Below are 71,804 nucleotides of genomic sequence, written 5' to 3'. Positions count from 1 at the left end.
GTCGGCCCCAACCCCTGCCCGGTCCTCTGGCAGCGGCCTTACGCGTTCAGGCGCAGGCGTGCTGATTGTCTTGGTCGAGGCCGGAGAATCTCAACGAGCCAGCAACTCCCGCGGGGAGGACGCCGGGACAGGCGGTGAACAGGAGGCTGGAGGACAGGCCCGGCCAGAGCAACGCCCCTCGCAGCGCTCCCTCTGGACAGTCAGTTCACACTGCTGGCTCTGCTGCCGCCTGGACCCTGTGGGAGGGGGCCGTCACCCCACTCGACCCTCGAGGAAACTGTTGCTCGGACAGGACCGTGGTAGGCGGCAGGGCAGGACCCTGAGCCATCCTGCCCAAGCAGGGCCCCACACCGACGGTGCCCACAGCCTGGAGATGAACCGGAAATGACGCATTCGGCCATTTGGTCAAGAGTGGGTGCAGGCCCCCTGGGGAAGCCACAGGCACTTTCTGAGCCGCTCAAGGCAGCGTGAGGTGGGGCAGAGGGGTGGAAGACAGAAGGAGGGACGGAGGGAGGGAGGAAGGGACGGAGGGAGGGAGGAACAGGCCCCCACCTGGAGAGCGGTAGCAGTTTGCCCTGTGAGCCGTGCACATTGGCACAGAAGGGCGATGATCCGGCATTGTGAAGGGTCCGAGGACCCACCATTGTGCTCTTTGGCCTCAGACCCCCAACAGGCTCTTGCCCCAGAGCATCACTGCCTTTTATTTTGTTTTGCTTTATTTTATCACTTCACTTGTATTGTATTTTTCCATTGTATTTTATTGTACCCATTTCATTGTTTTTACTCTTTCTTTTTTTACGGACCCGACCATGATGCTGGCACACTCCACACCCTGCTCGCTCCTGCTGTCCTCTCCACAGGCCTGTAAATGCTGTGAATATGTGGGATGGGGGCTCCTGAGCCCCTGGATCTTTCTCTCAGGCAATCTGGTCTGCCCTTTGAAGAACCCAACAGCTCAGCCTTCAGTGATTTGTCCCTGCTGACATGGTCGACTTCACTTCCCAGACCTACTTGACCTCTAGTAAACAAAAAACTCCTACAGATTGCTAAGAAAGAGGCAAATGACCCAATACAAAAATGGGCCAAGGTAGAACCAGACAATTCACAGAAGAGGAGCTGCAGATGTTGAGAGGACTCTCAACATGTCTAAGTGTCAGGAACATTCAAATGAGAACAGCACCCCTGAGGGTGACAGAAATTCAAAAGAACTATATAGCGGTTGGAGCTGGTGAGTTTGTAGGAAATAGACACCTCTAGAGGTCATTACTGGTGGGAGGGTGAATTGCTATGTCTTTTGAATTGTGCATTACTTATTGCAGTTTTAAAATGTCTATGGCAGGAGATATTTTACATATTGTCCCATGTTTTATTTCTCTCTACCTGATATTTCCTCCCTCCCCTCCTCCCTGTGTCCCTCCTTCACCCCCATCAAATGCAGGCAGCGGGGCCATTCTTTGCTCTTCATCTCAGGAGAGGAGTGGGAGGGTGAAGACTGCAAGCATTTTTCTAGCTTTCTTTTCTAAAATTAAGCCCTTAAGTAAACAGAGAAGACACTGGGTCCAGAGAGAATATTTGGAGAAATATTAGGAGAGCAGGGAGAGATTTAAGGAAGCGCTTCTCCCTACCCCCCGCTCCGCCCTTCAGAAATGCTTTCTCTGGGCTGGGGTCCAGATGGGTGAACTGCACGAGGACAGAGAAAATGGCAGAGGATGACAAGAGCCAAGACGTTGGGCTGGAGAGAGCAGGGAAGGGCCACTGGGTGGTTGTACCTTCCTGCGGTGGACAGGCCCTCTCCTGAGATGCTGGGCTATGGCAGTAGGGTGGCAAAAAGGCCCCCCAGCAACCTCAAGCCCACCCCACACCCCATAATACAGAACCGTGAGAGAAAGGTGTCTGGATTGAAGGGTCCATGATGTCACTGAAGCCAGAATGGACCCATGACAGAGAATCACACATTCCTCACCACACCCCAAGGCCTGGGCATTTTGGGGGACCAGAACTTAGATTCAAACCCAGAAGAAGGGAAACCCCAAATTAATATTAGTTGTCTGCATGAAATTGAAATAAAGTTTTAGTAAAAAGATATTTTCCTTTCTTCTGCACCCAAGGGTCCCATCTCTAGCATAGATGTCTTCTTGACCCAGCAACGCCGCTCTCCAGACTCCCTTGAAAATCTCAGCATATATTTGGGCAAGGATATTTCCTGCAGCATTGTGTGTAAGGCAACAAAACTGGAAATAACTCGAATGTCCATCAATATAGGGAAATAAGTTATGGCGCCATAAGAATTATCTTTACATGCAGATGCTAAAAAATAAATAAAATTTAAGAGATTTTGCTAGGTTCTTAGATTTCAGATAAATATACCAAAATCAGTGGTTTTCTCCATGCCTAATATAATTGATTAGGAATAGAAATGGGGGGAAATTCCTGGACAATGTTCGCAAAATCAAGAAAACAATCAAGAATAAATTTAACAAGAAAAGTTCAGCATTTATAATGACAGCTTTGAGATATTATTAAAAGAAGATTAAAGGAATTATTTGCAAGATATACCATATTTCTGCATAGGAAGACTTAGAATAATAAAACATCAATTTTTCCCAAAATTATATTTCAAAGTAATTGGAATTACATTGGTCTCTTCTGTCTTTTATATATGCCATTTGTTTCTTTTTCTTCTCTGAAACAATGTGGAAAATAAGCCACTTCCTAATGGCAGAACTTTGGTTGCTACAACTCTTCCCTGATCTTTGGTCTGCTTAACTTTCTTTCTACCCATTATTGAATAATCGTTGGTAATCTATCTTTTTCTAGAAATTATCCATTTTCCTCTAGATTATAAAATTTACTGCCGTAAAGGTGCATACCATGGGGTCTGTGCTTGTAACTATCGATACTTTCCATTTCTAATATTTTTGCCTTTTTTCTTCTTTTTTTTCAAGATCAGATATGAAGGGAGTCTATTTAATTGTTTGTTTTTTTTTTCTTTTTCAGACTCACTTTTGGGTTGACCTTTATATTATTTTCAGTTTTCTGTCTCATTATTTGCAACTTTTACCTTTATTAATTCCCTCCTACTATGTGCATGTGTGTGGTGTGGCCTTTTTCTAATTCCTAAATTGAATACTTAAATGGGTTTTTTCACTTTATTTTTTAATATTAGAAGATTTTATTTACTATAATTTTCCTGTGATTTTTTTCTGTCCTTTAGGTTTTGGTGTGAAATGTTCTCCTTAATTCCGTTTTGGATCCAGATAATTCAGAAGAGATTGTTTAGTTTCCAAATATTACAGGTTTGTTTTGCTCAATGATATTTTGAAAGGATTTTTAAAAAAATTATTGCTTTCTGTTTTCACTGAGATATGATCAGAGAATGTGACGTGTAAAATCTTGATTTCATTGAGATTGCCTAAGGTTTTGCTTGTGGGCAAGAAGTGCTTGATGTTTGGGACTGTCCAGGAGACATAAGAGGACAGTGTACACTCTCCATTTATAGAAGAAAACCTACAACAATTAACTATATTATTCAAATATTCTACATCTTTATCTACTCAGATCTACCCCTTTCTGGAAGAGATACAGGACATCATTATTCAAGAACAAGTGTACAAGGGAAAAAAAAGAAAAAACACTTTGAAATGAATCCACTTAGGGGAAGGCAAAATTTCATGCAAAAAGTAAAAAGGTGTTATTGGCACTGTATGGTGACAAATGAAACAAAATATTGTGAAAAAAACATTTATCCAATATTTACTAAAATTTAGCTTATTATTGGAAGGATGTAATTATGTTTTAGAACAAACAACTATAAATCTTGTGTGTACCTTTCCATATGTATGTTGTAGTTAAATGAAAAGTTTGCTTAAAAACATTAAATCTAATGTTGACGTTTTGGAAGTATAATGTTTTCAGTAAAACTGTGATAGCATGACAAGACACCCTTCATGTTTGTTTACAAAAAGTAATTGATGGCTTCAGCTATCATCCTAAGGGCCTCCTTTAATCCTTTGCTATTTGTATCAGTCAGGACTGCATTTGACAGAAACCCAATTTAGCAACTTAAACAAGCTACGAGTTTATTTTTCTCATATAACAGAAACACCAAGGGCAAATAGCTGGGCTGGGGCGCCACTGCCCGCAGGGAGCATCGCAGACACAGCTTCTCTGGCTTACTGTTCCGGCATCCTCTGGGTACTGCTTCCTTGCTTGCATTCTCAAGGTGGCTAATGCACCTCCACGCATCATATCCATGTCCCAGCTCAAAGAGGGGGCAGGACTTGTCAAAAATGTTCACGCCAGCTCAGGCTATTCCTTATTTATCAGGAAAACAATCACTTTCACAGAAGCCCCACAAGCAGACTTTTATATCTGATCAGCCAAAATGTCATCACATGGCTACTCCTAGCTGCAAAGGAGTCTGAGATGTGAGATGTTTTAACTGAGCACATCACCACCTTGAACAGAATCGGGTGTTGTCAGTGAGAAGGGAATAAATATTGGCTAGCAGTTAAGTTTCTGTCACAATAATCAAACCATCTTCTTTTTTTTTTATTTTTTGTGGTCCTTGGGCCTCTCACTGTTGTGGCCTCTCCTGTTGCAGTGGTTCACGGGCCCAGCCGCTCCGCAGCATGTGGGATCTTCCCGGACCGGGGCACAAACCCGTGTCCCCTGCATCGGCAGGCGGACTCTCAACCACTGCGCCACCAGGGAAGCCCCAAACCACCTTCTTTTGAAGTACATTTTTATTTTTGGTAAAATGTCTCCGTTGCTTACTGCTCTTATTCAGTCAGTGGTTCTGCATGTGATTCTAGCAATTCTCCAAAATCACTTTTTAAAATAAAATCCAAATATGATTCTTTAAAAAAGCCAATTAAAATTCTACATATTTTTTCTACTTCATAAAATCCTACTTTTAAAAAAAGATTTGTAGTTTCACTTTGCAATGGACTTGCATTATATTCTATTAAGGGACATTTCTAAGATCATCAAAAACGTTGATGCGTTTGTCTAGGATAGATGCTAACTGCAAACTGAGAGGAATGTTTGAGTGCAGATTAATTTTATAAAAGCTTGGTTCATTGGTACCTAGATTCAAATCATGGCTTAATCTCTTACTACCTGTGAAAATTTGGGCAAATTACTCAACCTTTTTGTGCCTTTGTTTTTTCATTTGCAAAGTGGGGATGATTTATCAGTTATCTATTTCTGTAAAAGAAACCACTTCAAAAAATTTGTAAACAACAACCATTTCCTTTTCTCATGGTTCTGTCAGTCAGTAATTTGGGCTGGGCTCAGCTGTACTTGCATGGGGTTACTCATGCAGCTACAGTCACCTGGTAACTCAACTGGGTCTGGTTGTTCTAGGATGGGCTCACTCACATGTCTGGTGATTAAGGCTTGGCCACAAGTCCTCAGCAGGCTAGCCCGCTTCCACATGATGGTGGAAGTTTTCCAAAAGAGCAAGAGTGAAAGCTGCAAGGCCTTTTGACACCCAACTCAGAAGCCACGAAAAATAACTTCTGTAACATTCTATTGTCAAAGCAGATTTGCCAGACCAGATTCAACGAAGGGAAAAATGGACTCTACCTCTTAAACAGCAGAATGGTAGAGCCACATTTCAAGGGTTATGTGTACAGGATGGGAGGAATCATTACAGCCATCTTGGCAAACAGATAGTAATAATCATGTCACGTAGTTTGTGGGAGGGACTAATACATGCAAAGTGCTTAGAACCTTAGCTGGCACATAGTAAGTGCTCAATGTCTGTTGCTTTTTAGTAGTAGTAGTAATAGTGTTGGTATTATTTGTTTTATATGTGTCTTATATAAATAATACCTACTTGGATTTTATTTATTCTTCCCAACTTGATCGGAAAATTCATAATTATTGTGATAGATGATACAAATTGGTTTTAACTTCTTCAGATATATATATGTGTATATATATATAAACTTCTTCAAATATATATATATATGCTGGTAAGAGGGGAATGATGGTAGGAGAAACTCAGGGAGGACTTCTTGGAGGAGATTATGCATGAACTGAGTCCTGAAGGGTGAGTGTATTAGTTTTCTAGGTCTGGCATAGCAAATTACCATAAACTTAGTAGCTTAAAACAATGGAAATTTATTTTTTCACAGTTTTAGAGGCTAGAAGTTCAAAAATCAAGCAGGCCAAAGTGTGCTCTGAAGGCTCTAGGGGAGATTTCCTCCTTGTCTCTTCCACCATTTGGTGGCCCCAGACGTTCCTTGGTTTGTGGCAGCACAGCTGCAGTCTCCACCTCCAGCTTCACAGGGTTGTCTATGTTTCCTCCATTTCCTATAAGGACATTTGTTATTGGCTCTACAGCCCACCTGGAAAATCCAGGATGATCTCATCTCAAGAGCCTTAACTTAATTATATGTGCAAAGACCCTTTTTCCAAATAAGATCACATTCTCAGGCTCCAAATGGACATATATTTTAGGGGAAGGCCATTCAACCCACTACAGTGAGTAAGAGGTAGCCAAGCAAAGAAAAATGGGAAGGGTGCTCTCAGTAAAGGGATTGGCATAAGGAAGGGCACAAGGGCATGGCATGGCTTTCTGATTTGGGGAAACCACAATGCACTCTTACTAGATCATGAATTGTGAGGAGAAGTGTGGTAGAAAATGAGTGGAGAGGCAGTCTTGGGGGGCAGACTTAGCACCAGGGAGTTTAAATTGTATCACAGTGGTTCAGGTAAAGATGCTGAGGTCCTAAATGAGGATTGTAGGTGGGATGGGCATGTCTGAGAGATGAAATCGGCAAGGCCCGGGGAAAAATTAAACATGGTGGGAAAAAAATAGGAATGATTGCTGGATTTCTGGTTTGGGAATTGACTAGATGGTGACCCCATGAACCAAATTAGCAATAAGAAAGAAGATAAGGTCTTTTTGGGGGGTATATATATGCACGCAGGAGGTGTAGGAGATTTATTTAATTTTGGACATAACAGTTTTAAAATTCATATGGACACCCCATAAGTGAATGCCCAAATAAGAGCTGAGATGTGAAACTGAAGGTCAGAGAAAAAAAGGCCGGTGTAAGCCTGCAAGGACCGATAGACCATGACCATGGATGAAGTCACTTAAGAAGAGCTCAGAGGATAAGGGCCGGGGACCAAGGACAGAATTTTGGGGGATGCTGATGGGCAAAGATTGGGTGAAGTACGTCAACCAGGAAAGGGTCATCAGAAGGGAAGGAGGGGAGCTCAGAGGACTCTTAGGATTTCTAGGAGCAAAGGTGCAGATGATTCAAGGAAGGACTGCTCAACAGAATCTGATGTAGGAGAGATCCAGAAAATGGCTATAGGACTCAGAAGGTCCACTTGACTGGACATGGAGATCATCATCAAACTCTGCAAGTTCCTGAACAGTGGTAGAAACAGAAAGGCAGGCTCAGACTCTTTCCCTGACCTGAACTATGAGGATGTGAGGGCTTCTCAGGTGACAAATTCAGACTGCATGCTAGAAAAGACAGTCCTCTTGGTAAACTACCAGCTGGAGTTGATGAGGTGTATCTTGTGATGTAGATCTGCTGACAGCTCCAGCCACTGATGCCTGCAGGGGGGCCGTGGTGACCTGTCCTGCTCTTCTTTCTCATATGCTAATAATGGGCAACACGTAGACAGTGCCTTACCTCCAAGGCACTGTCCTCCTGTAGGCACTAAGTGCTTTGCAGATCTTTGCTCATTTAATCCCTACAACAATGAGATGAGTATTATGTTTATTTTACAGAGAACTGCGGCTTGGGAAATTCAACGACACACAACTCAAGGGCACATAACCATTAGGTAGTAGATCCAGCAGGATGCCAGTCAGTGCTGTTGCTTTCATCCCACTGAGATTAGAAGTCATGAGATAGTTCTAGCCAAGAGACTCACCCTTACCTTCCAACAAACAAAGGTAGCTGCTCTATCACAAAGCAGGGGGGCAATTCTCAATATGTCCAGTGACCTTGCAGATTCTCCCTCCTATAGCCCCCAAAGGTGCAAGTTACATAAGTCATCAGATATTTGAATTTAATTCTCTCACTCTTTTTTTTTAGAATGTAATATATGTTCCAAATGGAAAGATATACCATGTTTTTGAATGAATACATCTAACATAAAACATATAATATCCCAAATTAATAAATGAATTTCATGAAATCCCAAATCATTCCCAGAGTTTTGTGTTTATATGATTTTTTAATTTGAGTAAAACAAAATAATCTAGACATTAATGGAAAACAAGTCTGAGAAAATGTAGAAAGTGTGAAATAGAGCAGCACTGAGGAGCTGGGACAGTGAAGTTGTCTTAATAGCTAAAAAAAACTATTGTATCACACTAATATAGTCTTACATAGGAATACACAAATTCATACAACAAAGAAGATAAACCAGGAAATGGATTAGAGACTTAAACATAAGATATGACACCATAAAACTCCTAGAAGAGAGCATAGGCAAAACATTCTCTGACATAAATTGTACCAATGTTTTCTTAGGTCAGTCTCCTAAAGCAATAGAAATAAAAACAAAAATAAACAAATGGGACCTCATCGAACTTGCAAGCTTTTGCACAGCAAAGGAAACCATAAAAAAGAAAAAAGAAAAAAAGAAAAGACAACCTATGGAATGGGAGAAAATAATTTTGCAAATGATGAGGCAGACAAGGGCTTAATCTCCAAAATATACAAACAGCTCATACAACTCAACAATGAAAAAACAAACAACCCAACTGAAAAATGGGCAGAAGACCTTAATAGATATATCTCCAAAGAAGACATACTGATGGACAGTAAGCACATGGAAAGATGCTCAACATCACTAAGTATTAGAGAAATGCAAATCAAAACTAAAATGAGGTACCACCTCACACCAGTCAGAATGGCCATCATTAAAAATTCTACAAATAACAAACGCTGGAGAGGGTGTGGAGAAAAGGGAACCCTCCTACACTGTTGGTGGGAATGTATGTTTGTTCAGCCACTAATGGAAAACAGTGTGGAGGTTCCTCAGAAAGCTAAAAATAGAAATACCATATGATCCAGCAATCCCACTCCTGGGCATATACCCAGACAAAACTCTAATTCAAAAAGATACATGCACCCCTATGCTCATGGCAGCACTATTTACAATAGCCAAGACATGGAAACAACCTAAATATCCATCGACAGATGAATGGATAAAGAAGATGTAGTACATATATACAATGGAATACTACTCAGCCATAAAAATCAATGAAATAATGCCATTTGCAGCAACATGGGTGCAACTAGAGATTATCATACTAAATGAAGTCAGAAAGAGAAAGACAAATACTATATGATATTCACTTAGATGTGGAATCTAAAATATGGCACAAATGAACCTATCTACAAAACAGAAGCAGACTCACAGACATAGAGAACAGACTTGTGGTTGCCAAGGGGGAGAGGGGTGGGAGAGGGAAGGACTGGAAGTGTGGGATTAACAGATGTAAACTATTACATACAGGATGGTTAAACAACAAGGTCCTTCTGTATAGCACAGGGAACTATATTCAATCCTGTGATAAACCATAATGGAAAAGAATATTTTAAAAAGAATGTCAAAAAAAGAAGGTAAACCAGAAATCGATCCTAATACATATGAGAATTTAATATATAATAAAGTTGGTCTTCAAGTCATTGTAACAGAATGAAATATTAAATGGTGCTGCTGTTTCTGTATCTCCATCAGAAAGAAATAAAATATGACCTTTCAAACTATATTACAAAGTGACAGTAATCAAAACAGTATGGTATTAGCATAGAGGCAGACACATAGATCAATGGAACAGAATAGAGAACCCATAAATAAACCCATGCATATATGGTCAATTAGCCTACAACAAAGGAGCCAAGAATATACAATGGAGAAAAGACAGTCTCTTCAATAAATGGTATTGGGAAAACTGGACAGCCACAATTCCATTTCTGCGTATTTTTCCAAAGAAAATGAAAACACTAATTCAAAAGGATACGTGTACCCCATGTTCATTGTAGCATTATTTACAATAACCAAGATATGGAAGCAACATGTCCACCAATGGATGAATAGATAAAGAAAATGTGATATATATGAAAGGAAATCCTGCCATTTGTGCATTTGTGACGTGGATGGACTTTGAGGGCATTATGTGAAATGAAATGTCAGACAGGGACTTACTATACATTTGTATAGTAAGGGCTTGATCCTCTGTTAAAACAAAGATCTCTTTGTATATAACCTTTTAATTATTATTTTTCTATTAAGTCTGCTTAAGAGTTTTTCCTAGACAAAATAATGTTATGTAATGATTATCTTTTTTGTGTGTAGTTTTGGTTGGTAAAGTATGCCTAAGTTTCCCTTAGATTGCATGTGAAGCCTTTGCTCCATCAAGAACTGAATTTTGAATATCATGTAATTTAGAGGTCTAATTTTATGTTCTTCAACTTTATAATGTATTTACTTGTTTTGTTCATTTTTCTTGTGTTCACTACATTATTGTCACTTTGCTGCTTGCTCAGGTTCCTCATCATTGCTTCCACTATTAATTTGGAAATTCTCTGATGGTTCCCTTCCCATCCCTAGTAACCATAGAAAGCTGTGTTTCTTTACAGATTGTATTAGTTATCTATGGCTGTGTAACAAATTACCACAAAACCTAGCAGCTTAAAACAACAAACATTGACTATCTCACAGTTCTGAAGATCAGGAGTCCGGGGGCAGCTTAGCTCATGGTCTCTCAGGAAGCTGTAATCAAGTGTCAGCCAAGGTGTGACTGGATCTGGAGGATCCTCTTCCAAGCTCACTCCTGGTGCTATTGGCTTCTGTCCCTTGTCACACCAGCCTCCGTAGGGCTGCTCATAACAGAGAGAGTCAGGGAGGGAGTCCCAGCATCTTTTTTGGGTTAGTCTCAGAGTCACAACCCCTCACTCTGTTATATTCTATTGGTTAGAAGTGAGTCACTAAGTCCATCCCACACTCCCTGGAAGGGGAATTAAGCTCCACCTCTTGAAGGGAAGATCATTGAATAATTTGTGGGCATAGTTTTTTTAAACTCCCCCATAGACAAATTAAATTCAAACAACTTGCCCTCCCATCAGAAGGTTTTCCCGGCCTGCTGAGATGAAAGCCCTCGGTCACCCCTCCTTCTTTCTTCCTCTCGCTGTTCTCCACTCCTCTCCCACCTCCAATGTCTAGATTTTGCTGAGATCATTCTGAATTCAATTCCAGGTCATCATTTTTGGTTTTCCTTGCTGTACACCAGTCCATCTCTCCAGCAGCTTCCTCAGATGTGGTACGACATGTAGCGTGCTCTGAAGCCTCGTGTCATCGCCCTGATGTGTGAATCATACCTTGAGTGGGTATGGGATTCTTGGGTTATTGTCCTTGCTCTCAAGAGTCTGAAACAAATGTTGTGATTGGGTGGAAGGGTGGCAACAAGAAAGCTAATACTAACCTGATTTTCCTTTTCTTTGGAAGTAACCCTCCTTTTTGTCTGGAAGTTTATTATTCAGGAATTACACCAGGGTCTGTCTAAGTATATGTCTTTTTAATTAATCTTTCCTGGAACTCTACAAGCCCTTTTAATCAAGGCTTTTCTTCAGCTCAGAAAATGTTCTTTAATTAATTGTTCAATTATTGTTTTCCCTTTATATGTTTTTTTTTTTTTCTTTTTCTGAAACCCTTCTCCTTTGAATGTTAGATTGCCTGGATTTGTCCTCCAAATCTCTTTCTCGTTTTGCACTGAGATGAGCTTTTCTTCCACTTGAACTCCCAGGACACTGACTTATTTCTCTGCAGTGATCACTCGTTTTCTGAGCTTGTAAGTTGACTGTTTAAACTGAGAAGTCATTTTATTTTTTTGTTCCTGACAGTCCTCCTTCACCCCCATGCCATCCCCAGTTCATCTCTTTAAGGATTCTCACTTTTTTTGTTGATGTTCTCTTTCCTCCTCAGTGGGACCGCTGCCCTGGTTTCTCAGTGTGGACGTCCTCTCTCAGGTCCTTGCCTTCGCATAAAGGGGGTGCTTGTTTTCCTGGCTCTGCATGGCTGGCGGTTCCCTGGACACTGACAAAGATTTTCTCCTCAACCAAACTCGACTCAGGCTCCCCTGAATGCTTTTTCAACCAGGCTTTGGCTTTTGGACTTTGGTGTTTGTCGTCTCTGCATTGGCCTATTTTAGCAAGAATCCTGCTAAGTCAGTTTAACCAGAACCCCCCGCCCTTGATATCTGATCACCCTCGAAATCTGGTTCTTCATCCCCCACCATCCCCCAGGTGATGTCTGGTCACCCTGGCCTGCCTTCAGCAAGAATCCTGTTAGGTCAGTTTAGCCCAAATCCCCCTCATCCCTGATGTTTGCTTAGTAATTTTCCATCCACTGACCTCCTCACCCTGCTCCTTGGCTATCAATTCCCACTTTTTGTCGTTGTATTCAGAGTAGAAGCCAATCTCTCTCCTCCAGTTCAAGACCCCATTGCAGTTGTCCCTACATCTATCTCGATGCCCCCCTTGAATAAAATCTGCCTTATCATCTTCAACAAGTGTCACACGTGGTTTCTTCTTTAACAACACCTGGCGGGGGGCGGGGGGGCAGGCTGCTGGCATCTTCTGGGCAGTGGTGAACCCACCCTGCAGCTTCAGCCCTGGTGGGCAGCTTTGTGTGAACTGGTACATTGTTACCCTTCCCTGAGTGCTGGCAGTGTCCTCCCAGGCCACGCGGGTACACTGCCCACCAGGTTTCTGGAGGCCAGCAAAGATACACAGACTGCCAGGGTCTCATTTAGGGGGGCTGGGAGGGACTCAGGGCAGGGAGGGCCAGCGGTGTCAACCTGCCCCCTTGTGCTCCACTGCAGGCTGGCCTCTTGCAGCGCTTCCAAGGTGTGTGTTGGGCGGTGGTAGTGGGGGGGGGGGTGGTACTTGGGGTGGGAAGTTAAGGAGAAAGACAGGCAGGGCCCTGCCTTTTTTTTTTTAATTATTTATTATTTATTTATTTTTGGCTGCGTTGGGTCTTTGTTTCTGTGTGAGGGCTTTCTCTAGTTGCGGCAAGCGGGGGCCACTCTTCATCGCGATGTGCGGGCCTCTCACTATAGCGGCCTCTTTTGTTGTGGTGCACAGGCTCCAGACGCGCAGGCTCAGTAGTTGTGGCTCACGGGCCTAGTTGCTCCGCGGCATGTGGGATCTTCCCAGACCAGAGCTCGAACCCGTGCCCCCTGCATTGGCAGGCAGATTCTCAACCACTGTGCTACCAGGGAAGCCCAGGGCCCTGCCTTTGAGTGTGTGCTGGGGCGTAGCCAAGAGGCAACTGGGAATCCAGGCTGGAAATCTGAACCGGAGGGCCTGGGGCATATTAGAATTGCCTGGGGAATCTTCTAATTTAGATGAAATCCCAGGCCGCACTTCAGACCAATGAATCAAATCTCTAGGAACGGGGGCTTCAGCATCAGCATTTAGAAACTCTATGCAGGAGGTTTCTGCTGGTCAGCGAGGAACAGAAGCACTGGCCTAAGAAGGTCATTTGAACCATTCTTACCTAGATCTTGAGGGTGATGTGCCCGTCCCCCTTCTAATATACTGGTCACATTTACTTGTCTGTTTATATGTCAGAGAAGTCACCAACTGTGTCATATCTTTTCTGTGTCCCAGCACCTAGCACAGTGCCTGACACATCAATAAATAAACAAATGAATAAATCTGTATTTTAATATGACCAGAAAACTGCAGCACTAAAAAGGCCCCTCAGGCCCATTTAGTCAATAGGTCCCATGCACACACTTTACAGATGGAGAAACCAAGGGCCTGAGTGGAACAGGGACTCCCAGACTCTCTCCAAGCCTAGAATCGGGGCTGGAAGGCTGCTATGGCTATGAAGCCAGTCTTCCCACCATTCTGCTTCCCTTACTTTTGGTCTCTTTTACATCCTTTATAAACCTGTAGGTATGTGAGAAGAGGTGCAGACAGACCATCATGCTACAGGCTGGGAGGCAGGGTCATCGCACCCCAATCCTCTCTTGTGATCTAGGAACAGGTCTGGGTATAAACTAAATATGGGCAACTTGAGTCCAATTCTGTCAACAGATATGTGTTGAAAAAGTACTTTGTACCAGGACTATTCCAGTGTCTATGTTTGGGATGTGGTAGATGGTCTCCAAAGATGGCAGCCAACGATTCCACTGTACCTGCGTGCATACACCACTCCTTCCATCAAGGGGAGTCTAATTCCCTTCTTGAATCTGGGCTGGCCATGGGACTTGCTTTGACAACAGGATGTAACAGAAGTGAGGCTGTGCCAGTTCTGGGTCTAGCCATTAAGAGAACTGGCAGCTTCTGATTTGGGTCTCTTAGAGCCCAGAATACAATATAAAAAGTCCAGCTACCCCGCCCAGAAAGGAGCTGAGCCAGCTCTTTGCCATTCCAGCCACCCCAGCTGAGGCACCAGACACAATCAATGCCATCTTGATGTTCCCCTTCCAGCCAAGCTCCAAGCTGAATGCTGGCATCAGAACAATGCCAGTCAACGACGCCCGGAACAGAACTGCTCACTGAGCCCAGTCACCCACGTGGTCACTAAAATAATAAATTGCTGTTGCTTTAAGCCACTAATTCATACTGTAGTTGTACCAATAGATAACGAAAGCATGAGGGGAGAAAAATAATAAACAATAAGCATAATAAATATAATTTATTCTCAATTATCCTATTTATTATCAGTGACTCCAATTCTTTGGCTTTAGGTAACTGAATACCCACCTTCCCCTCTCTTGGGGGTGACATCCCCAAACTCAGAACCTTCCCTACCCAGCTCTCCCTCTTCTGGGCCTGGTCAGGTGGCTGAACAGTCCCCCAGCAGCACAGCCCCCAGACCTGGCCCAAATCTCTCTAGGTGTCTGGTATACAGTAGGTGCTTTCTCAATGCATTAGGCTGGCTCTGTCAGAAACTCCCCATCATCATCTTCACTTCACACTGTACCTACCCTTTCTCTCCACCAGGGGAAAGAATAAGTGGCGATAACCCCAACATTTCTCCAAACTGTGGGACACGATTTGCTCATGCTCTCTCCCTCCTGTGCCAGCCTTGCCTCCACTCCCCACACTTGGAGGGCATTCTCTGCAGGGTAAGGTCTCAGGGCAGGAAGGCCACCAAGCAGCGTGTTACCCTAGTCTAGCAGCCTCCTGTTCCTCTTTTCTGCCCATATCCACTCACTCTTTTTGTGGTAGCAGCACTGCATTTTTCTTGGGGACCCACCCTCCCTCTCTGGGTCCATCTGACTCCATTCCCCACTCTGGGGCCGGCGCATTACTCAGCTGAGCCAATTAGTGTATTCTAACTGTGGCCTCAGTGGTTGGTTCAGGAATGGGCACATAACCAAAGCCCATCCAATCAGAGCTAATCCCAGAAATGTTGTGTTTGTATCCAGAAGAAAGATTCCCTCTTCCACTGGGACTTCTCTTTGTAAGGATAATGTAAGCCTGGAGCTCCTTCCAACAGGAAGAAAGATTGCTGGAGAATGAAACCAACATGATAGGATGCACAGGGGAGAGAGACAGAGGCAGAGAGATGGACAGAGACACAGACAGGGAGGAAGGTGATGACACTATTTGAGCCCCTGGAACCAGCCGTTCTAGACGCATGCTGATCTTATCAGCAGGAGTAACAGTTGCCTGAGGGACTCACCTTTCAGGCCTAGATGCCTCCCTTCATTATCAAGAGCATAGGACATATTCAAGGAAACCCAACATACTTTGCTGGCAGGTATATGCACTATTAACAAATATCATTTACAGTTGAACTAGTAAAGTCATTTTATCTGCACAGAAGTGATATGTTGGTAATGGGGTAGGGGGTGGTTGGTATTGGTCAAGCCTGTTCTGATTACAGCAGAAGAGACAAAACTGATTTCAATTGGCTTAAACAAGCGGGTCACTTACTGACCCACCTATCCTGCCATAGAAAGAACAAGGGTGGTTCAGTCTTCAGGACAGCTGGCTCTAGAGAACAGGACACTGTCGAGACTGTCTTAGGCTTTCTCTTTTCTCTTTGCATGTCAGATTATTCTTTCTCTGGATGTCAGGGAACATGGCCTTAGGCACTCCGCAGCTTACTTCCTCAGAGCATTATAGCCAGAGAGAACAAAAATCTTTTTCCTCTAACTCCAGTTAGAAAAATCCTGGGGAAGGATTCTGATTGGGTCAGCCTGGGTCATTCATCCATCATGTGGCCAAGGTCAGAATCTGTTATCACAGTGGGGAGTCCAGGAGCCAGTCTTAATCACGTGTGCTTGGGGAGGAGGGGAGAACAGGGGAGAGGAGAGGAACGGAATTCCTTGGGTGGAGGTGGGGAGACTGTTTACAACACAACCAGCCTGAGGTCTAATCAAACAATAATGTTCAGGGCACGGGTGACCTGAGTCTCAGAACTGGGTCCTGGAGTGGGTGTCCTTCCCCCCAGGCAGGGGGATGACAGCTCGATTAGGAGGGGCTGGCAAATCTGGAGAGGAGGCTGGCTGCCTTTGAGTTATGCAGAGTAGAGTGTCATGGTATTTAAATACTTGCCACATTTAATTAATTAAATATTTCAACATTAAATAGGGAATCAGATGTGACTTAGTGGACATTATATCTCAATAGCCATTAGCCATTCAACAGCCCTCTGAATGGAACCTCTGCAGCCTTGGCCTCCCCTCTCCTGCATGAGAAAGGCCTCCAAGAGACACTTGGGGAGCATCATTAATTAATTAGTGATGGAGGGTGTAGTGGGCTTTGCTGTTTTCAGAATGTCATGCTCACTTAGGCCGGGGTCTTTCTTCTGTTGGGTCTCAAGGCCAACTTTTAGGGAGGTGGAATAGGCAGGAGCCCAGTTCCGGGGCTCACACACACCTACACACATCTGACACCTCCTCTGTCCAAAAATAGTTCCGATGCCCCAAATTCCACTATTAGAGATTACTTCCTTGGTTTCAGGCCATGTCCCCTCCCCTTGACCTGCTGTTACCCCAGGGGTTAGGAGCTCCTTGACAGCCTCAAAAGGGGAGAAGTGCTTCCTTCAAATGGCGCAGCATGAAATGTGGTGACCTTCAGCTCCCCTTTGTTTAGTGCTCAAGGACCCTCTGATGCACCCACCCCCATCAGCTAGGGCGGGAGGGCATCCTGAAGACAGCGTTTTCTGGCCCATCTTGCAGGGACTGCAAGGCAGGCCAGCTCCTAGTTATCCTTGGGATTGGAGGTATGCAGCTCTTCCCCAACCAGGCAGGGTAGGAGGCTCAGATGTGTCAGTGCCCTGGGTGAGGAGAGGGGCGGTATAACGAGGTCTCAGGCAGCTGCAGCCTTGGTGATCTTTCCAAAGGACAAATCTGATGGTTTGAGTGGGCTGGGGAATTCCGCACTGCCCTCAAGATAAAGTCCAGACTCTTCACTCTGACTGCCCTGACACTGCTACCCCTACCAGTGTCAAGCATCATCTTGACTCCCCAGACCCCAACCCAATATTCTATGTTCCAGCCACACCAGTCTTCTGTCAGCTCCTGGAAGCACCAGGGTCTGTGTTCTCTGGATCTTGACATATTCTATTCCCTCTGCCTTGAATCCTTTACTGCCTTTAAGATTTTACCTAAGATGTCAACTCCTCCAGGAAGTCCACTTGCCTTGAGCATGGACGCAGGGATGGGGGTGGGGGAGGTCAGTCCCAGGCAGGGGCAGCTAGATGGCCAGTCAACTGCCCCATTTAGCTTCCCTGTACATCCTTGGATCCCTCTGCTATGTGGACTGAAAATCTTAGGGACCCCAGACTGGAGGAAGGCTGGTGGCCAGGAGGAAGGCTCAGAACTGCCACATACTGGCCTAAGAGGGCTGCCAGGGAAGCACAGAGGGTCCTTGAGCCCCTCCTCACCCCTTCTAGCCTCTACCTGGGCTCCTTTGAAAGGTATGGAAAGAGTGGGAGCCAGACCACTCAGAGGCTGCCAAGGACATTCTTTGAAGAGTCAGAAAGAAATGTCATGGGAAAAGAATCTGAAAAAGAAGAGATATATATAAATGTATAGCTGAACCACTTTGCTGTACACCTGAAACTAGCACAGCATTGTGAATCAGCTATACCCCAATATAAAATTTAAACATTAAATTAAAAAAATAAACAAATTTTAAAAAAGAAAGAAATGCCACAATGAGGTTTCAAGAGCCATAGCCTATTTAAAATATTTACAGTGAACAATCTAATACTTTTTAACACCAAAATACATGCGATGCAATGATAACTGAAGAATGTATCTAAAAAATATTTGCTCGCAGAGCACTACGGGTGTTGGACGGATGTCAGCGTCTCGCCCGCCATCCTCTGACTCTACTTGTAAGCTCATTTGGAAATGACAGTCCCTGATGCCTACGTCAAGTGGCCCACACGCTCCTTGTATGGATGGAAAACTGAGGCTCAGAGCAGGGAAGAAGACAGCCCAAATCGGGCCTGGCAAACCAGGCTTCCACTGACCCCCAGCAGCTCCTCTCCTCCCCGCTCCACAGAGCTCTGCACTTTCCTGCAGCGCCAGCCCTGGCATGAGTCTGCCTCCCAGGGTTCTGGGTGCAGCCACCCCTCCCCCGTCCCTGGGGTGCCAGGCCATCCAGCCTCCTCTGTCTTGTATCCCTGCCCTTTATAAATATGCAGTGGGCCAGAGAGATGGGGGGGCTCTTTCTGAGGGAAAATTAACCACAATGACAAACTTAGTTATTCATGCAGACCATCAGCCTGTTATCCCTGATTATGCAGGACACAAACTGTGAGGATCTGAGTGACTGAGCTTGCTCATCAAAGGCACCATCGGGCAGCAGCCCAGCCCACCTTGCCCGCTGCCTTTGTACTCTCTTCTCAGCCCTGTGCAGGCCAGTGGGCCACCTCCCTCTGACAGCGCCTGTTCCTGACGCAGGGACCCCTCCTCACTGTATTTTAAAGGATTAATTAACCTTGTGAGATTGGCGGGGAAAGCTCCACCTGGCTATCTGCTGCATGAAAGCATCCGCTCACCAGAGTATTTTAAGCTCACAGTGCAGACCATATGGTATTTCAAAGAACAGAAGTTGAAAGTACAGTACATATTTATTCCTTCCACAGAGAGCATTAAAGGGGTTTAAGTATTTTATTAAAGTCTATATGTGTGGCATGTGTGTGTGCGTCTGTATGTGTGTGCGTGCGTCTGTGTGTGTGTGTACATGTGCTAAGCAAGCGGAAATATACTTGATGCATAGAAAAAATAAATTACACAGATTTATTTTCATCTCTCTGCCCCATAGCAACAGTGAAAATTTGGTCTATGTAAACTTGAGAAAACAAGAAATATTTTATCATGTCTTCTCAGCTCGTGGCCATTGCCAATTTTTCCTGTCTTTTCTGAAACAGGAACAGCTTCCTTGGTGTCAGGACTGCAGGCAGAGGGGAGGCAGGTCTAAGACAATAAAGGGGGCCAGGTGACACAGGCAGCCTGAGGTCCTGCCTTCCACAGGCAGGAAGTTCAAACACAGGGCCGCCCCACTTCTGCCCCAGGTACTTAAGCTCCCTGAACCTGTTTCCTTATCTCAAGCAACACTGCTCTCACAGGGTTGGTGTGAGAATAAAATGAGAAATATGTGTAGAGGGCAAGCAGCACAGGCAGCCCTGCTCTGAAGAGTCTTGGATCTGGAATGTTGAGAAAATCTTACTGCAGAAATCTGTTGATTATATCCTATCCAGCATCCTGTCTCCCTTCTCTTGGGAACAGCCTCACCATTTTTCCTGAGGCAGCCCCCTGTCTGTCTCCCAGTCCAAATGGTTAGGTTGGAATTAACCTCATCCCTGACTATAGGGATTGCCAGCGGCCAAGGGTGGCCAGTCAGAGCCCTGCATCTCCCAGCCTCAGTGACTGGTTCAGGGGTGGTCATGTAACCCAAGAGAGACCAATGAGGCTCAATCCTGAGATTTTTGCTGGAATTACTGGGAAAGAGGCTCTCTTTTCCCAACAGACTTGCTAGGCTGGGAGCTTGGAGTTCACTGCCAACCTGGTCTAGGGCAAAAACCTAGCAATAGGAGAATCTAGGGCAGACGTAGACTCTGTCCAAAGGACAGCTCACCTCTCCTAGCAAAGGCAGAAATTAAAATTCTCTAAATAAATTAATAAAAGTTTTAAAGGAAAGAAATAAGATAGGGTTGGTGAGCAGGTCAGGTTTAGCTACACAAGGATCTATCCTCTCTTGACAAAGCCACAGGCTTGATCCAATCTAGAAAGAGCTCTAGGAAATGCCAAGCTGCCCCACCTTTCAAACACCTCAGGCTCTTCCTGCAGTTCCAAATCTCCCCTGCTGGAAGCAGCAGTGAGTCAATGGGACCTGTGACCTGAGAGAAATGAGGCCTCAGGAACCAGAGTGAGACCTTCCACTCCCTGATACACATCACTTTTCCACAGAAAGAGACTCTGTCAAGGACAGTTTATGGTCTAAGAAGTTCATAAATAGCACGAGGATTGAAACATGAATAGCCTTTGAAATCTTCCAGGTCTCCCCTCCCCCACTATTCTACTAATGAATAAAACTGTATATTAAGAAGATAATAATTACTTTCCACCCAGTCTCCCCCACAACCCATGTTTACCATCTTCAAGTCTTTCCCTTCATATATGTAGGAGAAAATATATTTTCAGACCACAAGATGTAAATGGGAAAATGCAATTTTCTCTAATATTCTATAAATGAGAATTGAACCTCCATTTTACTTGAAGGCAGAAAAGTTAATCTAGTCAGTTCCAGGTTTTCTCAGACACTTGGTGCTTTGTTCAGTCATTTCAGATTTAAACTTAGTTTAGAGAGCATGACAGTCCACTGAGAAGAAAAGCATTAGAGTTCAAGAAGACTGAAGCAGCTGGAATTTGCAAGACAGAGAACCAGAGAGTAGGAACTGCACAGAGAAAGAGCTTCAGAAATCTGATTAGTGTCCCCTTAAGTCTGTGGTTGAATACTAAGCTATGGTTGAATAGCGTGAAACCTATTCCAGGTAAAGAATGACTAGGTTGCTGGAAGCTGGAAGCTGAACAATTTTTCAGAGCTCACATAGGGCTAGGAGAAATTTTACTTATGACGAGCCAGAGTAAATAAATAGAAAACCTTTAAAGCAGCCAGAAAAAAAAAAAAAAAGACACTGTGTATACAGAGGAACAAAAATAGGAGTGAAAATTGACTTCTTGCTAGAAACAACATATTTTAGAAGACAATGAAATGACATATCTAAAATGGTTGGGGGGAAAACACTGCAACCTAGAATTCTACACCTAGCAAAATGATCCTTCAAAGATAAAGAGGAAATAAAGATTTTTTTGAGACCAAAAAAATGCTGAGGGGATTTATTACCATCAGACCTGCACTGCAAGAATTATTAAAGAAGTTTTTCAGAAGAAGGAAAATAATACCAGGTGGAAAGAGAATAAGGCAGAAATGGTAAACGTGTGGATAAATATAAGAGGCTTTGTTTTTCACTTAAACATTTAAAAAAAGACAATTTCACTGATTAAGCCTAAAATGTTAGCAATATATTGCAGGGTTTATAACATATGTAGAAATAAAACAGAAAAATTTCAAAAGGATGTGGGGAAGGGAGAGTATACTATTGTAAAGTTCTTAGGTTACTTGTGAAGTAGTAAAATATTCTTTGAACATAGATTACCATGATAATGTAAAATTGTAAACTCTTAAACAATGGCTGAAAATAATGGACATTAAATAAAAATATATTTTAAATCCTCACTTAAGCCAAGAAAAAGAAGGAAAAGAGGACCCAAAAATAGGTAGGACAAACAAAACCAGACAGCAATATGGTAAATTCCAACTCAAATTCATCAATAATTACACTAAATGTAAATGGTCTAAACTTTCTAAATTAAAAGAGTTTGTCAGACTGGATGAAAAAGCAAAATCCAAATAAATGTCCAGAAAAAAAAAAACTTTAATCATTTGTTTGTTAAAATATAAGGATAGAAAAGCACATGCCACACAACATTTATCACAAGAAAGCTGGGATGGGTACATTAATATCAGACAAAGTAAAATTCAGGGTAAGGAATATTGTCAGGGCTAATCATCACACACAGTTAATCATGATAAAAGGATCATTTTATCATATAAAAATTATAAATATATATGCATCTAATAAGAGAGCTACAAAGTACATAAAAACAAAACTGGAAAAACTTTCAGGAGAAATAGAAAAATCCACTTACAGTTGTAGACTTCAATATTCCTCTCTCAGTGGTTAATAGAATAAGTAGAAAATAAGAATATAGAAGACTCGAATAATACCATCAAATAACTTGAACTAATTGATGTTTATAGAAAAATGCACACAACAGCAGAATACACATTCCTTTTAATTGCACATAGAATGTTCAATAAGATAGACAATGTGATGAGCCATAAAGCAACTCTCAACAAGTTTAAAAGGATTGAAAGCAAGAGTATATTCACTGACCACACAAAATTAAATTAGAAATCAGTAACAGAAACATACCTTAAAAATGTCCAAATATTTGGAAATTAAATAAAATACTTCTGAATAAATAAAATATTTCTAACAGATCAAGAAGAAATCACAAGAGATATTTAAAAAATTTTTGAACTGAACACAAAGGCAAAAAAAGCCTATCAAAATTTATGGGATGCAGCTAAAGCAATACTTTGAGGGAAACATAGCTTTAAATGCTTACTTTATTTTATTTATTTATTTATTTTAAGGTGTTGCAAGCACACTTGCAAGTTTTGTTTTGGTTTGGTTTTTAATTTTTTTTTTATTTTTGGCTGTGTTGGGTCTTCGTTACTGCACACAGGCTTTCTCTATTTGTGGCGAGCTGGGGCTACTCTTCGTTGCGGTGTGTGGGCTTCTCATTCCAGTAGCTTCTCTTGTTGTAGCACACGGGCTCTAGGTGCATGGGCTTCAGTAGTTGTGGCACACAGGCTCAGTAGTTGTGGCGCACGGGTTTAGTTGCTCCACGGCACGTGGAATCTTCCTGGACCAGGGCTCGAACCCGTGTCTCCCGCATTGGCAGGCGGATTCTTAACCACTGTGCCAGCAGGGAAGTCCTACATGCTTATTTTAGAAAATAAAGGTCTAACATCAATTATAAATGCTGCCACTATAAGAAGTTAGAAAATGAATAGAACATTTAACCTAAAATAAGTAGAAGGAAAAAATAATAAAGATAAAAATAGGAATAAATGAAGTAGAAAATAGACAACAGGGAGTTCCCTGTGGCCTAGAGGTTAGGATTCTGGACTTTCACTGCCATGACCCGGGTTCACTCCCTGGTCAGGGAACTGCGATCCTGCAAGCTTCAAGGCATGGCAAAAAAAAAAAAAAAAAAAAAAAAGACAGCAACAATAGATTAAAATTAATGAAACTAGCCTTTTTCTTTGAAAAGATGAAAAACACGATAAACTGTTAGACTAATAAAAAAGTGAGAGAAGACATAAATGATCAATATCAGGAATGAAAGATAAAACATCACCACAGGTCCTACAGACATTAAAATGATAAAGGATTATTCTGAACAACGTTATTCCAATAACTTTGACAACTTAGATGAATTAGAGCAATTCCTTAAAAGACACAAATTATCAAAGGTGACTCAAGAAGACAGAGAAAATCTAAATAATGCTATATCTATGTTTTAATTTGAATTTGAATTAAAATCCTTCCCACAAAGAAAATTCTAGTTTCAGACAGCTTTCCTAGTGAATTTTATGGAACATTAAAAAAGAAATTATGCCAACCTACAGAAACTCTTTCCAAAAATAAAATAGGAAGCTACACTTCCCAAGTCATTTTATAAGGCCAGTATTGCAATATAACATTACAATGAAACTCTCTCTCTCTCTCTCTCTCTCTCTCTCTCTCTCACACACACACACACACACACACACACACACACACACACACACACACAACATATCAAACTAATATCTCTCCTGGAAAAGGGAACCCTCCTGCACTGTTTGTGGGAATGTAAATTGATACAGCCACTATGGAGAACAGTATGGAGGTTCCCTAAAAAACTAAAAATAGAACTACCATATGACCCAGCAATCCCACTACTGGGCATATACCTTGAGAAAACCATAATTCAAAAAGATACATGTACCTCAATGTTCATTGCAGCACTATTTACAATAGCCAGGACATTGAATCAACCTAAATGTCCATCAACAGATGAATGGATAAAGAAGATGTGGCACATATATACAATGGAGTATTACTCAGCCATAAAAAGGAATGGAATTAAGTTATTTGTAGTGAGGTGGATGGACATAGAATCTGTCATACAGAGTGAAGTAAGTTAGAAAGAGAAAAACAAATACCGTATGCTAATGCATATATACAGAATTTTAAAAAATGGTGCTGATGAACCTAGTGGCAGGGCAGGAATAAAGATGCAGATGTAGAGAATGGACTCGAGGGCATGGAGTGGGGGAAGGGGAAGCTGGGATGAAGTGAGAGAGTAGCATTGTCATATATACACTACCAAATGTAAAATGGAAGGCTAGTGGGAAGCTGCTGCATAGCACAGGGAGATCAGCTCGGTGCTTTGTGATGAGCTAGAGGGATGGGATAGGGAGGGTGGGAGGGAGGCTCAAGAGGAGGGGATATGGGGATATATGTATACATATAGCTGATTCACTTTGTTGTACAGCAGAAACTAACACAACATTGTAAAGCATTTATTCTCCATAAGAGAAAAAAAAATTCTCTTCGGAACATAGGTACAAAAACTCATAACAAAATTTAAGTATATCAAATCTAGAAATACAGAAAAGTGGGCTTTATCTCAGGAATTCTAGGTTTGTTTAAAATGAAAAAATCATTATAACCAAATAAAAGACAAATGTCACATGACCATCTCAATGGCTGCAGAAAATGCATTTGAAAAATTCAATGCATATTAATAATTTAAAAAGAAAACAAACTTAACAAACAAGGAATAGAAAGGAATTTCCTCAGTCTGATAAAAGGATCTTTGAAAAGCCTATGTCTAACATCATCTTAATGGGAAAAAAATGAATACTTTCCTCCTAAGCTCAGGAAGAAAGCAGAGAAGTCCCATCTTACTACTCAGATTCAACACTGCACTGGAAGTCTGGCCAATGAAATGAGACAGGGAAAGAAATAAAAGGCATACAAACTGGAAAGGAAGATCTAAAACTAACTTTATTCACAGAAGACATAATTGTCTATGTAGAAAAGCCCTAAAAATATACAAAAAAATAGAAACTGTAATTTTATAATCAATATCATTTAAGATGGCATTTAAGAAGTGAAATACTTAGGGAGGAATCTAACAAAATATGTTTAAAGTTTGTATGCTTAAATGCATAAAACATTTTTGAAAGAAATTTGAAGAAAAAAAGACCTAAGTAAATGGAGAGATACATCATGTTCATAGAATGAAACACTCAGTATTGTTAAGACAATAATTCTTTCAAAATTGATCTATAGGTTCAATGCAATCCCAACCTATACCATAGCTGGCTTTTTTTTGTAGTAAATGGCAATCTGATTTTAAACTTTATAAAGAAATGCAAAAGACTTAAAATGGCTAAAGCAATTAAAAATAAAAGATAAACAAATTTGGAGAACTTTCACTACCTGATTTCATGACTTATTATAAAGCTACAGTGGTCAAGATAGTATGGTATTGGTATGGATAGAAATATAAGATTAATAGAATACAATAGAGTACAGAAATAAACCCACACATATATAGCCAATTGACTTTTGACAAATATTCCAAGGTGATTCAATGGGGAAAGAATAGCCTCTTCAACAAATGATGTTAGAATAACAGGAGATCATATAGAAAAAAACCCAAACCTTGATTCTTACTTTATATCACACACAATTAAATCAAAGTAGTTCATAGACCTGAAGATAAAAACTATAAAACCACTAGAAGAAAATATAGAATAAAATATTTGTGACTTTGGGGTAGGCAAAAATATTTTTAATGTCTCAAAAAAGCATGAACCATTAAAGAAAAAAATGGTAAACTTACACTTCATAAAAATTAAAACCTACCCTTTGAAATTTATTTTTAAGAAAATGAAAAAGCAAGGCACAGACTGACAGAAAATATTGTCAATACATATATCTGATGTAGGACTTTGTCCCAAATACATAAGAACTTTTACAACTCAATAATAAGAGGACAAATCACCCAATTTAAAACTAGGGGTGGGGATGTAATGTGCAGCATAGGAAATACTGTCAATAATATTGTAATAATTTTGTATGATGATAGTAACTAAATTTATCATGGCGATCATTTTGTAATGTACTAAAATATTGAATCACAATGCAGTACACCTGAAATTAATATAATATTATAAATCAATTATACTTCAATTAATTAATGAATTAATTATAACTAGGGAAAGATTTAAACAGCCAGTTCACAAAAGAAAGTATAAAAATGGCCATGGCCACAAAGCACATGAAAAGGTGTTCTGCTTACAAAGGAAATGCAAATGAAATCCATAATAGCAAACTACTACACACTCACTAGAATGGCTAAAATTAAAAAGACTGCCAATACCAAGTGTTGGTGAGGATATGAAGGAGCTGGAACTCTCATATACTGCTGGTGGGAGTGCAAAATGGTACAACTACTTTGGAAAACACAGTGTCAGTTAAACATAAGATTAAATATATACTTACAATACAATCCAGCAGTCCCATTCCAGAAATTTCCAAGAGAAGTGAAAACACAGACTTCTATGTGTGCCCATAGCAGTTTTATTCACAATAACCCCAAACTGAATACAACCAAACGTCCATCAGTGGGTGAGCAGATAACCAAATTGTAATATAACCATACAATGGCATAACGTTCAGCGAGACAAAGGAAAGAACTACTGCTACATGCAACAGCACAGATGAATCTCACAGATTTTTTGCTGAGTGAAAGAAGCCAGACACAAAGTACGCAGTGTAGGTGATTTACATAAAACTAAAAAAGACAAAGCTGACTTACAAGGGCACAAAATCAGTGCCCTTGCCTGGTGATTGCCTGGAGTTGGAGTGATTGCCTGGAGTTGGAGACTCTGACTGCAAAGGAGTAAGAAGAAAATTTTTGTGGTGATGGAAACATTCTGTATCTTGATTGTGGTAGTGGTTACACTGATGTAACCCTTTTAAAAAACTTACTCAAAATGGGTGCATCTTGTTATAAATTATACCTCAATAAATTTGATTTTAAAACATACATATGTCGGGGACTTCCCTGGTGGCGCAGTGGTTAAGAATCCGTGCTTCTGGGACTTCCCTGGCAGTCCAGTGGTTAAGACTTCGCCTTCCAATGCAAGGGGTGCAGGTTTGATCCCTGGCCAGGGAGCTAAGATCCCACATACCTCAGGGCCAGAAAACCAAAACATAAAACAGAAGCAGTATTTTAACAAATTCAATGGAGAGTTTAAAAATGGTCCACATCAAAAAAAACTAAAAAAAAAAAAAAAGAATCCGTGCTTCCACCGCAGAGGGCATGGGTTCGATCATCCCTCGTCAGGGAACTAAGATCCTGCATGCGGCGTAGTGCGGGCAAAAACAGACAAACAAACAAAAAACATACATATGTTACTCTATTTTTTAAAATAAATAGAGTTGAAAATGAAGAGAGAAAAAAAAACAACCTAAGGGCCCATTCTTGGTTAAATCAAATCAACTTTCTGCACATATATAGCATGGAGCTCCATGCAACAGTTAAAGCAAACTAAAAGCACAGCTGTGCATAAGGAAGGGAGGTCCTTGTACCTATGGCTTTTCTTTAGGACTGACTATGAAGGGTGCAGACAGATGGGCTGAAACTTGAGGGGGATGTGGAGTTGAGCTACAAGCTGAGCTCAAAGAACTTTTAAAGGCTTCTGGGCTTAGGTACTGTCCAGAGTCTCTGGGAGTCTGCAATCCCATCAAGAATCAGGATTGTCATTTGTCTGGTGGCAAGAAGGTTCACAGGTGCTTGCCGAAGGCTGCCTAAATGAGCATCTAAATGGTGAAGACAGGGTTCCAGGCCCCATTCTGCACTAACTTGCTGACTTCCCTTCTCTGAGCCTCAATTTCTCTATTTGTGACACGAGGAGGTTGGACTAGATGAAAGCTTCCTGCTGTGACACTAAACATTTCCAGGGGCTGTCTGCCCCTTCACTCGAAGCTCAAGGGCTGTACTCACACACCACCACCCTCCCAGACCAAGCCCCACAGGGAGTTTGTGTCCAAGGCTGTAAATGGCTGGCTGTCCCTATCCTGCAGCACCCCCTCCCACCTGGGCTGTTGCAAAAATTCCAAATCCTAGTGAAACTTCATAATTATGTAGGGTCGAAATGAAAAGGCATATCATATCACATCAAAAATGTTCTCCCCAAACTACATGCATTGTGATGTGTATCACAAAAGTATTTTTAAAAGCACCAACCTATAAACAATACAGCCTATGAATACTGTAATAACACCAGGAAAGTTCATGGTATAATGTAACTTTTGAAAAGCATATAACATTACATGTGCTTTATGATTACAACTTAGTGAATATACATAAAGACAGAGTGAAATGCTCCAGGAATCTTAATTCTTAGATGTACCTCAAACGAGTTGAAGCCTAAGACAGAATGAAATGACTTGTGCTTCTGAGAGCTGTAGCTCAACATCTCACATTATATTACCGGAAGTCCATCTCTTCCTGGACTATGTTTTCCCAGCAAGGGCTCTCCCCGTGGTGAGACAAGGATGGCAGTCAACAACTCCAGGCTTATCTTTTTACTGATCTAGTAATCTAAGCAAAAAGTGAGAGCCTCTTTCTGGCAAAAGTTTTGAATTTCATTGGCAAAACCTGAGTCATGCACGCACCCAGGGCTGGTTTCAAGGGTGCAGCCTCATAGGGCCCTTACCTTGGTTTAACGCTCTGCTGTAGCATCTTGAAATTCTTAATAATTTTTGAACAAGTGGCCTTGCATTTTCATTTTGTAATGGATCCTGCAGAGCTGATCTGGACTGAACCCAACTCAAATCCCACAATCTGAGAACAGGAGGATTGGTTCCCCAGTGGAAGATAGGAAACTGTTACCAGGAGGAAAGGAGGCTAAATGGAGGAACAGCAGACCTACACCACAGATGCTAACAACAATTGGGATAGGGTGGTGCTGATTATGACAGTTTTCATTGATATTATTATTTTTCAATGTGGCTCTATTTCTCATTTAAATACAAAATAATTTAACATTGAATAAAGAAAATGCAGTTCTCTCTCTTTGAAATGAGAGTTGTCAGAGTTGTGGACTGGGGTAAGGAGACCACCTCCCACAGGGGGCTGTTCCGAAGCTTCCAGAGCTGAGCAATATCCAAAACAGTGTTAGTTCTAACCTACAGCCTGAAGTCTCGAAAGGTTGGGATGGAAATATCTGAATCTGACGGATGATTCCATTTGCCACCCACTGAGCTGCATTCCCTGGCCCCGAGCTTCTCCTGAAAGACCTCCAGACTGCTATCTGAAGATTAGAAAAGTGTGCAAAAATTCTTAAAGAATCCTTACTTGTCCATGCTGTTTGAGAAACAGACAGGGAAGGAGAGAACTGGTTTCAGATATCTTCTCTCCTTTGACTCTTCATGTTAACTCTCTGTGTTAAGCCTTATTTTTACTCCCATCTCACTGCAAAGAAAACTGAAGTTCACTGTTCTAGGTTTCCTGCCCAAATTCACATCTATAGGAAGTTATAAGGGATTAGACCCTATGTGTGTAAACTCCAGAGTCCAAGCTTTACTCTCTAAATCCTTTCTGCCTTGACACAGGAGCCAGATCTTGAAACTTCTGGCCTCTGTTTCTTTATGTGACAGTGAAAATATGCCTAATCCTTCACAGGTAACCTCAGGGCACCTTCCAACTTTCTCTCTTCCCTGCCAAGTCCAAACGCACCTCTTGGTGGAGGGGGCAGGAGGATCAGTGACAAAGGCTCAGAAACCTACAAACCCTCCCAGACAAAATGTGGATGGAAGTCCTTTTGCCTTGCTCTCAGTTTTATTCACCAGGTTTCCACCCTCCTCCCCAGAGGCCAAGAGCTGGGCAAACCTTGTTCACCACGAAAGACCCTGTCATTATCTTCACATACCAAATATTACTTGTCCAGTTCCCTTGTGGGAGATACGTACATAGCTGCTATCATAAACGAACTGGAATGCCTTTGCCTGTGGGCCTCTGAGGAAGTTTCTCTAGGTACATATGCAAGAGCGGAACTGTTGAGTCCCCAGGTACAAGGCCAGGACCAGAGGGAGGCAGTGAGGCGCCCAGAGTGCATATGGACCTCCACGCGAGTGGAGGTCTGCCCTGACGGTGAGGGCCTCACTTCCGTCACCGTAGTCTGAGCTCTGCAAATGTACATGCATATTTAATTTCACTGCACCTGTCACACGCTCTCCCATCCCTCCATGGCAGCACTTCATACCATCTGACCCGCTGAGTCGTGTCAGTTGGCTGGGGTAATGTGGCACCTCATTCCTTTACTTTGCGTTTCTCTGATCACCAGTGAGGATACCTCTCCTCTTTTGTATACCTTAGTCATTCTGATTTCTCCTGGGAACAGCCTATACATATCTTTTGCCCATTTTTTAAAAATTAGGTTTCCTTTATTTTTATTTTTTTGGACTGATTTTCAGGAGTTCCTTAATTATTCTAGTTATAGCCTAGAATATAGATATGTTGGTTTAAGGCATGAAGAATACCTTCTCCTAGCTTGTCACCTGTATGTTGATTTTATCTATAGTAGAGCAACATTTTCCATGTTGTTTCCATTTGGTGTCATCAAATCCATCATTTTCCTCCTCATGGATTAAGCTTCTGAGGTAATGATAAATCCTTTCTTATCACAGAGATTTTATCCTATGTTCTAGTTTATTAGCATTATATTCTCACCTTTAATAATTATTTAATCGATTTAGAGTTTATGTATAAGGTCTGAGGTAGGGATCCAATTTTATTTTTTTCTCCATTATAGAAAAATCAATATTCCCAGAGCCACTTACTAAATAATCTAGACTTTCTCTACTCATTTGTAACTTTTTTCTCTATCACATACCAACTTTTATAAATGAATTTATTCTGGGCTTTCCAAACTATTCGATTCATTTATTTGTTTCTGTACCAATATCCCAATATTTTAATTACTATGGTCTTGTAATCTGTTTTAATGCCTATAGAGCAAGACCTTCCCTTTGTTCTTCTTTTTCAAAATTGTTTTAGCGTATCATGGACCTTAATTCTTCCATATACATTGTAGAATCAGTTTCCCAAGTTCCAATACAATCAGGTTGGAATTTTTACTGGAATTGTATTGAATATATAGATCACTTGGTGGGGGGTTTACATTCTTTCAAGGTTAAGATGTTATCCCATTATTTATCTGTGTATTCAAGTCCCTTTAAAAAATCGATATATTTGAATTTTAGAGTTAGCCCCCTAAAGCTCTTGCACATTTTTTGTTAGGTGAATTCCTATACTTCAGTATCATGCAAGTTGTCTTATTTTGATTACTTTTTCAAGAAACGTATTATTATTGTCAAGGTTCCCATTACTGACTTTATATTCTGATCTTATAAAGTTGCCTTTGTTCAATTCTTTTATTAGGTTAATTAGCCTGTTCATTCTCTAGTTTTCTACGCTGAGGATGATTTCACAATAATATTTGACAGAATGGATGGACCTTAAGGACATTAGGCTAAGTGAGATGTCAGACAGAGAATGACAAATACTGTATGAGATCCCTTATAGGTGAAATCTAAGTAAAAGAAAAAAGGAAAAACCGAACTCAAGCCCTGTTTGGTGGCTGAGGTAATGGTGATGTTATTCACCGAGGGGGAGATCTGGGGAGAAACAGATTTGGGGCAAGGTGGGTTCCACTTCAGATGTGCTTGCTCAGAGGGGCCTGTGGAACATCTAGTGAGGGGTCCAGCGGGCATCTGGATGGAAAGATATGGAGCTGAGGGCAGTAGTCTGGACTGGGAGACAAAGATTTAGGTGTAATGTGTCCAAGTGGTATCAGTGAATGTTCACAAAGTGCGTAGAAAAGTGCCCTAGCACATATGTGTTAGCTACTGGTAGAACTATCAGGATTATGCGCACAGAGATGGGAGTTAATACCAGAGAGTGGACCAGATCTCCCAGGATCAGCCTAGAAGCCAAGGGTTCTGAGGCCAGAGCCCTGTGCAACATCAACACTAGAGGGGCAGAGGACGCCGAAGAGACAGCAGGAAGGGCGGCTGAGAAAGTCAAGGGGACAAAACCAGTGAAGAGGGAGCGGCTCTGCTGAAATTGTAGAGGAATGCGGCACTGAATATGCCCTTCCGCGAATGACCGACCTTCAACACGTTCTGTCTCTCGGTAGCAGGGTCTAGCAAACAGCGAACACACAAGGGCCCGCAGCAGTTCCGGCACACTGTGGCTGCACAGCACCGAAAACGCCCGCCACGCCCCCGGGACGGCCACGCCCCGGGCCCGACCTTGCGGAGCGCCTGCGCAGGAAGGGCCCCGCCCACAATCCCGCCCCGGGCCCGCCCCTTCCGCTGGGTGCACTCTGAAGGGCCCCCGCCCATGGGCCCGCCCCCAGCCGCTCCGGCCCCGCCCCTTCCGCGGGCGCACCCCGCAGAGCCTCTGCGTTGGACCAGACCCCTTGCTCGCCCCGTTGAGGCGCGGATCCAGCGCAGTGCCCGAGCCTAGCCTGCCTAAGGAGTGAACGACCTGCTCAGTCTGCTGGGCAGGCGTCGGGGTGGCGCGAGGTCGCGCTCCGTGCAGCCAGCGCCGAGCAGCCGCAGCCGACAGCTTTCAGCCGAGAGCCAAGGAGGCGAGGAGAGGCGAGGCGGGGCGGGGCGGGGGCGGGGCCCTGGAACGGTGGGCGTGTCAGAATCACGTGGGTAAACACGCCGCACGTGGAGAGCAGCCTGATCCGTGAAGGCGGTGTTAGCTAGCTGTTCGCAGAGGGAGACTCGTCGGCTGCGGCAGCGCGCGGCCTGCGGGCTGGGAGGCAGCGGCCAGGGCCAGTCCTGCGTGCACCCCACTGATGCTCAGTTCCTCGCATTTAGCTAAAACCCTGCTAGCAATGGCCAACACTGAGTCGGCTCGGCAGTGTCAGGCTCTGGCCTAAGGGACGTAATAAACCTTTGATAACTCGGTGAGGTGGGCGTCATCCTATTTCACAGATGGGGAAAGCGGAGCCGTCAGAGGCTAAGAAACTTTTCCAAAGACGTGTGGCCAGAGTCCCGACGCAGGCAGCCTGGCTCTTTTGTGTAGGGGTCGGGTTCCTGCTCCTGGCGTCCTGCTCCCGCCCCTTGGGGCTGGGCCTGGCCTGGGACACTCAGCGAAGCCTAAGATTCCCAGTTTGTACAGTGAGGTAGTAGTGGTGCCCGCCTCCAGAGGACGCTCAAGAGGCGGCGCGCAGCACGTCGTCATGATAGCTTCCGCCAGGGTGTCGGGGTCGGGGGATGGACCTGGTCGGGACCTCTGGCCCGCCTCCCGGCCCACCCGTCTCTTCCCGGAGCCGGGGGTCGTCAGCATCCCCTGCAGCGGCGCGCAGAGCGCTCAGCGCTCCTACCCGGAGCCGACTTCCACTCAGGCATTCCTCCGTCCTCTCTCCTCCTCTTCCTCCTCGGCTTCCTTCACCTCTCTTCCTGCTCCTCCGTCGGCGCAGCGTGACCTGGAAGCGCAGCACTCGGAGTCGGCGGCCGCCTGGGGCCGGGGTGCCAGGGAGGGGCGAGCAGAGTGCACAGGATTCCTAGCAGAGCGTGTCCCGGGCACAGAAGCTAGGCTGCCCGGCTCCAGGGGGCTAACGAGCGCTCTTCTGAGGCACATGCGGCCGGGGCCGCCACAGGGCCCGCAGTCCTCGCAGTCCCCGAGAGCAGATACCTGGGCCCCAACCCTTAACCAGGCCCGGGCTTCTCATGCAGTGCAGCCACGGACCCTGAAACCAGCCGTTGACCCCGAAACCAGCCCCTGACCCCCCCCTCCACCTCCCCCCATGACCTTGGGCAAGTTGCTGAATCTCCCTGTATCTGTTTGCTCTTCTCTGAAATGGGGTTATGGGAGAACTAAATAACTAAACCAGAGCCTTTACAACAGTACCGTGCACACTGCTGGGACCCCTCTGGCCAAGACTGAGAACTTTGCTTTCCTGCTGTTTGAATCCGAGCCCAATCAATCCCTGAAGCCAGTTCCTCCCTAAAGGTCTGTTTTAAGGTAGTGAATGCACCGTCAAACAACGACTTGCCCAGGTGCATTCCCTGAGACACGTGGGGACAATGACACAAGGCTGTGTGGTGGCCCAGAAGCCGAACCCTTCTATTTGCCTCCTCCCAGCTTATTTACCTACTAGCCAGTCTCAGCATGTCTTTTTCCGATAATGCCACTTGCTTTGCCCAACCCCCATCCTTGGACCAAGGGCCACACGTTTGGCTGTACCTGTTCTGACAGAGCCTCCCTGAACTGCAGTGGGATGTTGGACTCAGACCCTTATTCTAATAAGGAGAGCAAATCTATGCACAGTGGTCTTCTGGGTGACAAATAGAGGCTTTGTGCATGAGAGACCTAGGCTTGGGGCTTTGGCTAGCGAGGACCCTCCTGATCTCTGTCTTTTTTCCTCCAGGCCAGATTGGAGATCTCACGAGCTGGTCTAAGGAAAAGGAAGATGGAAGCAAAACACAAGAAAACCTAGCAGACACCAGAGAGGAAAATTGCAGGGTTTGAGGGTGAAGCAGACTTCAGTGTTGGGCTGCTCCTACCCCTGAGGCCAGGTGTTGGGGCAGGCTTCCCTACCGGGGTGTCCAGAACCTTCCCTGCATCCCGGGCCTGGCACAGACGCCAGCACTGTGGAGTCAGGGATGCTGAAGGGATGAATGACAGTGGCCACACACCTGCAGTAAGAAGAACCTTGTTGGAAGCAGGATTTTTGCAGCTGTCTCAGAGCATGCTCACATGTTTGCTGTCAACCATCTTTTGGGAGGGTTTCATTGTTGTTTGTTTCTGTATTTGCTGCTTTCTCCAGACCAGCATCCCTTCACCCTTTCTGTGAAACCAGGTAGTTCAGATGGGACTGATTCCAACCCGGCTGGCTCCTGCCTGGCTAGTCAGAGCACTGCATCCTCCTGGCAGTGCATCCTCCTCCAGTGATTAGAGAAGGCACAGACATGTGACCCACACTGGACCAATGAGAATCATCCCCAGGACCTTGGCTAGGGATTGAGGAGGGGCTTACTGGTAGGAGTATCAGCTTGGAGATACCAGCAGATGCCACATGGAGGATGAGGTCGGCAAAGAACAAAGCTGAGCTGAGCAAGGGAGATAGATTCTTGAGGACAGCATGCAAACACCCAGATCCAGCCGTGCCTGAGGCTAGATACATCCCTGGGCTGTCCAGACGCTTGTATCCAAGAATTTCTTTTTTCTCCTGGCAGTTTGAATTGTGTTTCACTTGCCACTGAATATCTTTCTGTCATATGACCCTCTGGTGGAGCCAAGACCGCAGCCACCATTTCTGAATGAGAAAGAAGTGTGAGCCTTTGGGGTGCTGGGTCACACTGGACCCAGTCTACAAGTGTCTCTCATAGTCTCTGGCAGGGGCTCCTACCTCCTCTGTCTCTCTCCTGGCCTCCGGCTCTAGCCTTCCTGACTAGTGGGTCTATGGCCACCCAGCCCACAGATTACCTTGACTGTGTGTTCTCTGGGCTTGTGCCCTCTGGGTCTGTCTTGTCTATAACTGTATCCTCAGGACCTAGCATAGATGCTCTCAGCAAACATTGGTGGAAAGAATTAATGGGTCATCGAAGCTCCTGTGGCCTGCTGGGGTGTGGAGGTGGGGGTTTCAGTAAATCAGGAGCCCCAGAGCTTCCTGTCTCCCACCATGCCACCTGCCTTCGGCATGCATGGCAGCCTCTTGCCCCCACTGTTACTGACTACCTTACCTGAGGCCTTACTCCAAACCCTCCACCATTTCCCCACGCTGTCTCATGGATGGCAATATGGCCAGTCTTGGGTAGTTGGGTGAGGGATGAATTTTCACTCTAACTCCCCGCCTTGGACCTCCCTGCCCCACTCCAAAGGCTCGGACACCCCAGAAACACTTCCAAGAACACACCCCGAGGGGCCATGACTGCTCCTCACCAGCGCGCCAGAAGGGGCGAGTGAGAGTGTCCAGGAGGGGAGGGCTTGCTGCCGTACACAGGCTGCATGCCTCCTGAAACGTGCAGCAGCACATCTTCCCAGAGAAAAAGGGAGGCCCAGAATTACAAGCTTTGTTATTTTTACTTTTTGGTGTGAGGGGCCATCTGCGCAGGTTTGAGCTTGTCTGGAGGAAACCACGATTTGTAGATGAAATTCAAAAGTAGGATTTCTTTGCAGGCTGTCACGCTGAGACTTTCTCCAGGAGCTGGGGCAGCAGTGCTGATATTTTTATAGCATCAGAGTGTGCCAGAGTCCAGCAGCTGCTCGGGCTGAGTGAGCACATGGGGCCCTCCAGCAGAGCATCAGCAAGCCCTCAGCAATGGTCTTCTCAGCGTGGGCTCCACTGAGGGTGCCAGGAGGAGCCTGGGTCAACAGCTGTGAGAATTGGCCCCCACTGCCTGGGAGGAGGGGTCCTGGAGGGTAGAAAGTCAGGTGCGGGGAGGAAGTTGGCAGTGCTGGAGCATGGGAGTGGGAGCAGCTCTGGCCCCTCCACTGTCACCATCAGTTCCTCTCAAACTACCTCACCAAACATGCAGTTTGCGGACCCGTCCTCAGGATATGCCAATGCCCCCACCTTCAGCTGCAGGTCACCCTCAAGCCCCCAGCGTGGAAATTCCACAACTGCCTTGTCCAAGGTACAGGTGGATATGGCCACATTGGAACCCCTTCTAGGATATTCCCACAAACCAGGGCTACCTGCAGTGGGGATGGGGGGCGCATGCCAATGTGAAGTGAGGGCAGGAGAGTCATCCAAACCCCATTCTGAAAGCCCTTTGGGAGTATTCCAGGTGAGGGTCTGGTACGGGGATCTCGCTTTAACTAACAGCTGCCCACAGTCCATGCACCACCCCACGCATCCGGGCTAATGAAGTTTACGTTCAGACAGTGGCAGAGGTGTCAGGTGTGCACATTTGTCTCATTCATTTGTAACAGGAAACATTGTTTATCGCCTGCACGCTTTCCTTGGGCCTCTTTCCTGGGCCAGATGCACAGCAGCCCATTACGGGGCAGCACAGGAAGGAGAAGGAGAGAAGGACACTGAGGTTTCTTACCCTGAAGACTGGAAACGCTTCGAGGCCATTGCTCACAACTCCTCCCGGGTTCCAAGGTGAAAGGATGACAACAGAGGTGGGCAAATAAATGATTCATGACACTTTCAGTCACTGCCGTGCCCCAAGCACACATACCCTTTCTAACTTATGCTAAATAACGAAATTTAGTAATAAGATACAGGGAGTGTGGGAGGAAAGCAATCCATAACCTCCTTTTTATTTTTCCTTTCTTCAAAAAGAACGCTTAAGTGAGGAATGTGATTTGAGGACCCCCAGAGGGGTCCTTGGCTCAGAGATACTGCTACACACACACACACACACACACACACACACACACACACACAACCACACACACACACACAACCACACACACACACACAACCACACACACACACAACCACACACACACACACACACACACACACACACACACCCCCTGCCTGTCTCTCCACCCAGAGGACTCATTACCCGTGTCAGAGTACCTGTATGTAGGGTTATGGCAAAGCAGAATGGAGGAGGGTGGGAGCAAGACCTGGCCATTGCCGGGTGGGACTGCTGTTGGCATTGCCAGGGAGAGCCAGGGTACACAAATGACAGGGAGAGAGGCCCAGATGAGGGCTTCTAAGGCCTTGCTGGGCTCAGGCTCATGCTGGGCCTGAGTAGCTGGGCAGACAGAGCTTTTTTTCTTTTCTTAACAGAAACAAAAGGATGAAATCATTAGTGTCAATTGGGCACATTCAGCGTAGAATACTGACGTACCATTGTTGTGAGGATAAAAGAAATATAATTAATAAAACCCACCCAGACTGCCTTTTGTGCTTCCTTTGAATACTTTATTGGCTTCTGCATCTATCTCATCCACAGACGAGCCATCTCTTTCCACTGCCCTGGACATTGCTAAAATGAACTGTGTAGAAAATCACCCCCGGGATCTGGAAACTCATCTTGTTCAGTTATAATTTGTCTTCTCATGCCTCAGTTTTCCCCATTACAGAGGCAAATTTAGAGCATTTTCCAGTTGCATAGAGCAGAGTTCCATTCAAGAAAGAACAAAGCCCACCCCAAGGCTGAGGTTTCTGAGGGAGGCCTAAGGTCCCTCCCACTCAAGGCCATGTTCAAGCCACCTGGCAGAGCCAGTAACTTTTCAGGCACCAGCCTTTGTTTGGGGGTCCGTTTTCTGACAGCAGCCCTGGAATCACACCTGCCCCACCTCTGGCCTTGACATGCCCTAGCTGGGGGTCAAAGGTCACGCTGAGAGTCACCGGGAGGCCTGGAGGCCCAGGGAGAGGTGAGGCAACTCTCAGCCCCTGACAGGCTTCCAGCTACCTGCTTGCCAGGCTGACGTCTGCCCTGCACACTGTTGCCCTCCTGACATCTAGAGAAATGAAACTGCTTTGCATGACAGGAAGTGGGGGGGGTTCCCTAAAGTATGACTGCAAACCTGAAACACCCCAAACTCATGTCTTATCACCACCTGGAAGACTAGAGTCTGAACAGAAACAGAAAGCAACTCAGCCCCTGAGAGGCATGTGCTTGTGGCCACACCGCCTTCTGGGTGGGTAAGGAACCGGAGGCCCAGAGCAGGCAAGTGATGAACTGAAAGCCCCACAGGCCTTGGGGTGAGAGCCAGCTGAGACTCTCCCATACATCCAGGAGTCTGAAACTCAGCTGCCTGTGGGAGCCAGGCAGGTAAAGAACATGCCTTTGGACACCAAGACACTTTGTCCTGAATATTAAACATGTTCAAATACTCTGCGCTTGCAGGGAGAAATATGCTCTCTCTGCCACTTTTCTTGAGACGTTCCACTTTCTTGATCTATACTGTTTTCTTGCTTTTGATGGAGTCACAGGTCACCAAGTGAAGATCAACAGCAGTGGGCCCTGCAAGGCAGCATGGAATGGTGGGGATTCTGGTTCTCTGCAGACTGACCGTGCTGCCCAGAGCTGGGGAGCCATATCTGTATGTGAGCTTTCCCAAGTTTCAAACGTTGACTCAAATGTTTTAAAACCCCATTTACAGCCCAAACACAATAAAGCCCCCATGCCAGCACAGGACCTACAGCCCTGAGGTTCAGCCTCTAACCTCTGTCCTGTCTGTTGCAGGGACCCTCACAGCTTCGGTTGGGGAAGGATGGAGGACACAGAACTCCAGGGGAATCGCTTCTGACCAAGTCTTTACCTCACACAGATTGTTCGCTGCTTGTCTCTAACAAGAGATAACTTGGTTAGGTGCTTAGCAAGAGAGACACAGAGAACTTTCTGGATGATTCAGGCTGTGACTGCTGGAATATATTAACTTTTTATTTTTTTATTTTTTCTGTTAAGAAGGGCACTGCTAGGCTGGTTCATCACAGTCCTGGGGAATGGATGGGTCTGTCTAGCTCTCTGATGATGCATTGGTGCCTGGGCACTTGCTTGTATATCATCCCACCCTTGCAACGTTCCCAAAGACTCTTTCCTATTAATATCTTGGTTTTCAATCTTAATGTTGGTCTTTTGCAAGTAGAAGGTAGCCTATGGGGACTTCCCTGGTGGTGCAGTGGTTAAGAATCCGCCTGCCAACGCAGGAGACACGGGTTCGAGCCCTGGTCCGGGAAGATCGCACATGCCACGGAGCAACTAAGCCTGTGCACCACGACTACTGAGCTCGCGTGCCACAATTACTGAAGCCCGTGCACCTAGAGCCTGTGCTCCTCAATAAGAGAAGCCACCGCAGTGAGAAGCCTGTGGACCACAACAAAGAGTAGTTCCCACTCGACACAACTGGAGAAAGCCCACACACAGCAAAGAAGACACAACGCAGCCAAATATAAATAAATAAATGAAAGAAAGAAAGAAGAAAAAAAGAAAGAAAAGAAAAGAAAGAAAGGAAGAAAGAAAGAAGATAGCCTATGTTCTTCTGGGCATGGAAAAGAAGAAACTTAATGAAAGTGATTATACATGTAAGGATCAATCCATCTACACATGGAGAAAATGTTTAATGTGCCAGGCCCTGAAATTATGTGCTAAGTAATGAAATCAATTGGCAGGCCACCACTGAAAAATAAAAATAAAAAAGGAGCAAGTTTGTATGTGTATGTGCATTTTAAACTACTTAGAGATGATACAGTTGAATGAAACAACCCTGTAGAAAAACAGCAAACGTTTTCATTTATTTATATGCTAGTGTATGAACAGAAAACATTCCGGGATTTTCACTTTTTATGTTGTACGTGTTTGTACTATTCTAACTTATTATAACAAACATGCTCCACTTTTGTAATCATAGAAAAACCAATAAAGTTAAATAATAGCAATTTTAATGGGAAGAAAAGATAGCATTACCAAGTGCAGAAGTGGGAAGACAGGAACTCTCACACTCCCCACCTGGGAATATAAATTGGCACAATTTGGGGGAGTAACTGACCACATCTAGCAAAATTACAAAAGCACATGCCCTTTGACATGGCAATACCACATCTAGGAATGTGCCCTAAGGAATTAACACACGTGACACACGTGTGCACAAGATGTTGACTACAGCACTGTCTATGATGGTGAAAAAATTGGAAACCTATATGGATCAGCATGGGAGAGAATGTATACGTTATGGTATATTCGCTCAAGAGAAAACTCTATCACAGTTAAAAATGAATAAACCCAACCCTACATGTGTCAACGTGGGTAAATCTTGAAACTAATGTTGAAAAAAATAGCAAGTGGTATTATGATGTGTGAGGCTTGGTTCCATTTATGTGAATTTTAAAAACACCCAAAGCAATGTTTTCTGTAAATCTATTGCTTGTGAATCCAACTATAAATGATAAAATTCCCAAAATATGTGTGGAAATCATCCATACTGACCTCGGGGTGGTGGTTTGCTCTGAGGAGGAGAGAAAAACTGTGGGATTAGGGAGGGTTACCAGGGGGCATCGAGTGTCTGTGTGAGAAGTCAGGGAGGGCAAAAGTTTTCTGAGAGAAGGTGGGGTCAGCAGTGCTAACTGTGGCAAAGATGCCCCGTGAGATGAAGGTTAAAGGGTGCCACATGGCCATGATGGGTGGCCTCGGCAAGGGTAGTGTGTGGTGCGTGGGGACAGAAGCCCCACTGGAGGAGCCTGAGGGAGGAGGGACAGCAGGTGGACATGATACTTTCAAGGAGGCTGTCCAGGAAGGGCAGGAGAGAGATGGAGCTGAAGTCTGGGGAGGGCCAGGGGCAGACCTCGGGGGAGGAGCCTAGGGAGGCTAAGGGCACCTCAGAGCAAGTGCCACGTGTTCTTGGAGTCCCCATTGCAGGGCTTCTCCCCTCCAGGGCCTCAGTCTGACAGCCTACCTTGGTATCACCAGCAGCATCAGCGGCAATAATAGCAGCGGCAACCATCTTGTATTGTTTCTTTTTAATGTGCTAGGTGCTATGCTAAGCATTTTTTATGCATTCTCCCATTGAATCTCCCTCTTAACTTCATGGGGCAAATACTGTTATCATCCCCATTTCACAGCTGAGAATTACTAGGCTTGGAGAAGTTAAGCATGGTGCCCAAAATCACATTGTAAGTGGCAGGGCCAGGTCCCAGCTCCAGGTAACTGCCTCCAGAGCTCAACGAAGAAATGACATCAGTGTGGGCCCCAGACAGGGTCCATCTCCTGCAGGAGGTGAGGTTCCAGCTGGCTGAGGATGCAGAGGTGCAGGGCCCGAGATCACTGTGGCCTGGGAGTGATGCGTGGCAGTCCCTCAAGCAGGGCCATTTGGAAGTTACTTTCATTGATGCCCCTTCGTCTTCCTTCGTGCCCCTCGCGGCCTGCACGGTCACTTTTCTGTGGCACAGAAGCATGACTCTGGGCTTGTTTCCTCAACCTCTGTGCCCACATGTCGCTTTGAGCTCTCACTCTCCTCTTATACCCCAGCTCTGCTGCCAGGGATATCAGGCCCGTCTTGAGCTTGATGTGCAAAAGCCCTTTGTGATGTAGGCTTTGTCACCTCTTCTGCCTCGCCTCCCTCCTTCCACTCCACTTTTCCAGGCCTGCTGGGGAGGACTCAACAGCCTCCCTCTCAAGCACAGGTACGGCTCCCACTCCATGCTCACCTTTCACACCGCTGCCCTCTGGAGGATTCCAGCTGTTCTTCTGTCTCCCAGGCTCTCATGAGCTCTCCGTGGTCTGTGCCCTGCATGCTTTTGTCTCCAGGGCTGGTAGCGCCAACACACAGCAGGGGCTCCCAGGAGAGGCCAGGTCACACATCATGCCAGGGACACCAGCATCAGACATGAACCTCACCGCAGTCAGATGCTACACAATTTTTGGAATTGGCATTGATCAGTAAAATGATTTAAAAGGGGGGCAGAGGGAGTGTTTATTGAGTAAAGGAGAGCATTGCCCTCCTGTCTGAGGCTCCTGGGAAATAGTACCTGTTAGTCTGTGAAGCTGAGCACATTAGAGTCTTCTGAGTTAAATTTGGAATTGGGATGAGGTAGGAAAAATCTATGCTCATTGAATACAAAATGCAATTGTCTGTCAGTGCAAGAACTAAAGAATCTGCCACAAATTATATTTAAGACTCTATTGTCACAGGCAGATTAGCTCATGCTTGATTTTAAGTATAGGCTTCTAATGCTATTACTCCTGGTTAGCTCTGCCTGGCAGGTAACCTTGTGGAACAAATGACTGCATTGCTTGAATAACATATTTGATCAAACAGGACAATTCTTTCAAAAATTGAGTTCTCTGTGGCAATTTGAGACCTGTAATCAGCAAATTAGATGATTACAGCAGGGATAAAAATAGTCTTCTAACAATGTCCAAGGTATAATTGTGATTTGAATTTCAAAATGCTGAACATGTGGTAGGAAAATGCACGGTTGGGTAAATATGACTAGACGTTATCAGATTTGATTTCTCTTTCCATCCCTGCTCTGAGGTACAGCCTAATTTTGCCCAAATAAACTCCAATCTCCTTTGTGTCTGAGTTGGAGAAGCGTAGCCTCACACTAAGCTCCAAATCTTAAAGGACCTCACAGTTTTGCTTACCGGCCTCAGGAACGTGAACCTCAGCATCATTTATTCACCCACTGGTATGAAATGACCTCCGTGAAACAACGAGCTGTCCAAGTTCCATATGGGGGACCTTGGAAAACCTTCAACACCCACCACCTGAAGACCAGTGTTTTCTTTCTTGGGCACGGGGGACAGACACCTGACAGCAGCTCTGATGAGGGCCAGTGAGTGAATTCTGTGAGCTGGGGTGGGATGTGAGGGTGTGGTGTGCTCTACCACAATCCAATCAGTCTTCATGGTTGCTTTTGATAAATTACTGTTTCTCTAGCTCTAACACAAGTTAAGTTAGACCGAGGGCCCACACTCCTGTTGCTTTTCTGGGTCCTTCCTGCTGACGCATCTCTGCCTCAGAGCATTTGTTCACCAGAGGTGACTAGAGCTGCCACTTCCACCCCTGCTATCTGTTTGGTATCACCTCGCCTCTGCTGGTTTCAGATGAATTGCAGAACAAACGTGATCTGGCAAATGGGTATAGAGCTGACCAGTGAGGGGCCAAAGTTTATACTGACTGCTAGCAAATGGAAGACGCTCCTTTAAGAGGGGAAACTTGATTTTACTTACTAGTGGCATTTAGGGTTTCTGACAGAGCCACAGAAAATACTGGCTACTATGGATTTCATTTACCCTTCTGGGATTTATCCTTTATTAGCACAGATTATTAAGAGCTGCCTGTGGCAACAGTGCCATTTAAAAAAATACTGAGTCTCCAGAAATGCTGCCCTCTGACAATTTACACGTAAGGCAGCCTCATCTCAGCATACTCAGTAACTAACACTCTGTGCAGTACAACAGCTTGCCAAACGGTCCATGAAGCATTTACCTCAAACATGCTTTCAAACCAGTGTTTCCTCACATTTGCCAAGCTCTCAAACTTATATAAAACTTTGAAAATAGAAATGTTTTCAGTGCCATATTTTTGCACAGAATGTCAAATATAAATTAACCACTTTTAGGATTTTTCAAGTCACAAATGATCACCATTAAAAATTCACTACTTATAAGGCAAGAGCATTTCTGAGATGAAGAAATAATTAGCTAGGAGTATCATTTGACTAAATACCATTACATGTAGATTTATAATGCATTTATTAAGAAAACTGTATTAGAACTGCCAGAACTATAACATCACAATGTGAAAAAGTAGGATCTCTCAAATTTCATATAAATATGGTAGATTAAAAGTGGCTGTTTTTCTTTCTACTTCAGATAGATTTTTGCAAAATAATAAAATACCAAGTTGAAATAAATGATATTTATTTGCTCATTCACCCTCCCTTAATGAACCCATACATACACCAAAGCATTGTGAGAAAATGAAACACAAGACTTGACAAGGCCATCACTTTGGGAATGTCCCACAAAACATGATGTGAACTGTACACACTGGGCCTTAAAGTGGACAGTAACCTCCTCTGTTAGCAAGGCACTTGGTGATTCCATAAATGGTCAGGGAACAGACTATATATGAATATCACGGCCTTGAACTACATATAATTTTACTTTGCATTTTCTTGTTCAAAGTGTAGTTTTAGGCTACTATGTTAACAAGTTCTCCGAACAAAAAAATACTTTAGGTTAAGCTTTGGGTAAGGATGAAAAGAGTATTAAATAACACTAATTACAGATACTTTATGACCCTTGTCCTGTGCTTGGGAAGGAATCATACCTAAGAATCCTCTCGATGCAGACGTGACTTCACTACTATCACCACAGCCAGCCAGTGAGGCCGCCGGGAGCCACCACTTCACAGGGCACTGTTGGAAGATGCCAATCAGAGCCTCATTCTAGCTCAGGGGCCCTGAGGAGGCCTGTGAGGCTGCACCTGAAGCTCACTTCAAAAGTTTTCTTTTAATATATTTGCTTGAGAGGCTTGAGCTTTGAGAAGCATGAAGTTAAAAAAGAGAACCTGATATAGCCACATTCAAAGTTGACTCCTAACTTAAATTACCAGACATAGCTCATAAAACCAGCTGTCTCAAAGACAGTGTTTTATCTTTATTAAAAAACGGATAAACATAGCAGCACTTACAAAACAACAGTTCATAAAAGGCATTGTACACTGTCAACTGATAGTATGGAAAGGGGAGGCCCCCAGCATAGCTGGTTGTGGGCTGCGCACCGTTAACGCTCACAACCACCTGTTCCACTTAATACGACTCGACCCAGAACAGCCAGGGGGAGACCAACAGCAACATGGCACTCCTCAACTTCAAGCCTTTGTTATTTGTGTGAACAGTCAATCAAGTCAAGTATCACCCTCCTTAGCAGCATCTGGAGCACTCATTGGTGTTCTGGAGGTGGCTGGTGTACTTGACCCACTTATTAAAAAAATCTAAGCATTCAATAAGAAACACTTCTCCCTGTCCAATGCCATCCACAGAAACCTTCTGTTGCGGAAGAGACATGCTCTTCCATTTAAATATCTGTAAAAGCAAATGCACGCCTCTGCTGCAGTAGACGGGAGAGAACTGGGGGCAGGCACTTCCGCACAGCTGTCTTTGGTGAGGATGCTGGTGTGGTCATGCTGTTCCTTGCCCACTGCTCTGCTTCTTACTGCTCTGTGGGGGGGTGAGGACCCCAGTGGGGAGAGGAGAAATCCTATTTTCTTCAGACAATATGGCTTTCTTTACTTGGGCTTTGTCCTGATGATAAGAATAAAAGCCAGAAATGTTAACATGGAAGAATGTATCCTTTGGGCTTCACTTACTTTGTGCTTTTTTCTACGGAGATGAGTGAAGGAAAAAAATAGCAAAGAACAATCTAAAAGTCTCTGGGCTACATGATACTTAGAGAGAGGATCTGTTGACTACCATTTTTCTTTGCCATGGAATTAAAAGAATCAGAGTCTTTTGGGGATATCTGGAGCCTGTGGGAAAGAAAGTGAAGAGGCTGCTCGGGCAGTTTTAAGAATTCGTCTGGGAAACAAGGAACAGTACTGACCAGCAAATCCAAGCTGTTTATATGGGTCTGGATGTTGTGTGCATCTTCAGCAGGAACTCCCCTGAAGTGCTTAAGTTTTGAACTTCCTGTTTCCCTTATAACCATGGCAAATGGAACCATCCACTTGACACACTTCTCTATATCACACCACTGATATCCTGCAATGAAAATACATGTTAGGCTCAAATGAGGCCAACAACTGGTTTATAAGTTCAATACACCTATGAATGGACTGGAAAGCCAACATACCTGAAACCTTTTGCATCAATTCAGATGAAGAGAAATGATACAAGGCAGAAGCAGCAAGTACCCCATAAGAAAATTCTAAGCAGCCGACATCCAGGACACAGAGATCTAAAAGCTATGGAGAAGAAAAGAACACTGAGGGACACGGCCAACACACATCCCTTCTAAAGTTACTCCATCTAGTGGTGGGGTAGGTCGCCCCACAGAGGTAATAAAGCCACTTACCTCTGCAATCTGTATGAAGATTTGCTGAGGATACTGCGGCAGAAGCACTTCATAAAAATCATTTAGATATGCGACCTGCATGTATACATTCAGCCAGGACACAATGGTCAGGGGACTTAAATGCCACTTAAGGGCCTAAGGGAAAACAGAGAGAAAAGAGACCAATGGTTGAAAAAAGAAAAAGACATTACTACTCCCTTTGGTCCTCTAAAGGAGTTCAAAATGCAGCCATTTCCCATGCCACAGTGTGTCCACCTAGAGAACACCTAGCCAGATGCACTCATGCTGAATATAGAAAAGATATTATGTAGGATTTTTTAAAAAGGACTGAAAAACTAACTTGTAACCAACCTTCATAATGATTAACTCCATGGTAAGAATTTCATCTCCTGAACAAGCCCCATCTGTAACATAAGCAAACTGGTGCAACTTTGGAGGATAGATTTCCTGAAAGGAAATAAAAGGAAGATACTACTGGCAAAAAGTCCATCTCTGATAGTTTTAACTTATAATGTACCTCCCAATTTATTCTTTTTAATATGCTGATATAGAAAGAAGGAAAGGGTACATTGATGGGATAAATACAAGAGCCACTCCAGTGGTTCAAAATGCATTAATTGTGAAAGAAATGAAACAGTTACCCACATCAATCAATCAATAAATCAATCAAACTTTTACTCAATGGGGAGCTTTGAAATTTTCACCTTTTCAACATGTTTGAAAGCTGTGCCCATTCACCCTTCTAATCACACCAAAATTTTAATCCTCTCAGGTCAAAGTTCAATTTTTTTGATTAAAGGAATTATATTAACCTAAGCATTTTATATACTCATACTTTTCTTGGTTAATTTCTAGCTTTTTTGTGTGTGTGGCTGAACTTTAGAAGGCCTCAAATTAGAAAAATTTAGACAAATAGTTGACCCCTTCCCCTAATCTCAGTGGAGCTCAAGCATGTACTACATAACAAATATTTGAAAATTATTTACCTCAAGTTTGGCAGCAATAAATAAAGACGAAATCCCAATAAGCTGTAAAAGCGTTTTTACAATATTTTGTTGTGTTGCCATATACCGATCAAAGAAATCCTGTGCCAAGTAAAATGTCTCTCTGTGAAGTTTATAAACTTCACACACCTGAAAAAATAGTAAGTTTTAGAACAGTTACTTGAGAAAAAAAGAAAGACAAAAAACTTGTCATGAGTTTGGTGAAGGATAATATAACCAAATCAAGAGAGAGAACCTGGCTTCTCTGAAAGGATGGTTACCTTGCTTGTCCCTAAGCACATGCACAATGAAAAACTGGAACTCAGGTATAAGGATGAAGTGTTCTGTGATCTATAATATAAGAGCAAATGTTCATAGGCTGCGAAAGAAGGTACATTCACAGCCTGTTAAAAGCAGCATTTCAAGGAAAAATGGAATTTTCTCAAAGAAAGGTGTCCCCCTTTATAAGTTTCATTATGACATGAGGAAAGAACTACCATATTTCTTCACAATGGGCACTATCAGTATGAAAGTTTGAAAGCTGGAACATACATTTACTTAAAGACTACAACACTAAAACACTGTTAATCTGTTAATCACAAGAGGCAAATGGTTTTTTAAAAACATTAAACAAAAGACTCGGAGATCTAGGTTCCAGCATAGGCTCCCCTTTAGACAAACCCATTTATCTTGGATTATCTCAGACTATAAAATTAGGACAATATCTGTTTTCCCTACCTCACAGGATTGCTGTGAGGCATGGTGAAATAGTGTACATGATGGAGTTGAAAAGGACCAAGGAAATATTAGACCTCAATTCATTACTGTCATCAAGTGTCTGATTGTGCATTTAAAACTGCTGTTCCTAAACAGTATATCCCATGTAAGTACACTTCATGGGGTTAATAAGTAGAAAAGGTACCAAAAGAAACAACAAACAGAACATTAGTAGAAAACTCCATCAATCACCAAAGAGTGTTTCTGAAGTCCAGGTGGAGCCATATTTAGAGTTAGTTTTTATAAAATAACACAACTACAATAGGATTAGAAGTAAAACTAGAGCTTCTGTTCTCTAAGGAACAAACTTTCAGACTACTTTACCCAGCTCACCATTGGGCACACAGCATAAGCACTGCCTTTCTTATGTACAGACTTCCTGGCTGGGCTAGGGGCTGGGAAACTTAACATCGCTGCAGATGAGACTGCCTGTGAACTGTGGACTCTAGTCTTGTCCCACTGAAGACATAAAGGTTACCATTCTTTTCTATCCTTTCAATAGTATTACATGACTTTTTTCATTGACTTGCAGGGAAAATCATTTCTTTAAAGCATCAATTGCATCAATGGCATCAATTGCATTATATAAAATAGAACCTCTCAGTCACATCATCTTATGAGCTGAAGCCTGAGAGGTTAAAGCATACCACATCTAATGCTTCAAGGAATTATAAAATGTTCCAAAAGGCCCCTAAGGGCTATGTGCCATGGTGGGTCTGTGGACAACAGCAAGGCCAAAGAATTTGTACATTTGTACATTTTCTATGTTGACATTTTCAGGGACCAATAAAGAAAAGCAAATTAAGAATGATAAAAATAGCTAACTTTTCTTGCTTACCATGTAAACTGTACTTATTTCTAATCCACACAAACTCTGCAAGCAAATATTGCTAGAAAACATTACAGATGAGAAAACCAAGACTCACAGTTAAGTGACTTGCCTGACTGAAGCACACAGACATAAAATGGCAGCAGGGGATTTGACTCTAGGACAAGCACAACAGGGGTACACATACCCCTGCTAATACAGACTTCCTAAAGGGTACGTGGCACAGTTCAGTTTTAGGGAATACTTAGACACTCAACTTCCATATGTGCTTTCATAAAACAGATCTGCCTGAGATGTCCTTCCACATCACAGAAGAAAGCCCACTTCTCACCCACCCAAGGCTTACAGAGGTGTCCAGGAAGTGTCCTTAATTGAGCCACTACTGAGTCACCCACACTTCCTCCCAGAAGGAGGTGCACTGCCTATACAATATTACTTTTTATGTTTAACAATTATTCATCACAATTTGTAATACTTGTTATTTTGATCAATTATTGTAGAGAAGTATGATAGTGTGATCAATAAAAGATTTGAACAAAATATTTTGTTAGGATAAAATTCTGTGGGTAAAGAGAAATGAATCCCAAGGAGTTAAAAAGAAACAATGTAAATTTTCTGACTCAAAGATAAATTTGTTCATATATTTTTTAAACATTTGGTAGTGGCTATCAAATAGCTGTTATCCACATTCCACTGTGTACACTCAAAAGCAATTTGAGGGGCTTCCCTGGTAGTGCAGTGGTTGAGAGTCCGCCTGCCGATGCAAGGGACACGGGTTTGTGCCCTGGTCCGGGAAGATCTCACATGCCGCAGAGCGGCTGGGCCTGTGGGCCATGGCCGCTGAGCCTGCACGTCCAGAGCCTGTGCTCCGCAATGGGAGAGGCCACAACAGTGAGAGGCCCGCGTACCACAAACAAAAAAAATAAAATGCAATTTGAGTGTACAAATTGAAAGATCAAATATCAATATTTATAATTAATTGGAAAATACAACCTTTGCAACTACTTAAACTTTGAGAAAAAAATTAGATGCCAACTTAAAAATATCTAAGGGGTAAAGATACTTCAGAAATTCTTTTAAGGAAGTACATAAGCAAAAAAGTTAGGCCACTGTAGTATATATACCACAGTTCAGAGACACAGAATGTGTCAATGGAATCAAACACCTGAAGAGATTATAACAGCACAGAAGAAACTAGAAATGGCCAATGCTTCTAGTTAACAGGAAGGCTCCAGCTCACCTCCATTAACCAATCTAGAAGAATCGCTCGCATTTTAGGCTGCAGAAGAGGGTGCCGCTGCATAAAGTGCTTATCCCTCAAGTATGTCTTTTCCTTGTTTAACATGATTTTCCATACTTCCTCTCTATTTGCCCAGCTACAAAAAACAAAAGCAAGCAAAAGACAGGTGTCAGTATGCATCCATACTAGTGAGGCGGGAGTGCACACAGGGAGTAAGAGATCCAGAAGGCACTCAGCAGTCAGCTTACTTCAGTACAGGCAGTGGCGAGGCTCTAGATGGTGTGCAACTCTGAGGCTTATATGCAGAATTCGGGTATACGAGCTCATCCTCTTCTTTGTCAGGTGTGGGAATCAAGGAACAGGGGTTTTCACAGACTGTATTACTGTCCCAAGGCTGTAAAGAAAGACACATTAAAAAAATGTTTGATGTAAACCAGCTGTTTTTACATTCATTGATTTGTCAAACAGCCAGTAAAACAGAAAATGTCTTCACGCTGGAGAGAAACCTCTAGGCCTAAGTCAATATTCTGGCCTAAATTAAGATGGAGATAGCACAGAAGACACAGAAATGACTCCAAGCTTTCATTTCATTTTGTCATTAGCTTAGGAGTCTATGCAGTAAAACCTAAGAAAACTACAGTCAGTAGCATTTTACCCTACACATCATCATCCTCATATGAAGTGATTGAGCAGCAAAATAGACACAGGAAGGGTAAGACAAAATGCAAACAGCTCTTACGTTACCAAAAAAACAAAAGAATAAAATCTATTGGCAGCTCAGTAAGACACTGAGCATGACTCCTAAAGTGTGTTGTGAGATTATTTGGTCACAATTCAAAGATTTGTTTTTTTTAATAAGTACAACTAACCTAATGAAATGTCTTAAAAGTGAAAGACAATTTCCAGTAAAAGCATTTACATAAGCACTCCACAATCACAAGTATAAAAAATCAAAATGTAAACTGATTGCCATCTATATTTAAAGTCTCCCCATTTTAAAACAAAACCCACCAAATGTGACATCTTCCTTTGGTTGCAGGTCAAGCCAAAATTATTACAAAACGGGGACCTTTCCTTTTCCTTAACTCAAAATGAAACAAAAGGAGCATCTGCCTAGTTAAAACCGAATCAAGCAATAGTCACAGGATATATTAAAAAGTCTGTAGAGATAAAGCCTAGATATTCCTGAAGACCTCTGAAACCCACCCCAAAGCCTTGCAGAGTGATAAATGCTAATTGAATAAACCATCATTAAAAATCCAAACAGGGCTTCCCTGGTGGCGCAGTGGTTGAGAATCTGCCTGCCAATGCAGGGGACATGGGTTCGAGCCCTGGTCTGGGAGGATCCCATATGCCGCGGAGCAAATAGGCCCGTGAACCACAACTACTGAGCCTGCGTGTCTGGAGCCTGTGCTCCGCAACAAGAGAGGCCGCGATAGTGAGAGGCCCGCGTACCGTGATGAAGAGTGGCCCCCACTTGCCACAACTAGAGAAAGCCTTTGCACAGAAACGAAGACCCAACACAGCAAAAATAAAAAAATTAATAAACTCCTACCCCCAACATCTAAAAAATATATATATACCTATTAAAAAAACCCAAACAATGCTTCTTTTAAAGATTCCAGATACTTAATTTAAGTCAATTTTTAATATTTGGAAAATAATGTCATTTTGCCATTTAACATTTTTCCTTTTAAAGCTACTCTATTATCTTACTCTAAAGGACTATTATTGATTTTTAAAATTATAAAATAGTAATTTTATTGAAGACAGGGCATGTTAACAATCCTGCCAGTATGGAAGCTCTATAAAAAGTCTGAGACTCTTGGCTTTTTTTTTTTTTTTAAAGCAGAGAGACCATTAATATTGACTAGAAAAGAGACAATGGAGAAGACTATATATGAACATAGAAGCTTGGGCTCTAAGTCTGCCTGGAAGATATGGGACAGGGTGGCTACCACAGCACACCGGTCACTTTCAGAGGAAGCCAGAGCACTTTCAGGGTACTGAGAAGAGCAAAGCAGGATAAAGCTCTTCTCCATCCAATGTGCAAAGAATTGGGCATGCAAATTAACCATGACAGCTCTTGCCAACAGCTGTTGGAGAAGGGCAACATCCCCTTCCAGTTCTAGTATCATGTGCTGGTAGTATTTCCTTGACTCAAAAAGGGTCACATTACAACTGCTTTAAGTTGCTCTTCATTCAACAATGAATTCTAGTTTTGAAAGCAGAAGCTGGTTGTCACCCTCTACAGCCACATGGCTGAAATAGCTGAGAGGAGGCTTTTGGAGATAAAATGGTAACATTTCCCTACCTGTAGTTCACAGACAAATTGGGTGAACCACAAGCAGACAAATGGTTCCCAAAGTTGGCCTTTTAGGAACCAGTGGATGAAGCAGAATAATGAAGTCTGTATCATTTAACTTGAATGTATACCATGTCTCAAAGAAAGCAAGATCAGTCTGACTTTAGGAAGGAACTGGGTAACAGCAAGACACCAACTTTTAACTGAGAATAAAACTACCTTATGCAAAATTATGTTCTGAGAAGTAACTAATAGAAATTCCAGGACTCCACTTCAGTAAAAAAGTTGGGTCTCATGCAAAAAATTGAACAACAAAAATGGATATATTAAATAGACTTTAAATAAAAGAGTATTATCTTCATTGAGAAAAACCTAAGGTAAGAATCAAAGGTTCCATGTGGTCTTGATGAAGCAGTTTCATGGAGTTGAGCATGAGGGCTACAAGTAGCTCAGAGCTGTTGAACAGGGCTGAACTATGATAACTCCAGAGAAAAATTCTGTGTAATTAATTGGCAAAAAGGTTGTTACCCCAAAATTCTAGCTTCATGAATCTACACAGAGAAATAACATAAGACATTGATTGCTCCATAAATGATGGGTAATTTTCAAGCTATCTACTTTGCAAAATGTGTAGAAACCTGTTGTCATTAATCTCTGAAAAACCATGAAAACGCCTTCTAGTGGGAAATAATATGGCTATTCATGTTATCACATCTATCAACTCTCTGCAGTCCAAGGATAGGACCAAAGCCCCACCTTAGGCACCCTAGGCACAGTTCAGGTTATCTTTGAGAACAGAAACTACCCTAAAACTCCAAGAAGTCAACAGGGACAGCTTTGCTTCATCCTAAGTTAAAAACTTCAATTCTGGGCTTCCCTGGTGGCACAGTGGTTGAGAATCTGTCTGCCAATGCAGGGGACACGGGTTCGAGCCCTGGTCTGGGAAGATCCCACATGCCGCGGAGCAACTAGGCCCGTGAGCCACAACTACTGAGCCTGCGCGTCTGGAGCCTGTGCTCCACAACAAGAGAGGCCACGATAGTGAGAGGCCTGCGCTCCGCGATGAAGAGGGGCCCCCGCTTGCCCCAACTAGAGAAAGCCCTCGCACAGAAACAAAGACCCAACACAGCCATAAGTAAATAAATATATATTTTTAAAAACTTCAATTCAAAACACAGGCGGGAAAATAACCAGTCTTGAATTTCACAAAGTAGAGGTCCATTTTAGTAGAAATCCATAAAAATTAACTTGCTTGGTTTGAAGTCTTTACAGGGAGAAAAAAGGAAAAAAAGGAAAGAACTTGGAATGCACTGTCTTATTTCCTTTCCTAAAGTAAAGTATTTCTTCTTCTAATACAGTAAGGAAATCATCAAGCCATTGTTCAATATTCAGTGGAACCTCCCCAGAAATACTAATTACTAGGGTCTTATGTGCAGTAACAACTTTTTACAAATAATGTGCCCCTCGACTTTGAAGCCCTTCACTCTTCCAAACCCAGTTGCTATGGCTGTTGCTCACTGCCCTACAAAGTGATGTGCTTCCACTGCTAACCTAATCAGGACCAGTATCCTCAGCTCAAATACTATTCCTGCTCAGCTTTTATCTGCTATAGCATCAGAAAGCCTAATCAGCTAGTTTGGAGATAGGCTGCTTCCCCTACTAGAGCCATAACTACAGTCTCCAGCCATTTCTGGAGGCAGAGAGATAATACAAGCTTTTTCTGCTAGGAACTTCTGATATTATGATGATACCATGAGCATGTAAGAAATATGGCGGGAACTCCATGAAGGAGGAGCAAGAGAAATGGACTAGTCAATTTTAAAAATGTGTTGAGATGCACATATCATTACACAGAATGTCCTCCTAATACTCTGGTGGAGGACAGATCAAGCTCCAGGTGACAGTGACCACTGTAGGTAATTGCTGGATGGGCTAGAAGAACTTTCAGAAAGGGGGAAAAAGTTTGAAACATGACCTAAAGGGGGTGGGAGCAGGGACGGGAAGTCCTTAAGCACCATGACGAAGAAACACAAGTGTGGATGTGTGCTTATGTGTGTACACACAACCCCCATCCTCACAGTTACCCAAAGAGCTCTGTCTCAGGAGCCCTCCCCGCAGTTCACCAGCCCACAGAGAGGCTGTAGGACAGACTCCGCCCCTGGCTTGCGCAGGACTCTGGGTTACTTTCTTCCTCTAACTGAGTCTCAGTCTCCTCAAGGGCAAAAGGAGAGGACTGAGTTATGTGAGGTCCATTCTGGTTCTTCCAGACATCAGCGCATATTTGTCATCTCAGGGATGTCAGTCAGGAACACAGACCTTCCTGGAATCTCAAGGCTGGCAGAGGTCAGTGCCCACTGACAGGCACAGCGCTCAGTTGTATGGACTGTGGCCACAGTTAGAGAAAAAGCCTTCAGCAGAAGGCAAGGAAATATGAGACTTAATGTGACCCCAAAAAAGGAGACCCTCAACTTAGACAAAATCAGAAAATGTACCTACCTGACTGCCACACGGCTGTCTCACGGTCCTGTCAATTTTGGCAACTTCTTCATCTGGATCCTGCAAAAACTAACATAAAACAACCCACACCCCAAGGAAACACATCAAACAGCCCAAAGACAAAAACACAGAGAGAGAGAAAAAAAGAAAGCTGGTAAGGTTATGAGCACGATTTCTGCCAAACGCACCCCCCTTGACCCCCTATCAATAAATATGTGGTCAGAACCCAGCCTGGTACCCAGGTAAGAAGGGGGGTGGGGGGGAATCCTCCCCCACCTGTCTCCTTTGTACTCACAACGGCCACATTTGCCTTCCTTTTCCTGGAGCGAACAGAGACATCGGTGCCGCTTTCCTCTTTCATGGTGCCGGGTTCCTTCCCATCCCTGAAAAGCCAGGATGGCACAGAGGTAAGAGTTCTCCCCAAATCTCGGCCCACCCCTCCCCCACCACTGCACACCTTCCCCTTCCCCGCAGCGGCCAGGCCACTCACCTCTCCTTCTTTTCCCTCGGCATGGCGCTGGGCGCAGGATCAGACCTCAGGCCTGGGGGCACGAAGCGGCAGTGGGGTGAGGACGGCCGGCGGAGGGGACCAGGGCCCGCCGGTCCGTCCCGGGCACCCCTCCCCCTCCCGCGCGGGCGGCAGCAGCGGCGGGAGCCTCCCGGGCCGGTCGGGAAAATGGCCGATGGGCCCGGGGTGGCCTGTCACCCGCGGCGCCGCCAGCGGCCCGCGATGCCGGGTCGGAACCCGGGGTGGGGGGGGCCCTCGACGCCCCCCGAAACCCTCGCCGGCCCATCGCCTCCCTCGGGGCCCCGGCTGCCTCAGTCTTCCCCTCAACACCTCCCCGTAGCCTGTCCCTGAGTCACCCTACCGGGGCACCCCGCGCTGACGCCTCCAGGGACCCGGCGACCCGGCCTCGCCCCACCCCCACCCCGGCCCGACCCGGGCGCTCCAGGAGTCCCAGCCTGCCGCGCCGTCCGGCAGCCCGCGGCGGGGTCCTTACCCGAAGCCGTATCCGCGGCAGGCAGGCGGGCTGCACGAGCCGAGGCCGGAGGCAGGAGGCAGAGGCGAGCGGGAAGCCGGGAGGCGGGAGGCTGCGGAGGGCCGAGCGCGCGGCGGTGGCGGGATCCGCGCCTGCCCCCTACACCGCGCTGGCGGCCGAGCCGGCTGCTCCTGCGCCCGGCTAAGAGCGGGACATTTAAAAATCCCAGCGCGCGGAACGGGCCCCCGGCCCGCCCTCGCGCCCTCCCGCCACCCTCCGCCCCGCCCCGACCGGCTGGGAGCCCCTCAGCGGCCGCCCGAGGGCCCGGGCCCGCCCAGCCACCGCCCTCAGGACCGCCCCGTGTGGCGCTGGCCGGCCCCGGCGCTCCGGACCGCCAGGGGCGGGGCCAGCGCGGGGCGGGGCTAAGTGACAGGGCCTGCGCGCCGGAGAGGCGAGGCCCGGAGGCCGGGCGGGGCCTGCGCGGCTAGAGCTGCGGAGCCCGCGCGGGGCCGGACTCGTGGGCTGGCCCGCGCGCGCGGGGGGGCGGGGCCGCGCAGGCGGGACGCGGGGGAGCTCTGGCGCGAGCGCGGCAGAGGGGCGGGTCGCCGGGCTGCGGGGGCGGAGCCGAGCGGCGCTGGAGCGGCAAAAAGCCGCGTGGCCTGCGCGGGTGGAATGTAAACACGGCTGACGGCTGGGGTTCGGGCCCTGGCTGGGGTCTGCCAGAAGACCCGACGTCCGTTGGCCTCAGGCGCGCGCCCTGTCCCTCCTTGTACGTCCTCCCCGCCCCCGAGACGCAGAGTTCCGGGCCCTCAGTCGGGGCGGGGATGTGCCCAAGGTCACAGCGCCTGGTCACAGAGCCTAGAACCAGGGCCTCAGGCCGCCTGATCTGGGGCCCCCCGGGGAACAGCTGTTACTCCTGGACGCGCGTCCATCCCTCTGTCCATGCGTACTTGCGTTCATTCAGCTAATAGTGGAGCACCTTCCATGTGTGCCCCTTCCCCAAAAATTCTTCAGAAGACCTTTCTGATTCTGGGATTTCACGCAGACCTCTCTAGCTTAAGTGTTTACATCGACGGGCTGTAAAATCAAATCTACACTCCCTGTCCTACAGGACTCCGCGTGGACTGGCCCTCAACCCCTCTCAGACCATTCCTTCAACCCCCTCCCCTCACAACTCTTTTGGCCACCCTGTGTCTTTTCTCATGTCAGGGCCTTGGAGTTTGTTGTCCCCAGCTCTAGCCCCTTCTGGCTGCTCATCCTTCCCGAGAACTTCAAGGTCTTCAGTGACCACTTAATTTAGAGCACCCCTCTCCCCAGGAGTTCCTGTTCACCTCATTGCCCTGCTGTGGTTCCTTCACAGCCCTTGCCACCATGTCTCTTGCTCCTGTCCATGTTTGGTGCTCCACTCCCTACCTTGTCTGTCTTGTTCACTGCTGTATCCCCCAGCTCTTGGCAAAGTCCCTGGAGGAAGGGAGGCACTTAAATCTTACTTGTGAAGGAATGCTTGAAAAACACAATGACCAAGCCCTTGTGGAGTTTACAGGCTAAGAAGAGAGACAGGTATTGAACAATCATCACTTGAAAGTACCTACTGTATTAAGCTTCTAGAAGAAGCATGTAGCAGAGGGCTTCTAAACACTCCTCAGCCCCTTCCTGATTTACAGTCCCAGTCTTGGACCTCCTCCCTCCATGACTGTCTTCTTGAAGTTAGAGACTAGACCTTATTGGAGGGCCTGACTTGTGTCATCCTCAGAGGTCCCTGCTAGCAGATTGTTGACCTTCCAGGGGCTCTGAGGTCAAGGCTGCTGAGATGACTTGCTCAGATTGGCTTAGGTAGGCATGGGAACCCAGGCTCCTGAATTCCCAGCCCTTAGGTAGTAACAATAACAGGTATCACAGACATTTCCAAAATAGCAGATTGCCCTAAATCCTTCAAAGTATTATCTCAACTAAACTTCACAATAATCCTGTGATGTTGATACCATGATTGTCTTATTTCACATATGGCATCTATCTACTTCTTAGGGTCATTGTAAGGATTAAGTGAAATAATGCAGATGAATTGCTGAGTACAGAGCCTGGCACATAATAACTACCAAATAAATGACAATTGTTTAACAATGATAGACAAGACAGTTTTCCATAGTGGTTGTAGCAATTTATACTCCTACCAGCAAAGAATAAGAATTCCTGATGTTCTATACCCTAGCCGATATTTTCGTCAGTGGTAAAATGGATAAGTAAATTTTGGTATATTCATTCAGTGGAATACTACACAACAATAAAAAGGACAAACCACTGAAACATACAGCAATATGGATGAATCTCACAGACATAATGGTAAGCACAAGAAGCCAGATACAAAACAGTATTCCTGTGTGATGCCAGTTATTAGAAGTTTAAGAAAAGACAAAAACTGTGGTGACAGCAATAAGACCCCTCTGGGGTGGGGGTTCTGGGTACCACCATACACGTGTTTCATATCTTGATCTGAGTGGTGGTTACATGGCTGTGTACATATAGAAAAGTTGAATCACATTTGTGATTTGTGCACTTTACTGAGCATATGTAATACCTAAAAAATAAAATAGTTATTTTTTTTTAAATAATTTAAAACAAAGTAAAGCAAGACTTTAACAATCCCTGCCCACTCGGGAACTTCCAGTCTGGAAGGGAGGCAGTCATGTAGGTTGGCAGTTACAGTACAGAGTGATAAGGGCTAGGATGGGAAGATTCTGGGGGCTACGAATTCACGTGGAGTTAGGGGCAAGGGCATCCAATCTACTCCTGGACACTAAGAAGGCTGCTTGGAGGAAGCAGCCTCTAGGTCGGAAAGATGAATGGATTTGGCAGGAACAATGGAAAAGTTATGTCCGAGGCAGCAGAAACAGCCTGCACAAAGACTTGGAGTCTTCAGAAATCAGTGATGGCTACTCGTCTGGAGCAGTTCACCTTTGGCTCTTTGAGTTCATTTCATTCTGTGTCCAAACATTGACACAGCCTTGAGGGAGACTGTGCATTACACTAGAGGTGGTGGAACAGCTGCTGTGTAGGGAGGACAGCACCTGCCCTCTGCCATGAGACTTTGGGAAATTCCTTAACCTCTTGGTGCCTCAATTTCCTCATCTGTAAACTGGGTGTGATTTTAATTATTCCAACCTCCAGAGTTGCTGTGAGGAATAAATGTATTAATACCTATAATGCATTTGCTATAGTATCTAGCATAGAGTAAGTGTTCAATATGTATCAACAATTATTATTATTATTATTCATTAAAAAATTGGGGGCATTGGCTTACCTTCATATGTGCTTTAGGCCCTGATGATGGTGGAGGGTAAGGAACCAGGATACAAGCATTAAGAAGTAATCCCATGGGGGTTGCAAGGGGAAAGTTCTTCCCAGATACGATTCCTTAACCCAGGGCCCCCAGGCAGCCTTCAGGGTCCCAGGAAACTGCCTGCTGACAGTGCCGGCCTATCAGGTGCACTTTCCTGGGCAGCTGGTGCATAACTGTTACCAGCTCCGTGCAGGCACCTCACAAAAGTTTAGGAGCACTGGAGAGGGCTGATGAGGGAAGGTGTGGGCTGTGACTGGGAGTGGAGCTGGCCCAGGCTTTGCTCTCAGGCAGAGCTGGACAACTGTGGCTGCCTGGCTGAGCCAAAGCTGGGGGGTCTTGTGAGGCTACACACAGGAAAACCAGAGGAAGAGGGGTCAGACTAGCTGCACCACTGCACCGGTGTGGGCTGTGGCATCGGGGCCAGGCAGGATGAGCAGGACCCAGGGCCAAGGAACTGAGTGTGGGAAGGCCTCAGAGGCTTGGCTCCTGTCCTCCCACAGCCCTGGGGATCTGTCTGCACAGCCTGCCAGGTCAGCCGGAGTCCCAGGCCCAGCCCACTCCCCAAAACTTGATTACTGTTCAGATCGAGCTCACACTGCTGTGGATTCCGAGGGGGGAGATGAGCAAACCAATAGGTGGCCCAGCCCTGGCCTAACCCTCTCTTACACTGGAAAGCAAGTCCAGTCAACACTTTAGACAGAGGCTCTGGTTAATTAAAAAACTCCAGTGAAAACTAAAACCTTTAAACTGAGTATATGATAGAATAACGATGGCAGCTGACAGTTATGGATTCTGTCCTAAGCTGGGGGTTGCCAGGAACAGAGTCAAATTTGAAGACACTTCGAGGAGGGGGAGTGTGTGACCAGGTTGCTGGGGGAGGGGCAGTTATGCAGCAACAAGCAACCCCCCCAGCATGGGCTAAGACACAAGAGTGCTTTGTTCTGTGTCTGACCACCATATTCCCAGCTTTCAGCTAAATCGCCTCATCTTGGGTTTTCTGAAGGCAGGCACAGCTGCAGGACACAGAGCAGGGGCTTGGAAAGAGGAAGCCCTGGAATCTTTTTTCTGATCAGGGACTCACATTTTCCTTGCAGCACCACACTCTTGAACTTGATGGGGGAGGGGGACTTGGCCAATCAGGGCACTGAATTCCTGACTGTGTCATTGGTTCAGGGGTAGGCACGTGACCCAGTCTGGGCCAGTGAAAATCCTCTGGAGTTGCTAAGCTGATGGGAAGAGGTCTGGAACTAGGAGGCCATCTTGCCACTCAGGGCGACCTTCCTTAGAGGGAGGTCCTCTTGGGGGGGGGCGGGGTGCACAGGGAAGCAGAGCCAGAGGAGAGGGGAGACAGCCTTCTGATTTGTTGAGCTCCTGGATCCAATCAAGCCCAAGACCAGATTACTAGGAACTTTCTGGATGCTGGAGCCAATTATTTTCATGTTTATTTAGACAGTAGGGCTTGGATTTCTCATAACTTGCAGTCGAGAGAGTTATGGGTGTCACTTGTGCCCATCAGAGGGCCTCTGGTGGTCCCCTAGACCCGTGCAGGCCCTTCTTGATAAGGTCTGTAAATCCACAGTGGCATGGCTGGCTGGCTGGCATGTGGTTCTGGTGGTGCCAGACCTGGGCCATGGTCTCAATTCCCCAGGAATCCTGACTTCCATGGTATCTCCTTCCATCACGCGCTGACATCAGGCACCTAGAAATCTACTTGTTAATCAGTCTGGCAGCCTCGGGACCCCCAAGAGTAGGTGGGCCTGAGGTGCACTGGCTTGACTCTGCCCTCTAGGAGTTCCCAAGAGCACCTCACACCCTCTGGGGGCAAGCGGACACTAACTGAGCAGGACTCACTCCTGACATGACCAGATAGAGGTCGCAAACTGATGCTGGTGGGCCACAGAATACTAGCAAAAAGTTGAATTCTTGTACACGTGAGGGTTTCCGACTCGTTGAGCAACAGGATTATTTGGCAAAGTTGGGCTCACATCTGTGCAGGGGAACGGCACGCTGCTGACCTCTTTGGGTGGAGCAGCTTCGCCCTATGTCCATAATCCTTTAGGTATCAACATTGGCCACGTAGTTGCCTGACCTTGAGACCCTGCTAGGAATTCAGAGCTGAGCCAGAGCCTGCATAGCAGGGTCTTGGATGAGAGAGGTCAGGATTAAATAAACAAGAAGGAAAGAAGGAAGAAGGCATGGAGGAGGGGGTAGACTGGGATGAACCCAGGCCTAGAGGCCTGAGCATTCCCCAGAGCCCAGCACAGAGTCTGGACAGCCAGGTTTGCTGAATAAATAAGTGGATGGATGAATGGATAGGGGGCAAAGGTGAGAGGTACAGAAAGCCTTTTCCAGATGGTGACGGGAAGCTGAAGAGGCCGGGTGCATGGAATAGGGAGCACATTCTTTTGCCGCAGCCCACGTGGGGCTGGTATCAGGGTCAAAGAGGGCTCGGCACAAGTAACCTCCACGATCAAGGCTGGAGCTTCCCCACCTCCCACCCTCCCACACTCTCTTCTCTGTCTGAGAGCCTCTCTACCTTCAACCTTTCACTATGAATTATTTTTCCCACTTAAATCTGTTTATATGAAAAGGGAAACCTACTGTCCCTACCCTAAATGGAAAACCAGCATCACCAGCCACAAAGAGAAGGGAAGCATCACAGTGTTGATAACCACAGACAGGACAATGTGAGGCAGGCCATGAGCCTGCGGCCTGATCTCTTTCTGTTTAAAACAGGAGATGACAGTATGGGTATGATTCCATTAATACCAGGTACTAGGGTGGTCAAATTCGGAGAGACAGAAAGTAGGAGGGCAGTTGCCAGGGCTGGGGAGGGGGAATGGGAGTTATTATTTAACGGGTACAGGGTTTCAGTTCTGCAAGATGAAAAAGTTCTGAGGATGGCTGGTGGTGGTGGTTGCACAATATTGTGAATGTAATTAACGCCACCAAATTAAACATTTAAAAATGGACAAGACAGTAAGTTTTATGTTATGTGTATTTTACCACATTTTTTTACAGGAGCTGAGCAGACATTAGAGAGGTTTCAAAGCCATCTCCTTCAAACTGAGCCTTTCTCCTGATTAAGCAGAACACGTGAAGGAGAATTGAAACGAGAGTGACTCACCATGTGACGTGGTATTATTTCAAATTAATATGTAAAACCGTGGTCAGAGGAAGAAAAGGGATAAGTAATGGGCCAGGGGTATAGGAAGGTGTGCGGAGGGACAGCCCCTCTGCAGTGCGAGCATTCTTGTGTCCTGCAGCAGGATGCCCTCGGTGGCTGCAGGCTGGCATGTGCCTGTGCTGGGGAGACAGGGGTTGCAGCTGTGGGGTTCCTAGCTCAGCGTGATCTTGGGGAAAGCACTTCACCTCCTGCTGCCTCAACTTCCTCCTCTGGCCAAGAGGAGGTAAAAGGGTGGCCATGAGGCTGCAGCGAGGCACTGTGTGGGAGAGCACCCTGCAGGCTCTGTCACCCGGCTTCCACAAGCACCCCCCTTCGGCTCTCTCTGATCAGTTTTGGTGAGGAGATCTATGAATTTGGTTCCAGTGTCTGGGATGGTTAGTTGATCAAACTCCCTGTTTTCACATCCTTCATGATGCTGGACAGCAGAGGAATTGGAGATTGTGCCATTGTACTGGGCCCATGAGGTGCCTCGTCCACAGTTAGTGCTCTTTAAGTGTCCGTTGACTGATTTCAGGGAGGAATTCTGTTCCAGGGGCATGTAGGTTGAACAGGCGTCCTGCCCTCAAGGTGCTCACCCCCAGTGGAGGAGAAGAACAACCCACCTGTCACCACACAGCAGCAAGAGAAATGCAGGGGAGGGAAGAACCTGGCAGGAGGGGTCCTGGTCCAGCTCAGGGAGAGGAGAGGGGCAGGAAATGGAGTCACTGATACTGCCTTTCTCAAGGTCAGCAATGCCCTCTATCTTGCCGACTCCAAAGGGCACTTTCCAGGTTTCGTTGCACAGCCCTCTCAGGAGTGTTGGGCATGGTGGCCCACCCTCTCCCTCCTGCGAACACCACTGCCCTCTCCTGGTGTCCTTCCTCCTTCCCTGGCGCTCTTCCTCAGTGCCTTTGCTCTTCCTCTACTCAGGCAAAGGAGTTGTTCTCCCTCCCTGGGTAGTCTTACCATCTCCAGCTCACGTCTCTGCCCAGCCCACTGGACTTCTCCACTTGCCAGTCTCCCAGTCTCTCAGTGTAAGGTGCTCAAACGTGAACTCTGGTTATCCCCCCCTCACCTGTTCCTCCACCTGGTGCCACCATTCACTCAGTGGCTTAAGCCACAAACCTGGTATTCATCGTTGATTTTTCCCTTTCTCTCATCCTCTGCATTGCATGCATCAGCAAACCGCAATAGCTCTCTGCCCCCCAAATATTTCCAACCTGTCTACTTCTCTCCTTCTCTACCCCATCCTGGACTGAGCCACCGTCTGCTTTCTGGACAGCTGCAGAGTCTCCTGAACTGCTTTCCCATCGTCACTGCCTCTTCCATGGAAGAGCTAGTCATCTCAAATTCACTTCCAGAAACCCGATCAAACATGCCCCTTCTGAAAACCATTTGTCAGCTCCCCACTGATTGCAGCAGCATCGGGCCCTGCCTGACTCAGCTCCTGATACTGCCCTCTCGTCCTGGGGCCCTGGGTCCTCTTCCCAGCTCTGCCTCTGCTCCAGCCTAGCAGGCTCAGAGTCCCTTTCTCTGCCACGCCAAGATCTCAGCTTCTTTAGTGTGTTTGCACCTGTTCTTCACCCACTCCCCACTCTCCCTTGGTGACAGACTCCGTCTCCTTCAATATCCCCTCCTCAAGGAGGCCTTCCCCAGCGACCCCACCGAAATTAGGTTGTCTCCATCGCGGGACAGGTACTTTCAGTTTTTTTTAACTTTTTGACCACACCGTGAGGCTTGCGGGATCTTAGTTCCCCAACCAAGGATCGAACCCGGGCACCTGGACTGAAAGTGCTGAGTCCTAACTACTGGACTGCCAGGGAATTCCCAGAACAGGTATTTTCTTTCTCACCTCTCGCCAGTTTTCTCTTGGCATCCTTTTTCGGTTTTGTTTTCTTAATTATAAAAATTTCACACATACACACAAGTAGAGAGATAATAGTACAATGAACCCTCATACACTTAGTCTACAGATTTAATAATTAAGATTTTGTCATATTTGCTTCAAGCCTTCAGCATTTTTTCTTTGCTGAAGTCTTTTAAGGCAAATTCTAAACATTATGTCGTTTCACTTTTACATGCTTGAGTATGCATCTTTTAAAAGTATGGTCATTTTCTTACATAACCACAATGCCAGTAACACACATATAGCAGAATGGACAATTCTTGGTGTCGTTCAATACTCAGTCTAAAATCAAGTTTCCCAGTTATCTCAAATATGTCTTTGAACCATTGGCGTAAATCATAGCCTAAACAGGATCCACATGCTGCATCTGGTTCCTGTGCTCTTTGTTCTCTTTGCTCTAGAGCAGCTCCTTCTTTTCCACATTTGCCACAGAAGCCAGGTCAGCCTCCTGCAGGATCATTTCATGTTCTGGTTTTGTCTGTTTGCTTCTCCATGGAGCCATCTAACGGGTTCCTCTCTTCTCTGTATTCCCTGTGGGTGGAAACCCACTTAAGTTCACATCTGTAGGTGATGCCATGTGCTTGCTGTGTCATCATCCCTGGAGGCCCACGGTGCCCTGCTATCACTTCTCGTGTTGCTGAGACTGACCAGTGGGGTCCGGTGGTGACAGCCTCCTCCCTCAGTCGTACAGCTTCCTGTCAGCCCTTCACCTGTTAGTTTCATCCACTGATAAGTGTTTCCTGAATCAGTTATTTGATAAGGGTTTGCCAAATGGTGATTTTCTATTTCTTTCATTTCTTCCAAACTAGAGGCACACCCAGAGGGGAAAGTATGTGGGAGCAGTCCACTCTGAGGCAGGCAACTGGGGTGGGGGCTGTTGTCTGTAAAGAACTTTAAAAAGAATGAAATGGACTAAAAGTCCTCTGCTCTTATCAATACCATGGCCTTGCCATCCTGAATAATGTCAGTGGTGGACCGCTTCTCCTCGAAGGGGCAGAGTGCACCTGCCCAGCCCCCCACGAGGTACATCACTGTTCTGAATTTACTCACTGGAGTCTTCTGTAAAGAAATTTTCCATATCAATTAGGGCTATTTGGTTGCCCTGAAATACAGCTCATATGGTGGAATAAATGCTGAATTCTCTCCTTTTTTTAAAAAAAATTAATTAATTAATTTTTATTTATTTTATTTTTGGCTGTGTTGGGTCTTCATTGCTGCGTGCGGGCTTTCTCTAGTTGCGGCGAGCGGGGGCACTTTCATTGCATTGCACAGGCTTCTCATTACGGTGGCTTCTCTCGTTGCGGAGCACGGGCTCTAGGCTCACAGGCTTCAGTAGTTGTGGCACATGGGCTCAGTAGTTGTGGCTTGCGGGCTCTAGAGCAGAGGCTCAGTAGTTGTGGCACACGGGCTTAGTTGCTCTGCGGCATGTGGGATCTTCCCAGGCCAAGTCTCAAACCCGTGTCCCCTGCAGTGGCAGGCGGATTCTTAACCACTGCGCCACCAGGGAAACCCTGAATTCTCTCCTTTTAATTAAGCCCCATATTTTCGTTCTTCATAGCACTTGAGACATTTCATAATTGTGCGTTTGTTTACTTGCTTGGGGCCCTTCATCCTTGAGTAGTAAGCTGCACAAAGGCTCATAGGAGGCACTCAGTATTGACACATTTGAGTGAAAGATTCATAAATGAAGGCCAGGAAGGGTGAGCAGACAGTGTTAGAGGTGGGGTGGCAGAGGAGAGTGTTTGGGGAGAAGACCCAGAGGCTACAGACATCAGGGCACATCCTGGGAGCGACAGATGTCAGGTGTGTCTGGGGTCAAGGGTGAGGTGGGAAATGGGGAGAGCTGAGGCTGAGGGGGGCCCAGGAACAGGAGCCAGAGGAGTGCCCTCTCTGCCATGCTTCATGAGCAGCTGGACTCTATTCGAGGGACGTGGCGCCATAGAATCTCTGTGGCCACCCCACCAACACACACCTGCCCCATGGCCTCCCAGATGGAGCCCGCTCCACGGGAAGCACACCCAGTACAGAGATTTGGTTGTGCTCTACGCTAGCTAGTGCTCGCCTTGCTCCTCTCTAATTGCTCTGTTTTCCTTCCACTTCACAAGTGGGTTGGCTAGTAACACCAAAGTCTGTTTTATGTACATATAGATAGCAAACACAAAATGTGTGGTAACGAGAGAGACTATAAAAAAAAAAATGTGTGGTAAGCTGTGTTTCATCTTTACGTTACTAACACACAAAAGCAAGAAAGCTCCAAGTTAGACCATCTGCAATTCAGCCGAGTATGCAGCGAGCCATATGGTGAAAACATGAAATGGAAGACAACAGAAGCGCATCACCCAGCCTTCGTCTGAAGACTCCCTCGGCAAGCGCCCTGCTGTCCTCTCTGAGGCTGGCCATCCTTCATCCATCCATCCATCCATCCATCCATGCATCAAAGCTTCACTGAACTCCTGTCACATGCCAAGCACTGTTCCTTCACTAGCAATAGAGGAAGCATGACAGCAGAGATCTGTCCTCAGTGGGGAGAGAGGATCAGGACAAAAGGAAGTAAATCAACATGTGAAAAAGATGTTTCCCACCGGTTATAAGAGCTCCTGAAGAAGTGACTGGGTGATGTGACAGAGTGAGCAGAGCAGAGGCATATCACCTCAGCTACGTGGCTTCAGGAAGGTCTTTCTCAAGAAGAGATGTTTGAGCTAAGACCTGAAGCATAAGAAAAATGCAGCAAGTAGAGCTGTGGGGACAGTGTTCCTGGCAGAGGGAACAGTGTGTGCAAAGGCCTAGAAGTGGGAAAAAATTCAGTGCTTTAGTGGAACAGCAAGAAGGCTGGAGTATAGTGAGTGAGGGGGCGTGGGAGAGAGAAGGTGGAGGGGGAGAAGGCAAGGTGGCTACTGTGGGGTCTTGCCAGATGCATGTAGGAGGAAATTTGGATTTTACTCTAATGCTGTTAGAAGCCCTTGAAGGGTTTTAAATAGGAGAGTGGTTCATTTGATTTACATGTTTAAAGATCACTCTGCTGCTGGGGAGAGTGTGGACATGGGAAACAGGCATATCCTGGAGCACAGGGACCAGTGGTCCAAGACAGGCAAGATGGCAGCTTGACCAGAGCTGGCACAATGTGGTGTGGACACAGGGGTCAGATATGTTTGCAAATAGAGTGAGGGTAGGCTGCCCATCGCCTGCTGAGAATGCAGACCTATGGCCTTGGGACCCTGGAGGCTGACAAGGGCCAGACAACGGTAGCTGGGCAGAGCGTGCTGTGAAAACAAAGCTCTCTGCAGGCAAGGTGCCCCATCTGTGTCATTCTTTGTGGAAGGCCTAGTTTTCTTTCCTGTCTCCTCACCTCTGTGGTCATAATCGTATGACCGCAGGCCATATGATTGACAGGCCATAAGAATGACAGGCCACTGTCATTCTTCTGGCAGGTGGAGATCTAGGGAGGGGAAGTGACTGCCTAAGACCACACAGTGACAGGGGCACCTCTGGAAGATCCTTCTTCAAGACTGCAGCTAGCCCTGGGGTGTCAGACTGCCCTTCTCAGGGCCCGCCTGGCTGTACTGCGCTCCAGTTGGTGAAGGAAGGCTGGTCCTGTCCATACCAGCAAGACCCCACATTCGTGCATAGCCCGGAGCCGCAGGCTTTTCCGTCTTAGTTGTGTGAGTGCCCCTTTGCCTTATTGGAGGATAGAGGTAGACTGCATGCTGCAGTTTGGGTTCTACGGAAGCAGAGTTTAGTGTGCAGAGGTGTGTTAGGGAGGCATGTTAGGGAGTGCCCTGGGGACCAGCACCTGGGGACAGGAGGGAGCAGAAGCAGGAGTGCGCAGGGGGCTTTGAGCTCTGGAGCTGCCGGCTGCTGGGCCAAAGCATCTGGAGCTTGCTATCCCCGCCTCCATCGGTGATTGCCTGGCAGGTGGGGCTGCGGCAGTCCCAGCCAACTAGGGCTGGAGGCTGAAGGCCCGCAGCACTGCCAACAGCCTGGGCAACAGGACCTTCTTCAGAGGGGTCTTGAGCGGTGCAGCTATGTGTTCATCACACTTCACTAACTCAGATGTGACTGATTTGTAAACCAGCAGTTGGGGTTGTGATGAAGTGTCATCTTCCTTTTCCTTAAGCAGGACTAGCCAGAGGTCCAAGGCCATGAGCAGCAGACTCAGTGGGAGCCCGATTTACATGCCAGCAACTAAAAGAGCAAAGACAAATGCCCCTTCTCCTCCATCGAGCCAGGCCCTATTAGACACCTCTGGTCAATCTAATTCAGTTCTTCAGAAGCATGCACTGTGTGTCTCCCCAGTGTGCTCAGGGCTGTCCTTCCCTCGTGGAGTTGACAGGCTCGTGGCGCAGGGAGACATCAGTCAAATGACCATGCTGAGGACCACATCATGAATACTGGTAACAGCAAGAATTCCTGTTTTGGTGCATTGGTTTTACCATCTCAGCAAGTACGAGGTATAATGCAACCACCATCAGCAACCTGATGCTGGTGTTAGCGTTAGCCTCTCTTCAGATCAGGTCACAGCAGCCCTCAAGACCAGCAGCTAGGATGCAGTAGAGCATAGATACCTGCTCTGAAAGCAGGAATGGAGTTATTTGGAACTGATCTGGGCTGGGGAGGCAGGAGAAGGGAGGAGGTCAAGAATGGCTCCTCTGAGGAGCTGGTGCTTGAGCTGAGAGGTAAGGGGTGAGAAGGAATTGAGGAGAAAGGAGGAGCTCCAAGTGGAGGGAAGGACATGGAAAAGGCCCTAGGGCTGGCAAGACCAAGGATCGTTTCAGGAATGGGAGGCGGCAGGGGCCCTGGTATACTCAGGCTGAGATGCCAGCCACGGTGAGTTCTTCCTTCTTCAAACTGAGAGCCATGGGAGGCAATCAGAGGTGTGTCCTAGAAAGACTCCTTGAGCCGCCATGTGGAGAATGAGCTTCTGAGGGAGCTAGGTGCTGGAGACTACTGTGATCATCAGGGAGGTGGTGGCCACTGGGGTCTGGGTATAGCAGGGCGGGCAGGAAGAAGCTGGATTCAGTGCTGTTTGGAGTAAGATCAACTTGGCTTGGGTGGATTTGTGGCGGGGAGCAAGGGTCCAGAGATCTAGTGTTCCTGGCCTGCAGAGCTGGCCTCTAATGACACCCTTCACTGGGGTGGAGAACCCAGGACATTCAATATCCTGGGAAGTAACACAAAGGCGAAAGTAACATTTTCCCCTGACTTTTATATATCAAGTACATTAAAACAACAGAGGAATAGTGTAATGAACACCTAACTCCCACTTAGAATCACCGGTTGTTAATATTTCGCTACATTTGCTTTTCCTCATTCTTTCTGCACACACACACACACACACACACACACACACACACACACACACTTTTTGCTGTACAATTGCAGACAACATGACTCTTCACCCCTAGATATTTGTAACCCCTAAGATTAAGGACATTGTCCTCAATAAACCCTATGGCATTTTCGCATCTAAGAACATTAACAATTATCTCATGATACCATTTGATACCTAATCCATGTCAAAAAGCCCCAGTTGTCCCCAGATTTTGTTTTTAACCAAGATCCAGTCAAAGTCCCCGCACTGTGTTTAGTTGTCGGGTCTGCTCTTTGGTCTCTTTCAACACAGAGCAGCCCCTACCCCATGCTCACCCCTTTTCTCCCCATGACTTTGGCTCTTTGACAAGTCCAGGCCAGCTGTCTTGTAGGACATGGTGCACTCTGGATTTGTCCGATGGTTGCAAATGTTTTGCCTTTTCTTTATAAAAGAGCTTTATTGAGATACAGTTCACATAGCATATAGTTCACCCATTTAAAGTGGACAATTCAATGGCTTTTAGTACATTCACAGATATGTGCAACCACCACAGTCAATTTTATAAAATTTTCAACACCTCAAAAAGAAACCCATTAGCTATTACCCTCCTAAGCCCCTCTCATTAGCCCTAAGCAGCCACTAATTTACTTTCTGTCTCTAGGTTTTCCTAACCTGGCTTTTCATAGTCTGGAATCATATAGTATGTGGTATTTGTGTCTGCCTTCTTTCACTTAGCATGTTTTCATCGTTCATCCATGTTGTATCATTCCTTCTTATGACTGAATAATATTCCACTGTATGGATATACCAGATTTTGTTTTGCGTTGTTTCCACCTCTTGGCTAGTATAAATAATCCTACTATAAACATTTGGGTACAAGTTTTTGTAGGAACATACGTTTTCGTTTCTCTTGGGTATATACCTAGGAGTAGAATTGTTGGGTCATATGGTAACTCTATGCTTAATCATTTGAGGACCTACCAGACTTTTCCCAAAGCAATTGCACTATTTTATACTCCTGTCAGCAGTGTATGAGGGTTCTGATTTCTTTACATCATTTTCAGTGTTCCACAATGGAGGCTTTTCTCTAGGCCCACCTGACTGTCTCCTCCTGCAGCCCCACCTCCCCGGTCTAGCCCTCCTCAGCCCCAGACCATGGAGGATGCAAATGGCGCACTGGACTGGATGGCACTCTTTCTTATTTTTGTAGTTTGCCAGATCCTGTGCTTTCCTACCACAATGTCACTCCATGCCCCAAAAGATCCTCAGGAAGCAGCCAAGGCAGAAGTTCTTAAGTTGGGGAAACTGAGGCCTCAGAGAGGTAAAGGTTGTGCAAGTGAGCCAGTGCCGGTTCTGGGCCTGCCCTCTGGATGCTGAGGCTGCTGCCCTGAAAGCTGTAATGGGTGGCCCTGGGGAAGGTGGCAAGAAGGAGGAGTTTCCTGAGAGCAAGTGAGCCCATCTTCCAAACTGCATCCTAGAGCCCTTTCCCACAGAATGCCTACCAATGCTCCTCACTGCTGCTTACCAAGAAGGTGCTCATGCTGTGGGGAGCCTGGCATCTCTGAAAGTGGCCAGGGCAGGATGAAACAGCCCATGAGCCTGGCCCTGAAGGCCGAGGGCTCAGCTGGCTTGAGGAAGCTGGGTCCAGCATGTGGATCGCAGGACCTCTGCTGGCTTGTCCAAACTGCAGTCCGGCCCCTCCCCTCAAGATGGTGCTACATCAGACTAGGCTGCCTT

General features: G+C 45.4%; 1 protein-coding gene and 1 long non-coding RNA gene across 3 annotated transcripts; one reads left to right on the top strand and one right to left on the bottom strand.

The window, feature by feature from the left end:
• Positions 1 to 34,492: 34,492 nt before the first annotated feature.
• Positions 34,493 to 39,845, top strand: LOC307178739. Its single transcript, XR_013825271.1, has 3 exons — positions 34,493 to 36,885; positions 37,184 to 37,378; positions 39,406 to 39,845. It is a non-coding gene; the product is annotated as an uncharacterized lncRNA (long non-coding RNA).
• A 4,690-nt stretch (positions 39,846 to 44,535) lies between these two features.
• On the bottom strand, positions 44,536 to 57,034 carry CCNE1 (cyclin E1). 2 transcript variants are annotated; one of them, XM_079908215.1, is made up of 12 exons: positions 56,372 to 57,034; positions 55,861 to 55,912; positions 55,666 to 55,753; positions 55,371 to 55,439; positions 50,818 to 50,963; positions 50,570 to 50,705; positions 47,727 to 47,873; positions 47,092 to 47,187; positions 46,741 to 46,875; positions 46,519 to 46,630; positions 46,270 to 46,427; positions 44,536 to 45,971 (listed from the first exon to the last, which is right to left on the bottom strand). In XM_079908215.1, the coding sequence occupies exons 2-12, from the start codon at positions 55,881 to 55,883 to the stop codon at positions 45,849 to 45,851; spliced, it is 1,233 nt and encodes a 410-aa protein (XP_079764341.1). In that variant the 5' UTR covers positions 55,884 to 55,912; positions 56,372 to 57,034; the 3' UTR covers positions 44,536 to 45,848. The 2 variants fall into 2 exon arrangements, with proteins under 2 accessions (XP_079764341.1, XP_079764340.1); XM_079908214.1 differs by lacking the exon at positions 44,536 to 45,971 and having other exon boundaries at positions 45,980 to 46,427.
• Positions 57,035 to 71,804: the final 14,770 nt, after the last annotated feature.

Source organism: Stenella coeruleoalba (assembly GCF_951394435.1).
Source record: "Stenella coeruleoalba genome assembly, chromosome: 20".
NCBI classification, from domain to species: Eukaryota; Metazoa; Chordata; class Mammalia; order Artiodactyla; family Delphinidae; genus Stenella; species Stenella coeruleoalba.
This window is presented reverse-complemented; position numbering and strand designations above follow the sequence as displayed.

What these genes read in the sequence shown, in the direction of transcription:
- CCNE1 (XM_079908214.1), bottom strand. Translation starts at nt 55,883, where the DNA reads ATGCCGAGGGAAAAGAAGGAGAG. An exon ending in CCGAGGGAAAAGAAGGAGAG is followed by an intron (nt 55,754 to 55,860) that starts GTGAGTGGCCTG and finishes CTGGCTTTTCAG; the next exon opens with GGATGGGAAGGAACCCGGCA. An exon ending in TTATTGCTGCCAAACTTGAG is followed by an intron (nt 47,188 to 47,726) that starts GTAAATAATTTT and finishes ATTTCCTTTCAG; the next exon opens with GAAATCTATCCTCCAAAGTT.